The 72089-nt window shown below is 34.0% G+C and overlaps 4 protein-coding genes across 6 annotated transcripts; 2 read left to right on the forward strand and 2 right to left on the reverse strand.

The window, feature by feature from the left end:
- Positions 1-2944: 2944 nt before the first annotated feature.
- On the forward strand, positions 2945-14086 carry LOC129901613 (sister chromatid cohesion protein PDS5 homolog C-like). Of its 2 annotated transcripts, none has more exons than XM_055976858.1 (16): positions 2945-3294; positions 5525-5728; positions 5802-5983; positions 7304-7430; positions 7536-7733; positions 8613-8663; positions 8757-8804; positions 9342-10169; positions 10301-10414; positions 10593-10724; positions 11441-11514; positions 11819-11870; positions 11957-12043; positions 12116-12150; positions 13007-13075; positions 13167-14086. In XM_055976858.1, the coding sequence occupies exons 1-16, from the start codon at positions 3193-3195 to the stop codon at positions 13663-13665; spliced, it is 2802 nt and encodes a 933-aa protein (XP_055832833.1). In that variant the 5' UTR covers positions 2945-3192; the 3' UTR covers positions 13666-14086. The 2 variants fall into 2 exon arrangements, with proteins under 2 accessions (XP_055832833.1, XP_055832835.1); XM_055976860.1 differs by having other exon boundaries at positions 8628-8663.
- A 2472-nt stretch (positions 14087-16558) lies between these two features.
- Positions 16559-39372, reverse strand: LOC129901458 (transcription initiation factor TFIID subunit 5). 2 transcript variants are annotated; one of them, XM_055976643.1, is made up of 19 exons: positions 39055-39372; positions 36034-36115; positions 34273-34351; positions 34098-34195; positions 33955-34011; positions 33155-33242; positions 30928-31034; positions 28905-29012; positions 28562-28710; positions 27528-27638; positions 27366-27435; positions 27228-27267; positions 20460-20624; positions 20250-20326; positions 19616-19732; positions 17578-17843; positions 17372-17467; positions 17202-17277; positions 16559-17121 (listed from the first exon to the last, which is right to left on the reverse strand). In XM_055976643.1, the coding sequence occupies exons 1-19, from the start codon at positions 39231-39233 to the stop codon at positions 17068-17070; spliced, it is 2019 nt and encodes a 672-aa protein (XP_055832618.1). In that variant the 5' UTR covers positions 39234-39372; the 3' UTR covers positions 16559-17067. The 2 variants fall into 2 exon arrangements, with proteins under 2 accessions (XP_055832618.1, XP_055832617.1); XM_055976642.1 differs by having other exon boundaries at positions 28562-28713; positions 39055-39371.
- A 12990-nt stretch (positions 39373-52362) lies between these two features.
- Positions 52363-56942, forward strand: LOC129899180 (serine/threonine protein phosphatase 2A 57 kDa regulatory subunit B' kappa isoform). Its single transcript, XM_055974028.1, has 2 exons — positions 52363-54460; positions 56259-56942. Exons 1-2 carry the CDS (start codon positions 53324-53326, stop codon positions 56616-56618), a joined length of 1497 nt encoding a protein of 498 aa, XP_055830003.1. The 5' UTR covers positions 52363-53323; the 3' UTR covers positions 56619-56942.
- A 3671-nt stretch (positions 56943-60613) lies between these two features.
- LOC129899446 (cyclin-A2-2-like) lies at positions 60614-69045 on the reverse strand. Its single transcript, XM_055974418.1, has 13 exons — positions 68905-69045; positions 67587-67667; positions 65725-66077; positions 65261-65537; positions 64004-64137; positions 63638-63730; positions 62647-62780; positions 62248-62323; positions 61728-61804; positions 61606-61639; positions 61374-61523; positions 61155-61289; positions 60614-61052 (listed from the first exon to the last, which is right to left on the reverse strand). The coding sequence occupies exons 3-13, from the start codon at positions 66037-66039 to the stop codon at positions 60999-61001; spliced, it is 1479 nt and encodes a 492-aa protein (XP_055830393.1). The 5' UTR covers positions 66040-66077; positions 67587-67667; positions 68905-69045; the 3' UTR covers positions 60614-60998.
- Between the last annotated feature and the right edge of the window lie 3044 nt (positions 69046-72089).

Consider the following 72089-nt stretch of genomic DNA (forward strand, 5'->3'; position numbering starts at 1 on the left):
GTTGAGATGGATGTGTGGGCATGCCAGGAGCGACAAGATTAGAAATAAGGCTATTCGGGACAAGGTAGGAGTGACCTCAGTGGAAGACAAGATACGGGAAATGCGACTTAGGTGGTTTGGGCATGTGAAGAGGAGAGACACAGATGCCCCAGTGAAGAGGTGTGAGAGGTTGACCATGGATGATTTCAGAAGAGGTAGGGGTAGTCCGAAAAAATATTGGGGAGAAGTGATTAGACAAGACATGGCGCAGTTACAGCTTACCGAGGACATGACCTTAGATAGGAGTGTGTGGAGGACCTGCATTCGGGTAGAAGGCTAGTACATTGTCACGTTATCCTACCCTATTAGTAGGCACATTAGTGCACTATAATTTTCTTTGTGGAGGACTCAGATTAGGACAAAAGGCTAGGTGATTCATCCCTTGCACCATAGTAGTTGTAGTTCTGCTCATTGTTTATTGCCTTTTGATTTCTGCATTGTGTTCTTGTTTATAGTTGTGGCGCTGTTGTACTTTGACTGTCTTATCTATCTTATCTTATCTTATTTATTTATTATAGTTAATGCCTCTTTCTTCCCGCACCACTCTACCACGATTTTCCCTTTTGCTATTCCTGTTTTCATCTTGTTTTCTATATGATTTCCCCTATCTGACCTTTTATCTTGTCCTCTCTTAAAGCCGAGGGTCTTTCGGAAATAGTCGCCCTACCTTTCAAGGTGGAGGTTAGGTCTGCGTACACTCTACTCTCCCCAGACCCCACATTATGGGATTATACTGGTTTTGTTGTTGTTGTTGTTGTAATTTATAATGTCAATCAGAGGTTACTTGAAATGAATATTGTCTTGATTTTCAAATGATGGTTCATTTGAATTATTATATTGAGTCTCAAATGATGATTTAAATGCATACGGTTACTCACTACTCTACTTATGCATGTCTTAATGTATCTTTCACCGAGTCCCGGGCCGGATATGTATTCGTGCACAGTTTCACTACATAATTCACTGAGTCCCTCAATAAAGGGCCGGGTACGGTATATATGTATATGATGATATGACATGATGACATGATGATGGTGCCGAGCCCATGATGGGCTGAATATGATATGTATGTATACGACAGATTCACCGAGTCCCTAAATATGATATATGATATAAGCATGCATGACTTTATTTCATAAGGTACAGGTACAGTGACTTCTTGAGTATCATACTTGTCTCATGCAACCTCTACTTTAGCTATGATTTTTCTTACGGTATTTTATGCTTATATACTCAGTACATGTGTCGTACTGACCCCCTTTCTTTGGGGGGCTGCGCTTTATGCCCGCAGGTACAGATACTCATTTTGGAGAGCCGCCAGCTTAGGATTCTACTCAACGGGTTTGAAGTGCTCCATTGTCTCGGAGCCTGAACTTTTGGTACTAATCCTTATAATGTATATATTTGTGTATTTAGGGGTACGACGGGGCCCTGTCCCGTCATATGCTATTGTTAATCCTCTTAGAGGTCTGTAGACACATGAGTGAGTTGTATATAGATGTTGTCCGGTGTACTAGTATGACTTATGTTTTTGGACGTTTACATTCGGAGTGGAAGCCTTGTCGGCTTACGTATTATGTTATCGTATTTTTGACAATTAAGACTCCCCACGAGATAGGTGATTTTGGTATATATATAAGTGACAATTTGAGACAATGTGCTGCCTGTATAAATTCTATATCATGTTTAATTGTCGATTGACTATAGATAATAGGTGTGTATACGAGTGTCCAATTCGGACACTAGTCACGGCCCACGGGGTTAGGTCGTGACAGATAACTACATCACAATGTAATATAATAATGTGAAAAATGTTCTCTATATTCACTTGAATGAAAATATTTATCTGATTATGATAATGATTGTAATCTTATTCATTTTCAAAAATAGCTTATGACAAACTACAAATAAGTTTTAAAAAAAGTCGTTTTCCTTATGTAGATAGATCAATCATTTTTTTTGTATACTGAGGATAAATTAATAAATGACTGCTTAAGCACAAAGACTTTCACTGAAAGTCTTACCTCTATTTCAAGCTCCGCCACGAAAAATGTCCTCACCTAATGTGATCGACGTTGCATCTCAACATATTTATTTTTACAAAGCGATTGTCAATAGTCCGATAAAAATATACAACAAACAAAGAGATATTCAGTAAAATTTCACAAGTAAAATTTGAAGATGTTAGAATGTATATAAATTATAAGTTTACTTTGTGGAGGTAAAAAAAATTATTTTCGAAGGACCCTCAACCTGAGTACAACATATCAAAGTAAGTATGAAAAGGGAAAGCAACATAGAGAAAAACAAAATAACTAATAAAGAGATGATAACAACCACAAAATAATGCGATAACCTGAATACAATAAACAACAAGTAATAGTGATATCAAAAGCAATACACTATATGAATAAGACACAACACTTCAAAAATCAAGACAACACTTCATACTTAGGCAACCTCCATACTCCGTCATCTAAGATTATGTCTTCGATAATCTTAAGACGCTCCATATTTTATCTAATCACCTCTTTCTAATGCTTTTTCTACCTACTTCTACTTTTACCTCTCTTCATACGCATTATATAAAGTAAATGAATTGGAATTTATTAAAACTTGTAAAAGTTTATTAACTACTACTACTAACAATAACAATTAGAGTTTATTTTTTTTCCAAAAAAAACATAACATTAAGACGGTATTGGGGCATTTCACAAATGGAGAAAATGCCACGTTCCTCAAATTCTAATTGGCGGACTTGAAATTCAAAATTAAACTCAAATTCAATGACTCCACATAATTCCGACCATTAGCGGGATTCTCATTACTTTTTATTTTCCAACAACAAAAGCTCTCCATAAATTCAACCCTTTAAATTTACACCATTTATTATCTTTCCGAAAAAGAACAGAAATTAAAAATATAAAAAGCGAAAAAAAGCCCATCTGTATATTTCTACCACTCAAAAAAAAAAAAAAGGTCACTCGTTCTTCTAGGGTTTCACAAGATCCCTTTTGCCTCTGCTAAACGCGAACGAATTGCTCTTTCTAGGTTTTCGATTTGTGTTTTCTCGGGTGTTTGATGGTGTGAGGAGTGTTTTTAGGTTATAAATCTTGGATTTTGTTAGAAGATTTTGAACAGAGAACGGAAGCGATGGCGCCTTTGAATAAAGAGCTTGAAGAGCAGATTTCGGATGCTGGGAAGAAGCTGATTGAGCCTCCTTCTTCACTTGATGAACTCCTCCGTTTGCTTGACGTAAGCCCTTGTTTATTTTTTGGTATTTTTCTTGTGAATTTATTTTCTATATATTCTTTTTTGTTGTGTGCCTGTTTTGGTATATATTGATATGCTGTGATTAATGGGATTTTATTTTGATTTTTCTATTTAGGCTTTTTTAGGTATCTTATTTAGATGTTTCTATTTAGGCTTTTTTTGGTTACTTCGAATTGTCTAAGATGTTTCTCTTAAGTAATTTTCGGGCAGAGTTTCTAATTTTTTTGTGTGTGATATTTGCTTTACTTGAGAGCTAATTAGGCATAGATTTAAAGAAAAAACTGGAAGGCTATAAAATAATAAAACTATGTGTGGACTCAGGGAATCAAACCTGAGCATTCCGCGTCAGGGAGCTCTGTGCACACCATTGACCGCTGAGCTACTGCTCTCGGTTGTGTCAAAGGGTGTTCAAAATTCTAAATATATGAATATAAGCTAATATTTAAGGCTAAGGGTGTTCTGCTGATTACCCTAGCACCACCGTAGCTATGCCCCTGTTGAGCACTGCTATGAATTTCAACTTTTAGTTATTCAAAATATGATTTAAAGCCTTTCTTTATTGGTAACAGCCTTACCAACACCTTCCCACGTTAGTAGCGAGTCTACATACACATATACCCCCCCCCCACACCACTTGTGGGATTACATTGTTTATGTTGCTGTGTTGTAGCTTCTCTTTCTTGTGATGTAGAAGATGTCAGTTCCTACGACAATATTCTAATTCTTACTATATATAGAGCACTTGAACACTGTTATCAACTTTTAATTTATTTTGATAATGAATTAACATTAACAACTTTTAATTATTCAAAATATGATTAAATACCTTTTCTTTATTCATTATCCTCCACTCTGTGTGCTTGCCATACTTTCTAGTCTACACTTGATAAACTCTTCCTTTCCATTTGTTTGATGTAAGTCCTTTACTTTTCTTCACATTAAATTCTTGATGTTTCAATTTGCCATTTAGTTGAACTATCCTGCTTATTGAAACTACTGCTTTTAAAATTTCCTCCCTTTCCTGGTGTTTCTTGTAAATTTATTTTGATATTTGTTATCTGTGCCTATTTGGAGATATTTTTGCATATCTTTTGGTAAGGAGTTTCTCTTCATATGCTGCCTGCTGGTAGTTTTTCATCTTTTCCTATTAAGTGGCCGACTCTTTTTAATGAGTCTGGTTTAAACTATCTAGAAGCATTATGGTTTATTGATTTAACCCCCCCTCCTCCTCCTCCTAATTGAGAAGCCACAATGAAATAAGCTACCTTTTGGTGGGTGTCTTTCCCTAGTGAAAGTTTGTATGCATGGATTTGTGTTTAACAATCTCATAAGTCAATTGTCATTTTTGTTTTAGAGGAAATCTGACAGTGCATCTTCATGTTCCTGGTTACAAAATGATAAATAGTAACAATTCCAAATTTTGGAACCATGAGTTTCCTGGAATATCCTTGATAACTTGCAGTTGCAGATCACATATTCTGGTTATGCAAATGAGAGATTTTATGAATCTGCCAAATTATGTCCTTTAGATTATTGTTTAGAAGATTTGGCTTGTGTGATTTTATGCTGTCATAATTCTCCTAGGAAAATACAAAAACCTTTAGCCTGTGCAGATACAATTGGTGCCAGCTAATTGTCACCACTTCATCAACGTGTGAGACTCTATGAGGTACCCTAACATGATCTTTAGTAAAGAGGATCAAGTTGGCCCTTGTTTTTTCCCCTTTTCTTTAAGTGGGTCATTGACTCCTAGTTTGAGATTTTTTTTTCTAAAACTTGTTTGGAATTTTATCCCTGCAGTAGTATGGTTGGTTACAGGAGAAAAAGAAATGATAAGTTTTTTGAACTTAAAAAAGGAAATGTAGTTAATCATGAGTTCAAGTGTATATTCTTGCTTAGTTTTTGGTGTACCATAACCACAGCAAATGTTTTGGAGCTGGAAACTTTTATTGACTTTACAGGTCCTTTACATTTGCTGACTTTTTTTTTGAATTTACTCTTAACTATCATTAAGGATATTTCTTACATTGCTCATCTATCAATGGATACTTTTGGTAAAAACAAAACAGAAGTTAATTACGACTGTTAGTTTATGCAGATTTTTTGTTTTACAGTTAATTTTGCAAATAGCATACAATTTCATTCGCTGAAACTCATGCACCGTCTTCTGCTTGCCTAATCTTAATATACTTTTGGTTTCCTGTGCTTTAAGCAAGTAGAGTCTTCCCTGTCAAAAGTGGAGCAATCACCGGCGAAATCAATGCATGATGCACTTTCTCCCTTGATGAAGTCGCTGGTTGCAAATGATCTCTTGATGCATTCTGATGTTGATGTGAAGGTCGCAGTTGCTTCTTGTATTAGCGAGATAACTAGAATTACTGCACCTGACGCTCCATATGATGATGACAAAATGAAGGTATGAGATGTTTGATTTCTCATTGTTCTTCCTTATGTCAGCCCTTCAATAACATTCCATTTGTTTGATACAGGATGTCTTTCAATTAATTGTATCGTCCTTCGAGAATTTGAATGACCAGTCCAGCAGATCGTATAATAAGAGGGTGATGATCCTTGAGACAGTGGCCAAGGTCAGGTCATGTGTTGTCATGCTGGATCTAGAATGTGATAGACTCATTACTGAGATGTTTCAGCACTTCCTTAAAACTATAAGGTATTATTGATATATCTTAGTTCAACAGTAATTTTGTTTCTATAATGTTTGGTTACAGATTTCTTCATAAAAAATGTTTGGTTAAAGATTTCTGGTATGTTGTGTTTCTTCTTCTTTAGAAGATATCTTCAATCCGAACCTTGATTTTATTTTTTTGATAAAGCTCAACTTGGAGTGTTCTCTTACATTCCATCAAAATGTGATTTAGATTTATGAGATTGTGAGCTTCTCATGTTTGGTTATATTTTTAAGTGAAGCTTCTAGTTAAGAAGTCTTCTTTCCAAGCAACGCCGAGCATAATTTACAAGATAGAGGCTGTACTTGCAAGTTATTGAATTTGCATGGATTTGAGATTATATCTGAAATTATGATTTGAAACTTTACTAGACTTTCTAGAATCCTTGTAAGATGAAAAGGGCTTTGCAATTTTTTTGAACTGTAAATATGGCTGAATATACTGATATCATTCTCGAAACAAAAATCTGAAATTTTTGCCGCTCGTATAGTGTTCTCTTAAATTTATATGCTTTTGGATTTCTTGCGGTGCTAATAGAATTCATCACTTGGGTGCCCCTGTACTGGGGTTTCAGTTTGATTAATGTGATTGTTGAGCAGACATGAGGAGATCTGTTGGTTACTTGTTTTTGTTATCTATATCCAATTTGATCAACTTTTAGGAGTTCATTGAAATGATTTACTCCTAGCTCTTAAAAGATATTTTTTACTGATAAGTGATATGCCAGAATTACAGAGTTGGAAGATACTTAACTGGTGATTCACCAGCGAAAAATTTTTGGGTTAAAAGTTGTCTCTGTGGGTACTTATCTAGTTTTCTTATTTAAATAAAATGAACTTCTGGAAACAACAAATCCGTTGAACATGTTTTTCTTTTCCTCCAGAAAATGTTTTAAAGCTTATCCAAAAGTTTGTTAAACACTCTCTTGGTAGCTATATATAAAACAGTAGCAAGTTGGTAGGTTTTGCATCTAAAAGATATTTGAAACCCGAATGCACGGTGTGATTTTTCTTTCAAAAGTGTACATATATGAAAAGTAACCCCTCTGCCAATACATTCATAACCATGCTTGCCCTAGTGCTTGCTTTTGGATTGATAGTGAACTTACTAATGAATTACTTGCTGCACTGGTTTAACTGGATGATGCTTGATTGAAATCTATGAAATAGTTGCAATGCTGTGGCCTATGTTCTCTTCCACATCTGAGGCTCTTGATCTTTCTTATTATTTTGTATGCTAATTCCTATTGAACATGTTAGCTTGTAATAATGAATCTCTTGTTCATTCGTTGATTTCACTTTCAGAGAGGATCACCCTGAGATTGTTTTTTCATCCATGGCAACAATCATGACTCTTGTGCTCGAAGAAAGTGAAGAAGTATCCTTGGAATTGCTTACCCCTCTATTGGCTAGTGTTAAAAAGGACAATGAGGTATATTGTGGTTGATGAGATGATGTTATTTTTTTTTTAATGTTTTATACCTCTTAGGTCTCTCTAGTCTCGTGATAGTGCTAGATATTAATAGTTTTGTTTCAGGAGGTCACACCAATTGCTAAAAGGTTGGGAGAGACAGTATTTGCAAACTGTGCAGCAAAGCTTAAGCCTTACTTGTCTCAAGCAGTAGAATCGTTGCAAATCTCTTTAAACGAGTACAATAAAATTGTTACTTCAGTGTTCGAAGGGACTCTTTCAGCTGTTGATGGTATTAATGACAGTGCTCCTAAGGACCAATTGGTTAGTGAACCTTCACTTCTATTTTGTTTCTGAACTTCTGCTACTGGACTACCATCTGTATAGATGGACATTAAGTCTAACGTCACATCTATATGTTCCTGCATAATCTAGGGAAACTAAGATAATAACCTTACTCATGTTTAAGTCGTGGGTTTAGCTAATATCTGCTGCCTTGATAGTGGTGATGACATGTTGATGTTCATCAAGTTAAAACGTCTCTTTCCTATCCCTGTCTAAACGTTATATGCATTTTCTTTGCTCCTCCTGTGTGTGTATAATTAAGGACCCTCATAGGTTTGTTAGTTTCTTTACAGACAGTACTTGTGCTTCTTCCCTTGTTTGCGCTCTGCTTCAATTTGTGCATGCGTGGAGACGGATTTGTTGGAAGAGTATATATCTTGATGTTTCTCCCCAAAACTGGCCTGACTACAATAAATTCTGTTGTTCTGTTGGAAGATATCTAGATATTTTGCATTCAGAAAGAGAATTAATAGCTTGCTAAGCATTGAGAAGGGATAGCTACTTATGCATGGCTCTTGGCGATAGACGGGCTGCAAAGCATGCCCAACTTTTTTCCTTTCCTCATATTGAATGTGGCCATTTCACTTGTTATAGTGATTGAACATTTGGTTACATCCATTTTAAATTTTATATGTTTGTCAGACGAAAAATCTACTTCGCTGTCTTTCCCATGTCAACCTGTCACACATCAGGAATTGATTCCATTTTTTTTTTGCGAATTTATTGGTTCTGACTTGATATTGTTGCAAATATTTTTGATCTAGAACGACTTGAAGGTCTGATGCTATTTATTACTGCTAACAATGTAAATTACCCTTATAACCCTCTCTAGAGATTTGATATTGATGTGTTTTCAAGGTCACTGAAACCAAGTTGGCTGAACTTCCAGAGGCTGCTCAGGCAACTCAGGTGTGAGGCTTTGGTTAACTTTCTTTAGTGATTTTCCCAGAACTTTTTACTTAACTTTGTCTTACATTGCCTCTGAATCCTTGTCCTATTTAGGATGGTGGGAGCAAAGTGGCTACCGCATCTTCAGTCGAAGCAGGCCAGGCATGTGGTTTGTATATTATCTAGTTGTTGTTGGACATATAAAACTTGCGAAATAATGAAATATTATTTGCAAGTCAATGTTTGTGTTACAATTTTTTTCACCATCTCAACTCCACCTAAAATAGAAATTTTGAACTTGAGTAACTTGTTTGAGTTGTGGGATTTTACTGGGTATGTTGTTGTTGTTGAGTAACTTGTTTTGAGTATTTGAAGTGAAATCATGGGTTCTCTTACAAAACTTCAATTTTCTCCGCAAGTGAAATTACAAAATTGCAACTTCATTATTGTGTTCAAATTCAACATCAGATACTCATATTTTCATCTTCAACCAAATAGTGTCTAAATGGGTCAGTTTCTTGTGTTGGTAAATCAATGAATAACACCCTTAGGAACGAGCAATGTCTTTGATATCTGTACTGGATAGTGTGGAGTTGAATTGAACATGTTAGCACCATAGTATGCTTATGGCGTGCAATCTCCCTTGGCTGGCTGAGTCAGTTAAAGGTATTTAGTTGGAAACTTTTCTTGTTTATTCAGGTGGCTGAGAGCGCAAGGGAGGAGGCATGTTCGGAAGATATTGATCCTGCTGTGAATGAATCTCCCAAATCGATCACAAGTAATGGTGTTAGTTTGGAGGATGTGGGATTGGCTGCTGAAACAGAATCCTTGATGAACGCTGGAGATCATGATGAGGTGGATCTCCATGATGCTTCAAAGATACCATCCAAATCTGAATCTGATGATTCAAGGGTTGAAAAGTCTACAAAGTCAGAGCCCAAGTCAGAACAACCCACTAAGAAAAGAGGAAAGAAGACAATCTCTTCAATAAACTCAGCAGAATCTTCTCACCAAGCTCCTGAAGAAAGTGAAAAAGAAGCTGAGAAGCTTCAAGATCATCAGAATGATCAAAACAAAGATGACCAAAGTTCAGCTGCTGAAGATCCAGCAGTTGAGCAGTCCAACTCGTTGGAGAAGGAACCAGAAACTAATCAACACTTTGCACCCAAAGAATCTGAGGAGGAAGTTGTGAATATTGCTCCTTTATCCCCAGGTCAGAGCCTTCCTGAAGAGAGTGCACCGAAGAAGGGTGGTCGGCCAAAGGAGGACAGCTTAAATCAAGAAGACAGTGTGTCTAAGAAGGAATTTGAAGCTGGAAGTGACTTGGAGGTTAAACAGGTGAGGCGCCCTTTGAAGAAAACTCCTTTAGAGCCTTGTCGTAAGGAGAAAGGTGGATCCACCAGTGATACGGAGGCTAAAAATCAGAAGTCGGGTAAGAAGGTTGATACCAAAAATAAGGGTCAGGTTGGTTCATCTGTGAGAAATAAGGAAGATGGCAAAAAGCGTGGACATGGAAAAGCTATTCTGGTAAAAACTTGCTAAATCTTTTAGTTAATATGATGTTCAATAATTTATCTCCTCTCAGTGTAACTTCATCTTCCTGTTGGACTATCTATATGTCCATGCACATCTTATTAGTAGTCAATTTCACTGTGCAGGAAAAGTTACCTTCACAAGAGTCTCCTGATCACTCTGTTAAACATGATGAAGATAATGAAGAGGAAATTCCAAGGACTACTGCAAAGAGAAAACGTTCTTCAAGCAAGGGCAGGGTAAGCATTTAACATTATTGGTTTCATGTATAATGCATATTTTATTCTAGATACTGTTGTGATATGCTATTTCCTGTTCGTGCAATTTTTACAATTGAGCTTTGTTCGGCTTCACTTCCGAGTTAGACTTACCAAGACCTTCCATGTCTGTCTCATCAGTTATTATTTCTTTGTGCAGGGGAGTAGGCAAGTTGTGCAGAAGAGAGTGCCTACGCCAGAGTCTCCTGATAACTCTACTAAACATGTAAGTGATGAAGATGAAACTCACACGACAAGTGCAAAGAAAAAGCCTTCTTCAGGCAAGGACAGGGTATGCATTTCAAATTACTGTCAAGTTTTACCCATTTTATCCTGCGTTTGCTTGGATACTAATGTTCTATTGTTCTGTGCTATACTGCTTCTATTTTGAAATTGAAAATTGTTTTTAGTTGATCAGTTCTTCCAATTGATTATTATTATAAAAGCCAATAGTGGTTATAGCAAGTTTGTATCAAATTACCCTATGTTGCAACATGTTCAGTGCTAGTATACATCTGTTATCGCATTTTTTTTAAAATGAAAACAGAACAACTAATTTGAAAAATTGAAAATAGATTTGTGTGTTTTTAACAGCTGCTTGTTCCATAAACTAACATTGATATTTGGAAACAACTAATGCCAAAAGCAAATGCCACCTTAATCTTGTTGACTGTGAATGCAAAAGCTTTCTACTCTTTTTCCCTCCTTCCTTTTGACAGGGCATTACTGCCTTATTTCCCATTCTGTCCTCTTCTGTGTTACTGACATTCTAAGCCATTTTTTTGATTGCTTGTCTACATTTAATGCGCTAAGAAAGCTATCTTGACGAAAGCAAATGCCATTCTGTCCTCTTTTTTTTTCCCCTCAAAGAAAGCTATCTTGACGAACTGTTTTATTTAGACTAAATGCTCTTAGCTTCTAGAGTAACTCCTGTGTGATTAATCAGGGGTTTGACTGGGAGAGAAATACCTAATCGCACAGTGCTGTTATACTGCTATTACTTGACAGGTAACAGAGACTCTGCTATGTGATAAGAACCTGGTTGGTAAAAAGATCAAAGTTTGGTGGCCATTAGATGAAAGGTAAGTGTTCATCTTACTTCTATTATGCTGCGGAACAATTTTTTTCCCTTCCTCATTCCTGACCTGATAGTTTGGAATTACTGTCATATTGAGTTCACTGTAACTGAGTAAGTTCTCCAGCTCTGTATTAGTTGGGACAATTTTTATCTGCATTAGTGTATGTTATATCCTAGGAATGATATTCCTATGTCTGCTTGAATATGCGTGGTAAGAATAGTTATACATCTTGGAAAATGAGAATGCAAGTTGAGGATACCTCAAGATATGAAGTAGAATTTTTTGCTAATACTGATGTGTGTCACAGATTTTATGAAGGGATGGCTAGCAATTATGATTCCAAGAAGAAGAAGTTCACAGTGAGTGCAGTTTGTTTCTGCTTCATGAAATGGATTTGTTCCCTTTGATGTAACACTCCTATGTTTGATATAAATTTTCTTATTAGGTTGACTATACTGATGGAGAGACAGAAAAACTAGATCTCTCGAAGGAAATCTGGGAACTTGTTGAAGATGATAATATGTCAGAAGAGGTTAGTTACTGACTATATTTGCATTTATTATGGTTGTGTTTCTTTGATACATTAGTCTGCATTTGTTGACAGGAGCAAGTAGCAAGTGCTGATGCAGCTTCTGAAAGGTAAGCATGGCCATTTATCACCATTTTCTTATTTGGTTTTGAAGCATTTATTTTCACCTGAAGATCTCCTTTTCTGAAACCCTTCTGCAGTTTTTCATCTAAGATTGTCCTTCGTGTGTATTTACCACTCTAGCCACTTACTAATATGTCAACTGAAGAAACACCTGGAGATTCTTATTGCTGTTTTGTTGTTCTATTTTTGTGTAGCTTTGATGTTATTAGGGTTTGATATATTTGTCCAGTCTATAGCTTCAATTTTTTTTTTGGTGATACATGCAGTGCTAAGCAAAAAAGTTCTTAGGGTCCATTGGGCCTTTAAGCACAAATAAAGTGTAATCTTTAATGGAAAAGGCACAAAAGGAGAAAAATACACACATACATATTTATATATATATATAGTATAATATATATGTGTGTGTGTGTGTGTGTTTAGTCCAAGTGCTTCTAGTAGTGAATTGTTTTATTTTGACTTTTGAGTATATATGGTTTGGTTTTGTTGGCCTGCGTTATGATAGCTATTTCTTGATTTCCTTGTTCTGTTTCCTAATATTCTGCTTGTTAGCAACAACTGTTGGAGAAGTGGCAAGTATGTTGGTATGAGTGGGTAGTGATTTCCTTTATTACACGTAATTCTTCTTTGATGAGCAAAGTGAGACCAATACTCAATTTGATGTTTGTATTCATTGTGTTATTATGTTTGGAATATAATATTTAACATTCATTCTATCCATTGTGTTTTATGTAAAGGACAGAAATCTTCTAAATGAAGTACTGAAATTCTACTGAAATTCCATTTCAAAGTATTCTAGCAGTACGACTATTCTTTGTGTAACTTTGACTGTCTTTTATATGTCAGTCATAAGAAGAAAAAACCTAGAATTGCCGAACCATCACCGAAGCACGAAATGGAGGCTTCAGCTAAAAGGTTGGTATAATCTCCTTAACCATGTGTTTGTGACGTATTAACATGACGTTTTGGAAGCTTAATGGTTTTAATGGTGGGGCTCCTTTTGCAGCAAGTCAAAAGATGCTACCGCAAAATCTGGACAGAAATCCAAGGGTAAACTCAACTTGAAAGATGGCACCTCAAAATCTGCCGGGAAAACTGATGACATAACCAGCAGCAAGTCTGGGGCCCAATCCAAAAAGACCACTGGCAAATCTGTTGATGCTGAAAAGCCATCTGCCAGGTCGAAAGATGTTAGTACACCCAAATCCAAGTCCAGGCAAGATACTCCATCAACGACTGCTGACAAGTCCAAGCAAGAAACCGTTAAAGCTGCCAGCAAGTCCAAAACTAAAACCCCCCAAAGTGGCGGCAAGTCCAGTGCCAATGGTATGGAGAAGCTAAAATCTAGTTCGTCAAAGGTTAAAGAGAGTGGGAACCAGAAGGAAAAAGCAACTAACTCAGCAAAAAACCCTGATAGCATCACCAAGGAGAAATTCTCTAGTGCATCGAAGGAACAACAAAATGAGCCAAAGAGCGGAAAGAAGCGTGCGAGGGGAAAAAACTGATTGATTGCTGCACATCTTGTAATAGTGGAGCTCTTCTTGTAGTGCCTACTTTCAATTTTGGACCCATTGTGGCTCATTGAAGAGGCTGTGGTGCCTACTATGCCCTTGTGTGCTATTTGCTGTTTGGCACAATCTAGAGGCGCAGCTTGCAGATGCCTGTCATAGCTTCTTGGTTATGGTGGTGCTAGATTTCTGGGTAGTTTTTTTTTTCTTTTTTTTTTTCAATTTAAAGTATATTGGTAGAGATGTAATTGGTTAGATTTATCATTTTGGTTGCTAGTTGTATTCACTTCTATTATTTTTAGCCCTTTAGCATAGGAAGGAGTTGCCCTGTTGATGAGGATTTTATGGATGTGAGCTGGATCATATATTACCACTTTTTCTCCCTGCAGCGGGTAATCCAAATCAGGCTTTACTTAAATGATTAAATGTTGATACATATCTTGTCTGATGGTACAAAGTTTGCTTCCTGAATTATGGAGGTGGCTATGTTATTATTTAAATTAGCCTTCAATCTACTCATATCTGCACCTATCCCCGTTTATGTGACGTTTGATTGAATATAGATTTGAGGGTAATGAGGTGTTAAATCTTGTGGGTTAAAACAAGTTTCAAATATTTATGCGGCAATAAATTATCTACATGGGAAAGATATGTGAATTTTAATGCTAAATTGTTTCAAAAATATATAAAGGTGCTAACAAAATTTTAGGGGTTTGATAGAAAAGGTGTCAGCCACTTAAATTGGCGGAGGGAGTAATACACAAGTGACTTGCGCAGGAACAAGTGCGAGTCAACATAAATAAACCAACACATCTACTCTTTAGACCATCAATTTTCTCTGGGCATAGGACCTCACCTCAACATGATTGGCAAACTCTTTATAATAATATTATTTGTTGCAATATCTTTTGATTATAATAGCATTTAGGGAACATATAATATAATATAATATGAAAAATATTTGACTGTTATGGAGAGGTAAGCATTAACAAGTCAAATGTAAAACATAGATCAAACATGGACAGAAAATACAAGCATTTGTGCAAATTACACATTTGGCTGGTCAACCAAAAATAAATATATTTGCTATTAAAATGTATATAAAAATATACACTATTATATATAAAATGTACTTCTCCGTTAATTTAATTGTTTGTTTTTACTTGACAAAGAGTTTAAAAAAAGTAAAGAAACTTTTAAATCTTGTGGCCTTACACTAAAAGATAAGTAGAGTTTACTCAAATATCTTTTAATCTTGTGGTCTTAAATATGTCATGTGAAAAATAGAAATTAAAAAGTTGCTAAAAAGAAAAAAGACATTTTCTTTAAAACGACGGAAAAAGAAAATAGGATAAATAAATTAAAATAGAAAGAGTATGTTTTATATATACAGTAAAACCTCTATAAATGCATATGCTTGAACCAAAAAAAAATATTCATTTATTGAGATTATTAGTTTATCGATAAATGCATAAAATATTTATTTATCGATAAATAAATATTTATTATTTTAGAGAGTATTTTGCAGTATGTGGCATAAGAAAGAAAAAAAAAATTTGAATTAAGAATTTCAAAAGTTAAAATCTCGGAAATTAAAAAGTGTAATCTTTGCATATTTATTATTTAAATCTAGGAAAGCTAAACGAGTTTAGTGAAGTTTAATGTTTTTAATTGTATTCATGTATATAGAATATGAAGAGATTTTATATTAATTATAAAAAGAAAAAGCTAAATGTTTAAAAATCATAATCTAAGTATAATGTCTTCTCATCATTTGAAAGACGTACAAAAATCATCTTTAACCAATAAAATAAGAAACGCAATATGTGAGCATAAGAAAGAGAATCCAACTATTAGCCAAAAAAATTTGCAAGCATGGGTGAAACAAAAGTTTGATTTGACTATTAGTCAATCAACAATATCGCACTCTCTCAAAAGGTCGGCAAAGTATTTGTCAAATGAGATAAAAAATAACGATGTCAAGAGGTATAAACCGGCAAAATACCCTGATTTAGAGAAAGTTTTGTGTGAGTGATTTCTTCAAATGCAAGAGAAAGTGAACATGTCAGGGGAAATTATCCAAGGAAAAGCAAAAGATCTTTTCCTGAAAATGTATGGTGAAACTAATCCAGAATTCAGCTTCTCTTCTGGTTGGTTAGAACGTTTCAAGTCAAGATACGAAATCAAGTCTAAGAAACATTTTGGTGAAAATGGTTCAGTTATCATGGAGAACATTGAAAATGAATTGCCTAGCATACGGTCAAAACTAGATCAATTTGAATTGAAGGATATTTATAATATGGATGAAACTGGACTATTACCGATTGGAAGCTGATCATTCACTTGCTACCAAGCAGTTTGAAGGTCGCAAAAAGAAAAAGAGAATTACTCTTGCTCTCTGTTGCAATGGTGATGGATCTGACAAAGTACCATTGTGGATTATTGGTAAGAACATTAAAGATGATTTTCAACATGTGTTAGGAGCAATGAGGTCAAGGAGAGGGGGATGCTTTTTTGTTAATTGTTCAACTCGAAGCAAGAGAATAATATTTATGGCCTCCATAATGCATGATAGAGATTCCATGCATTAATTTTAAATACTTTGTCATGAAAATTTTATTTATATGTAATAGGCTAACGAACTATACACCTTAAAGCTCATTTATTAAAAAAAAAAATCATATATCAAAGAAACAACTATGAGATTTACATATATATATTTCTTATCAACTTTATTCACTTGATTAAAGCTTATAACTAGTACTACTATTTTTCAAAATAAATTCATTAATCCTTGACCCAATTAGAAAGTAATATGATTAAATGAAAAACAGATAAAAGTCTCTGAAGCAACTAGTAAAGTTGATTAAACCCCCCTGGAAACAGATGATTTCGAACTTTAATGCTTGCTAGTCACTTTCTAGTGCAGCTAAAATTCATATATAATCCACAAAGTAGAAACAGAGAAAGGGTCTGTAAACAACCATGGTGGACATACACAAGACCACAAATGCTTGAGACATTCTACTTCCAAAAAATAGCTTTAGAAATGGGTAACTATGATCACTGATAATTGCACGGCCGTTCTTCCCAGGTTTCCAAGAAACCTCTGGGATAAGCAATGATACAAGGGGTACAGGACCATTAGCATTTTAAGGACATACAAAATAAGCAATTTACATATCCGAAGTTCATCCACCATAGAAAATAGAAGACCCCCACATTCCGAATTACACCATGTGATGCAAAATTGTATGTGAGATGCAGGTATCACCAGCATGAGTTGCTCCTCTAACAAAACCAAGGTCTGAGAAGGAAAACTTGCCATTGATGATTGTACCAAATTTTGCAAGGGAACTATGATGTAATCTCACGTCAAGAGACTTTAAAGAAAGGGATTCATGCACTTTTCGAGAAAGCTCCAGCGGCAAATAGAAGATTTCTTCGTGAAAACTGCTCACAAAGTATAACATGCGACTTTTAGAGGATCAAATAATAAAACCACAGAAAGAAGCAAGGATAACAATACTTACACGCAAAGCATAGACGGGAGTAGCTTTGGTAGGCAGGGTCTTCAATGACCGGAGTCTGTTGTTACTTCCAGATTTGCTGTTCCATAGAGAGAGAGAGAGAGAAAGAGAGATGGTATTAGCAATCTAAGAGAAAATAAATGCCACAGTATGTCTGCTTCAGTAATACTTACTTTTCTTCTTTTAGTGGCGCTTTGGTGCTTGTGGTTACATCCCATAATTTTACAGTGCAATCAGCAGAGCCAGATGCAAGAAGTGAACCTTCACCACTGAAATAATACAAATAAGCTTGAAATATAATCTATCTTCAATGAACTTCATACTTAAGTGCATCTCTGAGCATACACAAACTAAAGGTCAAGTTCATTTCTTTCCCTACCTAAAAGCAAGTGACCACACACAGGAGGAATGACTGACCAAAGGAGTAATACAACGTCCACTTGAGAGATCCCACATCATGACTGTTCCATCTTCATCACCAGATGCCATATATCGACCATCAGGAGACATTGCCAATGATAGGATCATACTCCTATGACCAATGAAAATTCTGACACAGTCGCCGCTCCGGACGTCCCACAAGCGTACAGTTTTGTCACTTGATCCAGTAGCAATGTAATTGCAATTTGCATGCCATTGCACACACTACACGAGGAATTTAACATGCTCCAAAATTTATGTCAATTGAAAGGAAATTAGAAGAAATCTAAGCAAGTAATTGAAAATGCTTCCATGCCAACATTGCAGAGCAACTGAACAGTTCTATAACTATTTATTATACTTGGATCATTTTAATGATTGCTTGTGAAATTCATTATGCTAGAAACTTTGAATGTTATCATTCAACTAACTGTATTTTTAAATCCAAATTCAAAAAATACCCTGATATGGTTATGGTAAGTGCATTTTATTAGTGCCCATCTGTCCAGATAAAATATTCAACTATCAATCTTTTTTCTAGTATAACAATGGCGGCGGCCACCAAGGGAGAAGTGGAAAAGAGCAGGAGCGGACCCAGCATGTATCCAGGGGGTTCATCCGAACCCCCTTCGGCGAAAAATTATACTATTTATACATGGTTAAAATGTTTTTTTATGTATAAATAGTAAATGTCGAACCCCCTTCGACTAGTTCGTGTGTCTACTTTTTTAGATTTTGAACCCCCATATTAAAAATCCTGGTTCCGCCACTGGAAAAGAGTTTCAGAGTGATTTAGTAAAGCATGATGACTTGTTTGGAATTAATTAAATACATTAAATATTAGAAATTAATGTGGGATTACATTGGGTATGTTGTTGTTGTATTAGTAATTTATTTAAAAATCAAAATTAAAATATTACTAATGTCTATTGTCTATGCACCTCTGATGATACCGTATAGAACTCAACTTTTCTTGCCAAAATTAGTCGCCACAAAATAAGTTTCCCTTCACATACATGGGACATGGGTACAAACTGACCTTCCCCAATTGATCCAAGTTAAAAAAAAGAGATACACTTCCCTATGTGCTCAGACTCTCCAAAAATGTGGCCGCAATCGTGTTGGATCCTCCAAAAATTTACTACTTTGAGAGGATCCGACACACAACCATCGGTATTTTTGAAGAGTCCAAGCAACATAGCTGTTCGCTGATTTATAAATAATCATAATTATCAAGCTACTCCATGTTCATGGTAACAGTTAACTATTCCATTCCATTTTAACTGATTCAAATTAGTGCAGAGATTTTAGAAATAGAGATTGGATGGATTATCATATTGGAGTTAGAGACGCACTAAATTAACAATTCACATGAAGTGTGGATTGTTGGTGAAAAGATATTAAATTAAAGCCAAAAGAAATAGTTACATTCAAAATAACAGTTGATGAAGTGTGGATTGTTGTTGAGAAGATACAAATCAAAGCTAAATGAAACATTTTACTCCATCTGTCTCGTTTTATATGACGTGTTTGACCGGAATGGTCTTTAAGATGTTATTTTAACTTATCAAATGTATTAGCAGTAGTTTAAGAAAAGAACTAAATTGATAGTCGAAAGGTTAGTGTACACCTGAAAACATCACAAAAAGTTCAAAAATTAGAATACTTAAATGAACTTGAATTCTGTAATTTGTTAAAGTATCGGTGGTGGCTAACATTTTGGGGCATCACAAAATGGCAAGGATGTCATATAAATTGCTATGGGAGGGAGTATTAGTCTGGATATTTGAGCACATGGAAGACTTTGCCATTTTATTTTTTTGAACATGGGGAAAAATGTCACTTTATAACAGTAGCCAAGTGATTATAGAGGACAAAAATGAAAAGTGGGTCAAGTAACTAAGATTGACTATACCAACCACAGATTGATAAAGATGCCTACATAGATCAGATCAAATAAATAGTTCCCGTGGCGTAGGGCAAAAATAGATACTCACATCTACATCTGATAAGTGTCCGGCCATTATTCTCAGAGGCTGTATCCTGTCCACAGACCAGATCCTTGCAGTGCGGTCATGTGAAGAACTGGCAAAATAATGTCCAGCTGGACTAAACTGCACTCAAGATGTGAAGTGAAAACCAAACATATATTTTCCCATTGTGACAACTCTTATCTACAGTTTACCATGAGCAAGCACCAAATTTATCTTCAATGACGAACTAATAACTTGCCATGCCAGTTAGTAGTTCTCATAAGCCCCACGATATAAAAAGGACAAGTTAGTTCTGACATATGAAGTAAGACAAATATGTAAATTTGTTTCCTCCTCCGTTTTTTTTTTTTGTGTGTGTGTGTGGTGGGGGGGGGGGGGGTTGATTCCCAGTTAGCAGTCACCAAGTAAAAACAATATTAAGTATCCATTTGGCAAACATGGTATAAAGAGTGGCACATAACATCTAAGAACCCTACCATGATACATAAACAATGCACAAAAAATCCATTAACTTGGGCAGTTTTCCATTTGACAACCAATTAGGTGAGTTACTTAAAAGAGATTGCAAATATATTAACCACATTTACATCCAAAACAGGAATCATTAAACAAAATAAATGACAAACTAGCAACTTACCTGAACATCCCATACTGGGTAATTGTGGCCTTTGTAGCAAACAAGATTAGCATTTAACCTTGTGCTCCATAAGCGAACTGCAATAGAAATAATTAGCCAAAAAGGTCACATGGTTAGTGAGTGAGCATATAGAACTGCAGCAATTATCATAATCCAAATGATAAGAACTAATGTAAAGCTAATAGCAATCAAAGTCATATGATATCATACTTGTTGAATCTGATGATGAAGACAGAAGAAAATCCCCATATGGACTAAAGGATGCAGAATAAACAGGCCCTGAATGGCCCTGAAGTAATGTATAACATCTTCTTCCACCACTTGAGCCAAGCACATGCTCACGTGAAGGTGAATCGGTTCCCCCCTGCAAAAAAGCTGGTTCTAGCACTGTTCATCAACCATTCTTTTTTCTCTTCCGCGCGTTTTTTTTTGTGTGAGAGAGAGAGGGGGACACACATTAACAATGACATGCTTCGCAAGATGTTGATTGTTTACAGCAATACTCTAAGACATCAGACTGTCTATGCCTACCCTGGCCTGAAATTAGTAGCCTTCTTTTGCTTCTAGCGAGTCAAACAAACTGATCCCTGGTTAAGACTTTTCACATATTTTTATAGATATGAATGAAAAACGGAGAAATTTGTAACTTCCCTAAAGTTTCTATAACAAGAACAACAACTACACCCTCGAAGCAATAACCTTTCATTTAGTTTCAAAATATGTAGATATTATTTTTGAAGGAAAAATTATTCAAAATTAGTTGCTTCAATAATTGCTCAAATTCATCCTCAATAAGCAATTAGTATGGAGATGGTAGCTTTTTTAAAAAAGAATTGATAACCAAGAAATCACCGAGGGCTAGCCTATGCACAGTCCGAAACTCGGTGGATATTGGAATCGCCCCTCACATTTTTTTTTGGAAACTGGTAACCTTAGTCTATATATCCACAAGTGTACTACAACAGAAGTGTAGTTCCCCTTCAAAAGTGTTACAACTTACAAAGAAATACAGCATTAATCTAAACTACTGCCTATAAACAATCTAGCACATCAAAGATGTCTTCTGTCCTAGTTAATATATCTTGTTTACACCAAAAATAAAAAAGAGCTAAGCAATTCATTTTGATCTTCTGTAAGCTGGTTCTGCACATTCTCAAAACTCCTTCTGTTTTCTCTTTCCAAATTGTCCACCTTTCACATTCTCTACTTAAAAACCATGTTTTTTGAAGTGGTTGGGTTCAAACTCATGACGTGCCTCTAACTTGAACATTACATGATGTGCTCTTACCAATAGACCCAATCCCTGGGGCTGGAAGATAATAGTTTCTTATTTTAGTGGAGATCATTTTAAGAATCAATCTTGACCGCTGATATGTCTTAGAGAATAACATATCAGCTGACTCCAAAGGCGTGTGTAGGGAACTATGAGATATTTGTCTTATTTCCTTTCTGCAAGGTAGAATATGACCTATCAAATCCAGCATCTCAAGACTCAAGAGTAGTTTGCTTTAAACATAATTGTTATGCTACAATGGTGAAAGATAAAATTTCACATGAAAAATAAAGGACATTAATCTTGGATTTTGAAACAAAATATGCCGGGTTTACTATATTACTAGATTTTACCGAAGGATTGTAGTGAGAGATCACAAAAAAAAAATACAGCTTTGCATTTAGGACAAGAAAAAGGTGGAATCAAATTCTTATAGCAAAACTATCCTCGACCTAATATATCACATGCAACATTATGAATGTTATTGACAATGCAAGAGAATAAACAGCTTAGCACAAGTTCAACTATATAAAAGGCTATAATAAGAAGTCAAAAATTAATAAGAAATAAAAAATAATCAATAAAGAACACAAAATATAGCACCATATGGAAATTTTTCCAAGTCACATGCACATCTTGTATCTTATTCGACAGAATTATCACATAATAGAGGATTATGATCGGCCCTGAGCCACAGTGGATATGCAGGCCTTTTTAGAAAACTCTAAGTGTTGTAGCCTCATGTTACATTTGAATTCAAAACCTTTGCCTTTTCCCTAGGAGTATCTTAGCCCTAGCATACACGATGAGCCTCATAACAAGATATGTAACACAATTCTCAATTATTGATCACTTCAACATTATAGGAGGGGTTCAAAACTTATCAAGAGATAGAAAACGAGTATGTAGACTTAGGGAATAGCTTTTCATGCCTTGATTCTTTTTGGTGAACTTGTGAAGTTCTTATAGGCCTGTCTAACTCGAGAAAATTTTAAGAAGAGAGAATTCCAGTTGAGCACCAGATGTTACTTATGCTGTGCAGAGTCAGAGTCAAACAGCCACTTGTTCTTACATTGTGGTGTAACTGCTCAATTGTAGCAACTCTTCCCAAGTATAGTTGGACTGGAATGGACAACGCCAAGAACTACAGCTGATTTACTAAGATGCTGGCACAATCAGGGAGATAACGTCAGGCAAAAGAAGTAGTGGAATCTCATTCCAGCTTGTAATTGGTGGACAGCTTGGAAGGAAAGGAATGCTAGATGTTTTGGAGGCAGCAATAGCCCCGTTCAAATGATAGAGATGAACTGTTTTGTGTTGTTTATGTTTTTGGTGCAAAGAGAATTATGTAAATGATGTAGAATCCGATATCAGACATGATAGATTCCTTGTGATAAGTGAAAGGATTTCCAATTTTGGAAGCTGCACATGGTTACCAGCACAACCTTTGTACCAAGTTTTTCTAATACAAATGTTACTTTCTCAAAAAAAAAAAGAACGATAGGATAATGTTTGTTAGAATCATATTCTGATATAGATTATTTTTGGTATACTGCTTGTATACAGGAGATTTTTTGATTAAAATTATTTACCTTATTGAAAAATGGAAGGAGTTCAAGAAAGACTTCTGTTAGAATAGGAATAAGTGTACACAATCCTATTTAGAATAGGAATAGAAATAGGAATAGTTTATAGTGTCCTACACTCCTACTTGGAAAAGGATTGTTTTATAGTGTCTATAAATAGGGTTTTTGTGTAATATTGTTCTTACACAATTCAATAATATTTTTCTCCTATATTTCTCACATGGTATCAGAGCATTGGTGAGAAACTTACAAGAAAGAAAACCCCGTCAGTTTCCGACGCGTGTGGCAGTTTCCGACGACATTTTTGGTTTTTTTTCAGTGAGGTCGTCTCTGCATCCCGAGGATGACCATATATTTATATTTTGATTCCGACCAGATTCCAGATTCCTATATATTTTCCAAATTCTAAATTTCTATATATTTTCTTTTTGTTTTCATAATGTCTTTCGGGAACAATTTTTAGCTCCAAAAATATAGGAAGTTCAAGCCCTATGATTACTCCGGAACCATTAATGGAAAGCTCAAACTATTTAGCTTGGGCTTCCTCGGTTGAGCTATGGTGTAAGGGTCAAGGTGTCCAAGATGACTTAACCAATAATGTTTATGTGGTAGATGAAAAGACAAAGGCTAGTGAGGAAGATGCAAAAGCCAAAGCACAATGGGTGAAGGTTGATGCTCAACTATGTAGTCTCTCATGATGATCTATTGATTCCAAGTTGATGCCCTTGTTTCGCCCATCCTAGACATGTTATTCAGTTTGGGGAAAGGCTCGTGCTTTATACACTAATGACATATCTCGATTTTATGATGTGACATCTCGAATGACCAACTTAAAAGAAACAAAATTCCAATATGTCTACTTACTTGGGATAGGTACAAGCAGTCATGGCGGAATTTGAAACGTTGATGTCAGTTACTACAAATGTGGAAAACCAACAAGAGCACAGGTAGACGTTGTTTCTAGCTCTTACACTTGTTGGTCTTCCTACTGACCATGATTCAATGCATGATCAGATTTTAGCTAGTCCTGTAGTTCCTATAATTGATGAATTATTCTCTTGTCTACTTCGTCTTGCCACGCCTCCCAGTCACAAAGTAACCTTATTACCCACCATTGACTCCTCTGTTCTTGCATCTCAAACCATAGAAAAACGAATATATCAATCTATGGAGAATCGACGAGAAAGAGGGCATTTTGGAAAACCTCGATCCAAGTGTAGTCATTGTCATAAACTTGGGCACACTCATGACATCTGTTATATTTTGCATGGTCCACCACCCAGTTATGATCCTATTGCTCTAAAGGAATATAATGAGTTCCTTCGAAATCGTACAAGTTAGCAGAATCTCCACAAGTAGTATCGGTGGCTCAGCCTAATCACTCATCCAATAATGCTCATATTGCTCATACAAAATATAATGAGTTCCTCCGGTATCGAGCAAGTAAGCAAACGTCACCACAAGTAGCTTCGGTTGCACAACCTAATGTTTCCGTTGAGGGTAATCTTTTGCTTGTGTTTCACAATCTGGTACTCTTAGATATGGGTCATGGACGCAGGCACTTTTGATCATATCTCTGGAAATAAATCACTTTTGTCTGATACTGTTTATTCACAATCTCTTCCAGCTATTACTTTAGCTAATGGGATCCAAACAAAACCAAAAGGGGTTGGCAAAGCCAAACGCTTATCTTCTGTCACTCTAGACTCTGTTCTTTATGTCCCTGACTTTCCTTTTAATCGTTAGTCATTTGACGCGTGCCTTACATTGTGGCATATTCTTTTTTGATGATTTTTTTCTCATGCGGGACAGACGATTGGCACAGGACATGAATCACAAGGCCTTTACAATCTTGCCTCTTCAAATTCCTTCACAACATGCTCCGTTACAGATCCTCCAGACCTAATTCACAAACATTTGGGACATCTGAGTCTATCCATCCAAACTGCTGAAATTCCTGTGCTGAACTTTTCAAACCAGGCTCGAGGAGACTGTTTCAGACCATAGAGTGACCTACGCAATCGACATACAAGGGTACTAGACTCCCCTGAGCAACAAAACCAGGTGGTTGTTCCATATAGACTTTCTCCTCAATATCACCATGCAAAAAAGCATTCTTAATGTCCAACTGATGAAGAGGCCAATGACGGACGACAACCATAGATAGAAAAAGACGGACATATGTTATTTTAGCATCAGAAGAGAAAGTGTCAATATAATCTAGCCCAAATATCTGAATATACCCTTTGAAAACAAGGCGAGCCTTCAGTCAATCTACCTAACCGTCTTGACCAATTTTGACCGCATAAACCCAACAACAACCAACAGTTAATTTACCTACAGGAAGGGAAATAAGCTCCCAAGTACCATTCGTATGTAAAACAGACATCTCATCAATCATAGCCTACCTCTATCCAAAATGCGATAGTGCTTCACTTGTAGTCTTAGGAATGGAAATAGAGGACAAAAATGATACAAAGGCATAATGTGGTGAGGATAGACGATGATAACTCAAGAAAGTATAATATGGGTTGGCATTTTGGCATTTTGAGTGGATCGTATACCTTTTTGAAGTGCAATCGATTGGCCAGGAGAAGGCAAGTCTGCATTAGGAGCAGGGTTCGGCACATTACTCGTAGATTGGCATGACTCGTTGGGGAGATGATCACTTTGTCTTTTATCGACATTCTGAACCAAATCTGTGTATTTATTTAGTTGTTTACATAGATAATATCGTTATCACCGGTAATGATCAAGATGGTATCACTAATTTGAAACAACATTTTTTTAGCATTTCCAGACTAAAGACCTCGGCAGATTGAAGTATTTTCTAGGTATTGAGGTTGCTCAGTCTAGATCAGGTATTGTTATTTCTCAACGCAAGGATGCCTTAGACATTCTTTAGGAGACAGGAATGACCGGATGTAGACCTATTGACACTCCTATGGATCCGAATGTTAAACTCTTTCCAGGACAGGGGGAGCCACTCAGTAATCCTGGAAGGTATAGACGGCTGGTTGGAAAGTTGAATTATCTCACAATGACTAGACCTGACATCTCTTTTTCTGTGAGTGTTGTAAGTCAGTTTATGACTTCTCCTTGTGATAGTTATTGGGATGCAGTTATTCGTATTTTGCAATATATAAAGTCAGCTCCCAATAAAGGACTACTCTTCGAGGATCACGACCATGAGCATATCACCGGATATAAAAATGCTGATTGGGCAGGATCACCCTCTGATAGACGTTCTACATCCGGATATTGTGTTTTAGTAGAGGTAATTTGGTGTCATGGAAAAGTAAGAAACAGAGTGTGGTTGCTCGATCTAGTGTGGAGTAGAATATCGAGCAATGGTTGTAGCAACTTGTGAGCTAGTTTGGATCAAACAGTTGTTGAGAGAACTAAAATTTGGAGAAACCGGTCATATGCAACTTGTGTGTGATGATCAAGCGGCCCCTCATATCACATTAAATCCAGTATTACATGAGAGGACTAAGCACATTGAGATTGATTGTCACTTTGTCAGAGAAAAGATACTCTCAGGAGATATTGTTACAAAGTTTGTGAAGTCAAGTGATCAACTTGCAGATATCTTCACTAAGTCCCTCACCGGTCCTCGTATTAATTATATTTGTAACAAGCTAGGTAGATATGATTTGTATGCACCAGCTTGAGGGGGAGTGTTAGAATAGGAATAGGTGTACACAATCCTAATTAGAATAGGAATAGAAATAGGAATGGTTTTTGTGTAATATTGTTTTTACACAATTGAATAATATTTCTCCTATATTTCTCACAACTTCCATCAGAAATGTAAAGCTGCATCTATATGTTCAGTCAAGAAACCTTCATACCTACTCATGTTTCTGCTATGCAAATCTCTGATGTAACTAACTTCACAACCCTAGTGCAGTCTCTCAGTGAAATATAATTTTATCTACTTATCAATGAAATAAAAGCAGCAAAAAAAAAACTTTCTGCTGTCTGTTTGGCGAGATAAACAGTAACTAGCAGTAGTATAACTAGGGACCTGTTCAACCTCTATCAACTAATATACATCTTGAAACATGAAATAGCAATACATTGAAAAGGAATTGAGGACCATCATATTGGACTTACATGGACCAGTTTCTTGCCCAAGCTTTGCCATGTCCCAGACCTGTAAAATGGGGACTTAGATAAGAAGATGATCAAGGATCAACAGATACTTTAATTTGTGACAACAAAATTTCAACGTTATTCAGAAGCTACAAACACCTTCAGAGATGAGTCTGAGAATCCACCAGCCACTAGTGATCCATCATGTGATATTGATGCACAGTTTAGTCTATAGACATTTACAGATGAACTCACTAAGATTAGGACATATTCCTGGAAACAAATTCTACACTTACAAGATTCAAGATCATGAAAACTTACCCATTATGTGTATTAACAAATGTATAGAAGCTGACAGAGGGCAATGATGCATTACTCAACTGTACACGGTTCCTCAAATCTTCCAGAATTGAAAGTTCTACCTCTGCAGGTCTGTGACAAATATTTTCTTTCAGTTAAGATGATCCACGATCCAAGAAATATGAAAGAGCATATGTCTAAGATCAATACCATCACAAATTTACCAACTTCAAATCAAGGACAAGTCTAAGTGAAAGCTTTAATCAGAGTAGGATTTTTGGAAGGAAAAAAAAAGGAGGAACCAAGAGCAAAAGATCTTGTAATATATATTTCATTTCATGAAACATGCTCCCCCCACAAACACACACACAGAGATATGAAAAATAATGTAGTTGGTACAATTGTACAAGAAAACATCTACTTATCTGCCCCCTGGCATCCATGTTTTTCATGTTATATGAAGAGTATATGAATGCATATAAGGAAATATACTATGAGTATGACTTGATTAAAGATATTTTAATTATCAAAACAAATATACTCCCCCCGTTTCAACTTGAGTGACCTGTTTTGACTTGGCACGGAGTTTAAGAAAGTAAAGAAGATTTTTAAATCTTCTTGTGGTCTAAAATCAAAGATCTGTCTAATGAACCAAAATGCCCTTCATTCTTGTGGTCTTAAACATGCCACGTGGAAAGTTGAAATTTAAAAGTTGCTAAAAAAGGAAAGGTTCATTCTTTTTTAAGCGGACTAAATAGGAAAGTAGGTCAAACAAATTGAAACGGGAAGGAGTACTATGACACACCACAGAAAGGATTGCAGCTCAATCATATTTTCCTCATCCTTCATAATATTCCTTTTTGATTCAACTCCTTAGTATAGCAGTTTCACTTAATGTTTCCTAATGGATCATGATGACCGTATTTCAAATAAAATTATGATCTCCAACAAGAGTATATTTTCCAAGTATGGAAAGGGATGTGATAGGAGAGAAAAAACACAATAGGGCTCTCTCTTTTTCTTTTGGTAAGTAAGATAATAGGATTGAGGAATACATAGCAGGTAAAGCAAGTTCTGGTTTGACACGTGGTGCAGTTGTCACCGTGCTGCTCTCTGTACGAGAAGATTTCCCTGTTGCAACCCCAACTTTGTCCTTCTTTACTTTTTTAAGAGGTGCACCTTGTTTACCACCTTCAACTGATTTCTTCTGGGGAAAAAAGGTAAAATAAAAACAATAAATGTGGAAGGATGTCACTTTTTCAACAAAAGTAAATGTGGAAGGATGTACACCAAATAAAATTTACACCACTAGTGAAATAGAAAGATAAGATAATAATTTAAGTGGGAAATACTTATGAATATGATCAAGTGGGAAATGAACTGAAAGAAATTCAACACCTTGTTTTCTTCCACTTCTCCTTCCTTAAGATCTCCGTCAAACTTTTCCGAGTCTGGAACCGAACCTCCTGTCTTCTCTAACCGTTCTTCTAAAGAATCTTCAAGCATCTGCAAATTAAATACTTAACACATCTCCTGCGAATAAAATTTTAAACACAGAGGACCTACATTACACAGACTTTTCTAAAAATCGGGGAATATGATGTGTCGGGGGTGTCAGACTCGTTAAATTCTGTCTAGGATATGTGGATACAAATAGAATATCAAACAAAGGTAAAGGGGATTCTTAATATAAATGTAAGTAATCATTTCACCTCAGTTTTTTATTCATTAATATGCTTTGTTATTTGTATTGGTCCACTACATACACACACAAATAGAATGTAAAATTGGCCTGTTCCACCACGAAAGGTAGGTCATATTACAACTATGATCTCATTAGGTTTGCTACAATATTTTTGTAGTATTAAATATTCAGCCCATTTAATATTTGAACTAAATGTTATGCGAAAAATACCCATCTTATAGGAAGCAAAAGCTACTCTGCTCTCTCCCACTCTCTAAAGTGAAGAGGAAAATAATGAACGAAAGAGTTTTGGAAAACCCACGCATTACTCTCTCCCCCACTCTCAGTAACAAAACAAAAAGAAGGAAAGAGGATGAAGACTAAGGAGAAAGAAGGGGCAAATCCATCACGACTTTCTTTATCTTTTGGCTCTCATCTCTCTGACCTTTTCATTCGCCATGTGAAAGTCAAATAATCCATCTTTTTTTAACTTGAAAATGGTAGTGTTTCGGCCAACTTGTGTGCACCTTGAATATTCCATTAGGTACTTGCTCTCTCCCACCAACATAGGTACTGGATAAATCTCGTACCAAGCTTGGACAGATGGGAAGAAATCACCTAGTATTTTTTCTCGTCTCCAAGGTTTGCACCCACTTAATTACCCATCTTATTTGACCAGATCCAACATGAACTCCACCCACATTGAGGAAATGTGATGTCGACATAGCCATTTGGCCAAAATGCTTAGTCCAAGTAACATAGCAGACATGCTAACACATTTAAGCTAACCCTTTTCAAGAGCATAACCCAAGCAATCCTTAAAATTTATAAAACATGAACCTAGAATGGCTAAAACTAGTTGATAGTGATATACTCTCCTTAGATAATATTAATTATACGCGAAGGAGTAAGCTTATCACTTGTCTATAACTTGCAGCTCCACATTCTTCATTTTCTTCTTTTTTTTTTCCTTTTAATATGGGTTGTTCATTCAACGAGCGTGAATCTGTATCTACTACCTTCCACCAGCATATACACAGTAAGCCTGCCGACCAAGACTTAGGTAGACGAGAAAAAAACACCTAGCGTCTTTGTTTCTACAGGAACTTGAACCCTGATCTCCCCCATAACTTTTACCCACTTCATTGTACGCTTCACCATACCCATAGCTATAAAACATAGAACAAGAGAGTGTTTTATAATAGTGGTGAACTAGACCCAGACCCAATACAAATGATCTCTAATTATTTTTATCAATTTCTTGGCCCTTCTCCTTTCTTTTTTTTTTAAAACTGGTAATGTTGTATAGGGCCTTTTTCTTTTTCCTAAAACACATCTTAATAGAAGAATTTTAGATCATTAACACATGTGATCTTATCCTCAATACTTTGAAAAACATAGTTCAAAGGTTTTGCGATCCAAAGCATTTTGTTACTCTACCACTCATTACCCCTCTTTCTCAACAACTCAATGCACCCAACCTCCACTACGTTCTGGTAAAGGAATCAGCTATATTGTTTCTTGTTTTTTTTTTGGGTATTCGTTCTTCCATACATTAGCATGGGAAGACTTCCAGCTTGCCAATTTAATTGTTTCATGGTCGGTTAGCCAACAAACAAGAATATTCATCAAATAGCTTAAAGTATTGACAGGTAAATAGTCAAAAGCTGATATTTACAACACAATCCAATCCAAAAACATAAAGATTAAAATTATTGGTAATGACTGTTTGCGTACCCCCCAATGAACTTCTCTCTGATTTATGAGACTAGCATCATGGCCACTTGCAACAAGAGTTACAACTTCCGCATCATCAGATATAGAGCCAGGCTGCCCAGGAGAAACTGTCATTTGATACAAATTAGCTTCATATTGTACTTAATTTAATAAATACATAACTCTAAAATTACACCATATGGTTATATAATGATTAAGGGGCAAGGCACAGGGGGATCATGGGCCACTTAACTATTCATAGGGTTGCATTTAGGACAATTTTTAACTGAACATTGCCAGACTACCTGGAAAAGAGCGTGTCTTTGGTCCTTGCACCAAACATACCACTAAGTTAATTGAGTATATCATCCGCATCTTGTGACTATGGCATTGCTTGGCACAAGCAAAAATGGAGTCCAAATGCAAGAGATAAAGAGGAAAAGAACTCGAGGCTTATAAATAAAATCTAGAATACCCTCTGCATCTACTCACTCTAATTACTGTTCTTCATTCCAATAAATCTTTGACCTTAATTTTAGCAACCTCCCTTTGTCAGAACCCAATAGAGGCACATAGTCACTACAGCTAGTTAAACCACCACTTGTTGCACCTCCTATGTGACCATGTTCTCCCGCAACATCATGACAATTCAGCAACAAAAACAGCCACATTTGCAATACCTTATCAAAGACTTCTATTCTCATTTCTTTTTCTCCCTGTAACTTGACAAATTCTAGCTACTAAGGAAAAAGTATTGGAATTTCTTCGAGTTAGTAACAAGCCTTGAACCAAGAAACAAAAGCTAGAGGCAAATCATGGGAAAAAAGAGTAAGATGAGCACATATGGAAGAATCAAGAGGAAGTAATCATGGTAAAATTCACCACTATTTGTAATAAACATGACAGTTTCCCTCTTGTCAAGTGTTGTGGCTCTAGAGGGTAAAGATGGTTAATAATCATGAAGGGACAAAACAAACAATGATCTGACAGAAAGAAGTTGATTTTTTTTTTGATGACCAGACAGAAAGAAGTTGATTTTGAATTGGTATGCTTTCCCTTTTCCAGTCTTTCTTCAGTGGATGCAATGATGGGCATCTGTTCTATCAGGAGAACAGTCAAGGAAAAGACATGTCAAATGTGGAAGCCTTCAGCTTCTCTCACAATTTTAATCTCTTATTCCTTCTCAAATGGTTTGGTTATCATAACAACATATATTTTTGGCATAAAACATAAATATGACCCTTAACTTAGCTTCAGCTGGCAACTATGACCTCTAAGTTTACTAGTGCACAAGTAGGCACTTTAACTATCCAAAACTTGAACAAATAGACACATTCGTCCTACATGGCAATTTTGTGTCCTACGTGGAGTCCTACGTGTATTGTGTCACGTAGGAAATGTGTGTCTACTTGTTCAATTTTATACAAGCTTAAGTGTCTACTTGTGCACACCCAAAGTTGGAGGGCATAAATGTGAAATGAGGCCAAGTTAAAGGGCATATTTATGTATTATGTCTATATTTTTTGATAAAGCTATCATAACAATATATATGGAAAGATGTTACTGCTCCTTCCTAAACACCTCATGGAGGAATAAATATTTATGCTATTCCTAGGATACCAAAGAAGGGGTGCTTCTTCACTTCGTTAGCTTCTAGAGGGGTGATTTTGACAGCAGAGAATCTTAGTAAACGGAAAGTTGTCTGTATTAGTTGGTGTTTCCTTTGTAAGGAGGCAGGTGAGGACGTGGATCATATTATGCTACATTGCAATCTAGCAACGAGGTTATGGTGGGATATCTTTAGATGGTTCGGTGTTTCATGGGTGATGCCAAGATCCATGAAGGAGTTGATGTTTAGTTGGAAGATTGGTGCCAGGAGAAGAAGGCAAAAGGCTTGGAATGTTACTCCTCTTGCTTTAATGTGGTCATTTGGAGAGAGAAATAGGGGGCCTTTTGAAGCACCAGACATGAGCCTTGCTCAACTGAGTAGTAGTCTCCGCTCCCTATTTTCTGTAGGTGCACCCATGTAGTTCCTATTTGTATAGAGGATTGGGTGTCTTTTGGAGTGAACCATACTTTGTAGGTTTCTCCTTTTTGGGTATATCTATTGTATACAGCCATCTCGGCCTTGTTATTATTAATGAAATACTTTACTTGATCACAAAAGGTTTACGCTAAATGATAATGGTCAATTTAACATAGTTAAAAATCGAAAGGCTGAACGCAACTGCAAAAATGGGAACTGCACCTTGAAAATTAATGCGCTCATTGATGATCCCAAGCATTGTAATAGATTCTGTCTTGTGCAAGTATTGCAACAAAAGGTCATAGGAGTACTGTTTCAGAGTAAAAAAGCAAATCAAAAGGCTAATCCAGTTAAGCTCTAAAGGTGTGCATGGTAAAAAGTAATCAAATGCTGCCAGACATGTCTATTGCCCAAAAAAAAGTTATCAAACTGCACGTAAATCCACCAAACTAGACAAACCATAAGACTAATGATTGTTCCTATAATGTGCATGGTGATAAGATACATGCTCATGAGAATAACAGACAAAATATTGTAGTTAATTTCAACAAACCTACATGACGAACTAGCCACTCCCCCCCCCCTCCCTCTTATTTCTCAGTATGTCAAACCAGTAGTTTTTGCTATGTTATCAACTTAATTAATAGGAGTTCTGTTTCAAAATTAAAGGAGAACGACAAGATAGCAAATGTTACTAATTCCATGATCTCTTTTTAAAACCAAGCTGTACCAATTTCACGCTTTACCATCTCAAAAGAAAAGATTTGCAAAGAGGTGGATTTTTTTGTCAAACAGTTGAAGTTCCACAGAAAATTAAAAGTGGTCAAGAGCAGGAAATGAAAGATAATGCACTCTAAAATGAAATATCACATTAGTTTCTTTTCCTCCTCTGTAACTCGATATGCATTTGTCACCAATTGCTAACAACCCCAGACACACTTGGCTTTCACAGCTGAGACATTAGTGTATGCTATATTAGCAGAAAAATTCAACCAGAAGAAGCAAAAGGATCAAGAGAATACCTGACACATCTTAATGTTCACTTTGCTCAGCCGTATAGAATGAGCAAATTCCATTTCCTGCATTTTACAATATGCTTAGTGAGCATATGACACACTTAAACATGGAAAAGGGCATCCATACAGGTTCTAGGATAGTGATGTACCTCAAGATGGGATGGTGAGAGAACGCCTTCTAACTTCTGAAGATCACGCAAATGTGTCATCTCATGGTCTTCGCGGTAACTACTGAAAAAGGCTCGTGCTGGCAATAAAAGAACTGTGTTAAAAATTATCTCACAAAGATCAAAATACAACCAAAACATAACGGATAAAGTATACCTTCTTGAATATGACCTCTAGCGACAAGTTCCATGAAACAATGAATAAATACAGGATACAAAACACGAAGCAACTCGTGCTGCAAGATTGAAATATATATATGTTCAGATGAATCAATAATAGCAATGCTCTCATTTAACAAATGAAAGAGGATAACAATTATTAACATAATATAAGATGATTTCAAATGAGCCATACATATACTAAAAGAAAAAGACTTAACAATCCCAATATATACAATGGCCAACCTGTTGGAAACAACAAAGTTTGAATATCATTTCTGCGAATCGAAAGGTATTCTAAGCAGTAACAACACTGCAGGAAGAGAAAAGACCAAAAGAAAACAGAACACTCGGCATTTAACATTGTTTCATGTTATCTCCAATAGCTCCTACGTTTCTTTAGAGACGATACAACTGCACTCTCTAGGATATGAAATAGCTTACATGTACATGAAAGGATTTTAAGGAGAGAGATGGCTAAATAACAGAAGGAGATGATACTAAATATGCTGACTGAGTCGGAAACAAGGGGCGGATCTTTAAGGGCGAGGTGAATCCCAATTCCCAACCCCATCCGTCAGCTAGCTTAACTTCCCTCTTTTCAATCTATATCAGATTATGTTGGAATTGGAGCAAATCTAGATGGACATCCATCAATTCCAATAGAAAGAGAGAGAGGCAAGCCGGGAGTGTACTGAGACAAGGTAAACAGAAATAGACAAAAATAAATAGAAGGTAGCTTCAGCTATTACAGGAAACCACAAAATATTGAAGACTAAAGAGATTAAGTCAAAAGGAAGTGTCTAACTTGGAGAGAGAGAAAAAATAGTCCCTTATGTTTGAGTGTAGGTTCAAATGGTCCCTTCAACATACTCCTGAACAATTTGTCTTCTAAGTTTGCCAAAAGTGAGCACTTAGTCTCTCACAAATATTTAACAAACTCGGGTGGTTAGACTTTATCGGAATAATAAAAATAATGATCCAACCAAAAACACCAGAGAGTCCTGTCAAATCCTGAAAACCGCAACACCAAAAATTGCACCATATACCAAAAAATAGATTAAAAAAGATGGCAGAAATTGCACCTCAAAAGCTGCACCATCCTCCAAAAATAAACCAAAATTAGCAAAAATGGCAAAAATTGTAACTCTAAATGTGAATTCATGTTAAATCCTTTTTTATTCACAGTTCCTGTTAAGTTTACCAACAAAGTTAAATATTTGACGGAACCAAAAGTATTTGCTTTTGGTGAACTTAAAGGACTAAAATTGTTCAAGAGTATATTTAAGGGAACATTTTGAACCTACCAAACATACAGAACCATTTTTGTCACTTTTTCATCTGACTTGTATAATCACACAACCTAACTTGTATGAAGACAGCACACTTGTCATGATTATGTTTAGGCTAAACTTAAATTGACTCACTGCTACATTTATAGCATAAGTCAATAAACTAGAGTTGAGAATCACAAAAACGCGAACTCAATTTCAAAGACCTCGTCACTGCCAGAAAGACAGCAGCCGAAGTATTAACAAGTCAAGATGCTCACTTGATCACCCTAATACATTATGTTAAGGATTAGAAAGGGCTAAAAAACAGAGAAAAAGAAAGCCTCTCCTTTCCATTTGTGTTTGTTGCCTATGGTATGACTGGTGGCAGGCCTTTTACTAGTGCATTACATGTCATGAGAGATATCCATCATTATACTACATAAAATACCTCTCATGTTACTATTAGCACAAATCAAGGGACCAACCTTATACAAATCCAGTGAACTATAAGCCCATGACCGAAGCTTGCTATATTCTTCTTGGTATCGTTGGGGACCGGTTTCAAATCTGAAAAGCATGAAAATTTAGATTCAGAATGATATCAAAGATGCATGCTAAGAAAATAACCAGAAAGCATGCATTATCACAGCTGTCAAGACTTCCAAATAGTGTCAGACGGTGTGAAAACGGAAATCTTGCCATAAAAGCTATCTATATATCTATATCTGTAATATTTTAAAAGTAGGAAACTCCAAAGTGTAAAGTTAAATTACCAAATACCCATAAAGGTCAACTGATGTTTAACCCTTCAAACCTACAATATTCTTTTTACTATTATCATACAAAAATGTTCGGAAACAACCTCTCTATCTTCACAAGGTAGGGATAAGACTACGTACACACCACCCTCCCCAAACCCCACTTATGGGACTACAATGGGTATGTTGTTGTTGTTGCATACAAAAGTGTAGATGTATATTGCAAGTTTTATGGTGGATTCATATTGAATTGTAAGCTATCTATTAACAAGAATCTAAAAGTTAAAAGAATCTAAAAGTTAAATCTGTCAACTGTAAATTTTAGATCCGCCTTTTCATTCTAGTGCAGTGTTTCGGAAGGCGTAAGGCGACAAGGGTCTATCTCACTGAGGCAAGGCGCTCGCCTTTTTGAAGTGAGGCGCCAATTAATATCAAAAAATTAAAATATTAATTACATATATAAATAACCAAAAATTTAATAGCAATAACTTATTGCTGTTTATAGGCAAAAAATTTAATGAGTATACAACTAAATTCAATTGGGCAGAAAATAAAAATAAATAGACTAGAACATGAAAAAAAAAACTGGACAAATTAGCCAGAGCCAAGTCACCAAAAAGAGCTAGAATCAAAGAAGAAGAAGAAGAAGAAGAAGAAGCAACACGCAATCAACTGAAAAGAGCTAAGTAGAAAAAAACCTAAAATTACATTTTAAGTTCAAAAGCTGCATCTTTTTCTTCTTTTTTTAAATAAAAAAAAGCTGATGCCTTTATTCTTGCTTTGCCTTATCGCCTTTTTCGTAGCTCTTGCCTCGCAAGAGAAAGGCGACACAGCCTCGCCTCGCCTCTCGTCTAAGGCACTAAGGCGAGAGCCTTTGATAACACTGCTATAATGCACCCACCCTTTTGAAATCCTGGATCAGTTGAAAAGTCATAAGTTGAAGACTTGGAATTTCCCAACTTATGACTTTTGGCTTATTTGGGCTTAAAAGATTTTTTGGTGTCCACCAAAATAAAAAGTGCTTAAAAGATGGTTTAGCTAGATTTTAAGCTTTCCCAAATACCCTTTAAGCGTTGTTCATAAACAACTCAAGGTAAGCTACATGAGTCCTCTACATCCATTCACTCTACTAAGGTCCATTTCGCTCCAATACTAAATAATTTGCTCAAAAAAAGTCAGGGTTCCAAAACAAGTAAAGCATGTGCTTTCTAGAGCTTAACCCTCTAGCAAAAAAGTCAGTGTTACATAAACAATACGAAAAGAAGTCGCTTACTTAAAGAAAAGAGGATTTCTTCCTTAATGTAAGGGTCAATCGGGTAATTTGCAGAATTATCCTTGGAGATTGAAGAAGAAATGTTTCTACACATTGGATGTGTTTGGTATGAAGGAAAATATTTTCTTGGAAAACAAGTGGGTTTCTTACTTTTTTTCTAGTGTTCGGTAAGTAAGTAAAAAAATATAATCTCAAAAGCATTAATATGTGATCTAGCAAGACACTTTTTGTGGGATGGGGGTGAGACAGTCGAGGGTTGGGGGGTGGGGCCTTTGGATGGAAAGGAGACAATGAACTTGGAATGTCACTTATATCACTTAAAGAACTTGTTTTCCTTACTTTCATTAGGAAAGTCATTTTCCTTATTTTAAGGAACTTGTTTTCCTAAAGAAAATATTTTCCAAAACATTTGACCATTCAAACATGAAAAAATCGGAAAACATTTCCCCCTATCAACCACACCACCGTTGTTGCTGCCCTTCTTGAAACAACTAACTAAGCCTCAATCCTAAACAGTTCGAGCAAGCACATAAATCCTCCTCTACATCCCCTCTATTTATTTATTTTGAAATAGGCAACTTGTATTCACACAAAAGAACTCATCAGAAAACTGATGAGGAGGGATTTACAAACCCCCAGGGGGTGCCATCATACTCAAAATCCAAAAACAAACTTTCAAAAACTTACAGTCGGCCTATAAACTCCACCAAGCTATCTACTTTCCCCACTAAATCTTCCTAACACCAAAAATATAAAAGGCTAAGACATCTCATCTTGATATTCTGTGTTCTGCTACCCTTCCCTTCAAAACATATCTCATTCCTTCCTTTCCATAATGTCCACCAGATGCAAACAGGGATATTCTTCCACCAATTCTCCTTTGATCCTCTCTTTCCAATTTCTTGCCAGCGTGTTAGTACCTCAAAAGTGGTTCTGGGCATTGTCCAATTTACCCGAGTATACAAAAGAACATGTTCCACAGATCTATAGCTGCCTTGCAATGCAGAATTAGGCATTTCAGAAGAGGAACGGATATGGTATTTAGAACCTAAACACTCAGTATTTACAGAAAATACAGGAGAAGAAGACAATTGATTCTAAAAGAACCTAATTCACCAAGTAATGCTAATTTCTCCCTTTTTAGAATGGCTCCGGTGGCTACATTTCCTACTCAGAGAACAGATTTTAAATTTTTTTTGGGCAGTTCAGGGTCAATTTGGGCATTTGCAGAAATGCTATCGGAGAGTGAAGACGAGCTGCTTCTGTTATGTTGCTGCTGCTCTTCTTCCAACAACCAAGTTACCTCTCAATCCTAAACTAGTTCAGTTCTATGAATCTTCTATATTAAATTCTTCTCTACTTGAACGCGTTTCATTGGAATTCATTTATCTTATAAGGTAAATTGATTTGAGAACTCAATCCTCGTAGCCAAACAGTAACTATTACATAAAATTGAGGAGAAAAAAGAAACTTACTCAGAGAAAGAAATGATTTTTTTAGTGATGTCAGGGTCAATCTGAGAATTTGCTGAGTTGCTGTTGTGGATTGAAGATTTATTCTGTTGCTGTTCTTCTTGAAAAGCAATCTCCGTTTGCTTGAAACCCTTCTTCTTCAAATACGCTACGACTGCTTTCTCAATCTCTTCTTCATCCATGGCGAAAAGTGTAAAATTTGAGACTTGCGAAGAAGAAACACGTAGGGGTTTTATAGGACCGACAAGTTTGATTTGGGGTTTCTGGAGGGATTTTTGTTTAGGGAAGGTTTTTTTCTTAGGCTATAATTTTCTCCATTAATGCAAGATTTGCCCTTTAAATTGGTTGATTTTTAAAAATTTATCCTTTAAATATAGGTTGGTCTCTAATTTTTGTTTTTTAAAAAATAAAACTTATGCTTAGCAAATTATAAGGTTTTTTTAAGGGCATGAAAAATAATTTGTGAAATATTATAATGTAAAATAATAACTTATGCTTTACAAAAAATAATTATTTATCTTAAAGAGGCAAAAATTAGAGATCAATAAAAAATAGAGGCAAAGATGCAATTTTTTTTGTGCTAATATGAATCGGTGGGACAATAACAGATAACTATGTAATATTTAAAAATACCTTTACCAGGAAATAATCTTTTAAAGAATGTATTACTCAAGGTGAAGTGGTATATTGCATGTTATTTATGGATGATATAATTTTGAGTTTCAAGATTTGTGATAGAGTTAATGTTGAGGTGAAGGTTTGGAGATGGACACTAGAGTCTAAAGGGTCCACATGAATGCAAGATCATGACACAAGTTCAATAATGTGACGCATGATGCTAAAGTGGAAGTGAGACTTGATAAACAGGTTATTCAAAAGAAAGGTAGTTTCAAGTATCCTGAATCTATTGTCCAGGAAAATATAGAGGTTAACAAAGATATCACCCACCGTATTGGCGTAGGGTGGAGGAAGCGGAGGATCGCTTTCGAAATCTTGTGTGATAAGAAAGTGCCACATGAACTTAAAGGTAAGTTCAATTGAGTGGTGGTTAGACGAACTACGTTTTATGGGGTGGATTGTTGATCAGTCAAGAGCTCTACATTCAAAGAATAAAAGTGATAGAAATAAAGATGTTGTAATGGATGACTGGGTATACTAGGAGAGATAGAATTAAAATGAGGATATGAGACAAGGTAAGAGTGACTTCGATAGAAGACAAGATATGAAAAGTGAGGTTGAAATGCTTCAGACATGTGATGAGGAGATCCGTGGATGCCCCAATGAGGAAGTGTAAGAACTTGGCTATAGATGAGTGCATGAGAGGTAGAGGTACACCAAAGAAGTATTATATTAGAGAGAGGTGATTAGACAAGACAAAGGTTTGGATGACACGAACTAGGGTAAAAATTAGTAGATAGGAGTGTGTTATCTTGTTGCCCTTACTAGTAGTCATAATACTATGCTTGTAGTTTCTTGTTCTTCGATTTTTGTTAATAAATGTTGTTTCATGTAGTTCGATCATAGTATTGTTCTGCAACTATCTATTATCTCTTGTATTTTCATTACGTCTTTTTCTAGACTATTTTTATCTCGAGTCGAGGATCTATTGAAAACAGCCTCTTACCTCACATTTGAGATAGAGATAAAATCTTTGTACACTCTACTCTCCTTAGATCTCACTTTTTGGGACTACACTAGATATTGTTCCTTTAATCTTTTAAAAAACTAATTTGATGTATGTGTTTTGCACATCATGAATAGACTAATATATTTTTATAAATAATTATCTTTTAAATGTATTAACAAAAGAATACAATTTATTGGTTTGTTCTCTTTCTTTCACATTTGCATTCAATGCCACCTTGTATAAAATTCATCTACTTATATGATCTTTCTACCGAATATAACTACAATCAAATATAATAAAAATATCTATTAATAATAGTTGTAGTCTAAAAAAAAACCCAGAGAAAAATAGCAATAAACGAATTAACGGAAATCACTATAATAATAGTGTTATATAGTGTTGCATTAAAATTTGCATAAAAACTATTGAATGCCTTTGAAAGGAGAAAAACTTGTGATAACCAAAAGGAGAACCACCATCCCCGTAAAAAAAATAGTTGAAAAAAGAAAGAAATATACCTTTGATTTTTCAGGCGAGATAAACTTTTGATTTTTTCAGCTACTTCATTCAGTGGTAACATACTTGTTTCGTTCAACTTCTCCATCATAAATTTTAAACTGAAATAGAAACACGAGAAATTAATAAAAAGAGAAAATTCATTGTCAATTGTTGATTATGTATTATTCATATATAAGTTTAAATTTATTAACCGAAAGAAATAAAGAAAGGTAGGAAGGATGATGATAATGAAGACAAGAAGCCGACTTGGATCAAAACCTAATTAAGAAGAAAAGTAGAAGAAGCGGGCGTATTTTTGTGGTTAAGTTTGATAAATATTACTCCCTTTGTCCCAATTTATATGATTCACTTTCTTTTTTAGTCAATCTCAAAAAAATGACATATTTCTATATTTAGTAAAAAAAATAATTTTAAAATGTTCATTTTATCATAAGTGGAATGATATATAGTCATACAAATGTCTATGATTTATTTTAAACCACAAGTTTCAAAAGTCTTTCTTTCTCAAATTTCATGTCAAGTCAAACTAACTCACATAAATTGAGACGAAGCTCAAAGGGAGTAATTAAATAGAATTGTAGAAATTCTTTTTTATATATATGGTAAAATTTAAATTGATTTAGAAGTTTAATTATTATGTTTTCTTACCTAGATCAAATAAGGACTTTAATTGATTTCAAACTCTTAAATATTATGATAATAATTAAATGATAATATTTTGAGAAAATAAGAAAAATGGTATATTTTTATTGTAGAGTCTTTTAATAAATGACAAAAAGTTCAATCAACATTTTACATGCGTGAATCGCATTAATTAATTAATAATATATATAAATTATTTTGTGTATGATATATTATTAAGTACAAAATTTTAAACGTAAAAAAATTTAAGATAAAAAATGTACTTAAAGATATGTTTCTCTTTAAGATAAAAAGTTTTGTGTATCGCTACGAGGAACATAAAAATATACTTTTGAAAATATTTTAATTCTATTGATAATATTGACAATAAGCAATTAATTAAACTACATACTTTAAAAGATATATAAGAGAATTACACAATAACCAATGTATAATTGTAAATAATATTAATCTATAAAATTACACACTCAATAACCAAAAAAAAAGAAAGAGAGAGGAGCATACTATACATGAGAAGAGATTTTTTTTCCCCACCATATTGCATAACCAACCTCTACAGATTTGGAAATAAATTATGTTTAGTGAATTTGGTTAGAGCTATACTACAGTCTCTTGTTCACCTCCTCTTCTTTTTAGTAGACTCTTATTCATCTCTTTTGAATCTCAAAAAGAAACATAACGATATTTAAGCAAACTTCTCCATCCAATGAGTTCAAGATCTTGATATCCATTTAGAATACCATTGAACTTAAATTATGAATATGTTGTTGGGTTGAAACAACGGAGTGTTGTGCATAAGCTAATAAAGAAATTTTGTATGGCGATAATAATGAGAAATTATAAGAAGACTCATAACATTGTAACACCATGAATATTCTAAGCTATAATTCAAACCATTTTTCGTATGAAATTAGACTCGAATCCTATGAATTTGATCGTGCCTAGGTATAAAGGTTCAACCTTAAGTATGGGGCAATGGCGAAATCAAAATTTTCATTGAGGGGTATCAAAATTAGACAAATTATAAGTTGTCTAAAAAAAAATTTAAAAATAGTAAAAACTTGAGCTAGGAATGAACACCAAACCATTGAGAGGTTTTGCAATCTCTCAACCACTGCGCTAACTCTTTACCTTGTGTTAAGAGGTGTGCGTGTATATATATATGTATATATGTATAAAATTAAAATTTGACCTATCTATATAAAGTAATTTTTTGACAAATGAGTTTCACCCCCTCAGGCAAGGGTAGCTCCGCTCCTGGTATGAGGAGTGTATTGGATGTGAATTAAGGTTATGAGCACAAAGTTGAGTTGAAAGTTTCTTTTCGATTAAGTTTTCATATAAGATCGTATAGAGGTCTTCAATAGATCGTATCTCCAAGAATATGAAGGGTTACGTGGTCCAGAAGCTATCAAATTAAAGATCTTTGAGTCCATTTATCAACATCCTTTTATTCTTCATTTTCTTCTTTTATAGGCTAATTTAATTTGTTCTTCATTTTCATTTTTACTTTTTGCCACGGGGAATTGTTTTTCATGTGGTAATTCATGTGTTTCTCAAACTTATGAGTGATAGTTTAGGTGTGTTTCTCACACTCCCAACAGTTCAGGTGTGAAACTAAAAAAATTGGGATGATTTAGGTGTGTTTTGTTAATTCACTATAAAATATATCTAGTTACATATTTAAAAGTTTGTAATAACATGTAGTCACCAAACGATAATTATGCTAAAAAAGGACAGCCCGGTGCACTAAAGCTCCCGCTATGCACAGGGTCCGGAGAAGGGCCCGACCACAAGGGTCTACTATTGTACGCAGCCTTACCTTGCATTTTTGCCAGAGGCTGTTTTCAAGACTTGAACCCGTGACCTCCTGGTCAAATAACAGCAACTTTACCAGTTACTCCAAACGATAATTATGCTAATTTGGTAAAATTATATAAGAGATGGGGAAGTTTTGATAGTTTTTGCAAATTTTGGGGCTTTTATATTTATGAGAAAATAAAATTTAAGAAATCCAACTTACATGTCCAAATAAAATTTTAATTTCAATTCAATATAATTTGAAATCATAATTTGAAATCATTTACAAATGGAAATAGCAACATACAGAATGAAAAAGATGGTGCTTTAATGTCGAATTTGTAAAGTGTGCAAGTTAGAGAATAATTGTAAATTTATTTTTTGGTTTCCCATCTTATGTCCACTATCCGTATTGGAGTCGACTATTTTGAATTCGCGCCATGTAGGGCCCCATTCGGAGGGGAGTGCTTTCTACCAAAAAAAATAATTCATATTTGGGCTCAAACTCGATCTAGTTAAGGAAGGAGCAACCTCATTCACTTCACCACATGGTGAGATAATTGTAATTGTTTTTATTCTCCTTGACATAATTATTCAACCACTTTACAGTAAGAAAAATAAAAAAATATATATCACACTATTTTTTTTTGTGGTAAATAGATATACCAAATTATTAAACATGCATATTTCTTCTTTAAGTCGATAAATAAAATGTTAAAAAAATTAAATCAATTCGGAAAAAAAAAAAGTAAACAGTAAATATTATGTTTGAACTAGTAGCATATAAATTGAAAAGTGGTATTGTAATTTGAAACTATATTAAAAGGTAGATTGCTTGTATCTTCTGTAAAGTGCATGTGTGCAACAAGAGGGAGAATTATTATTATGCTAAAATATCATAATTATTTGTACGTCTTGTAGTTATTTGTGTCAAATTGTACTACATTTTAAGAGCAATTATTGTTGTCACTAGTAATTAAATTTCATCATACAAAAAATGTATAGGATAGCTAGTTTACAATCAATACATCACGTACTTGTTGGTGTTACTTTATCATTATTTGGACCCCATTTGGCCATAAAAAATATTCAATTTTTTTTAGAATAACTTTTTATTTAATTTGAAAATTAGTGACCATGGAAATTTCTCAAAATTCAATTGGAGTTATATTTCAAATTTTGAAAATAACTTGTAATTTGTTTTTCAATTTACTTTTCATTATTGAAGTATAATTAAGCATGAATATTATTATAAATATTTCTTGCAAAAACTATAACTTGGCACAAATTCATATTTGAAAGCTATAGCCAAACACTCTACTTATTTTTTTCGGGTGAATAATGTTTTCTCATATAAATTAAAAGACTTTTTGTAAAAAAAAATGATAAATATTACTAGAAAGAGAATAAATGAATTGAATTTGGAGAGCATTAACTAACAAAGCTTATAGTCTAATGATACATGTGATATCCTCCCGTTTTTAATATGTGTGAGTTGTTAGAAATTAATGAATGTCATTTTCTTTCTTGCCTCCTTTTTCTTTTGTCAATTGTGGCAATTAACCTTTGCCTATAAATTATCAGATTTGACAATGAAAATATACACAATTCTCTCCGCTTTGTTTTTTTCTTTAGTCTTTTGTTTACTTTTCTTATAATTTTATTATTTTATAATACGTTATTACGTTATCGGCACGAAGCTCTAATTTTCTTCAGACAAATTAACTTCTATATCAGGTATATCTATTGAAGAAATTTTATTTTAGTTGTCTTTGTTATTTCTAAATTAATTTCTATATCAGTTGTCATCATGTCAAATTTGTCAAAAGTTGAGTTTGTGGCACTTGACATTTTCAGAAAAAATTATTTATCATGGATCATTGATGCTGAAATTCACCTTGACGCTAAAGGTCTTGGTGATACTATTAAACAAGAAAATAAAGCATCAAGCCAAAATGAAGCAAAGGTCATGATTTTTCTCCATCATCATATTTATGAAGGATTAAAAACTGAATATTTAACTGTGAAAGACCCCCTTGAATTATGGACTAATTTGAAGGATCGATATCACCACCTAAAACTTACGATGTTACAAAAAGTCCGATATGACTGGATACACCTTCGATTTCAAAATTTTAAAACTGTGACAGAGTACGCCAATCATTTTGTAAAACTTTATCAAGCCTCTCTCAAAAGGAGAGATAATAATGTAGAGGCACACTTGAATTTTTGAAATGATGATAATGAAGCAACTCCCTCAAATAAATATGAAGATATTGAGGCGAATCTTATTTATAAAGATAGTGCTTTCGAAGATCTACCAAATGTTACTCATTTGGAAGCTGAAGATTTTATGAATGTTGACTGAAGAATTGATCATCTAACTAGGGATAAAAATAGTTATTATTTTTTTTAATATGTTTGATATTATGTTGTCCTTAGTAAAATATTTCTTAAGGCAGTAAAATTTCTTATGTTATTAGTTTTTCACGTTCTTATAATACATCTTTTGTTTATGAAGAATATGGAAATTCCCCAGTCATCAGTTGGATCCAAAAATAATTATGATGATATATATATTATTGATAGTGACACAAGATACACTATCTAAGAGATAAAAAATATTTCTCTTATTTGATTATGAAAGAATCTAATGTTAATACAATATCTGATAGTACGAGATTAATTAAAGGATACGGAAAAATTAAAGTTGTACTTGTCGGAGGAACAAATTTAACAATTAATGAAACATTTTATTGTAGTAAGTCTCAAAGAAACTTATTAAGTTTCAAAGACATTTGTCAAAATGGTTATCATATTGAGACTACAAATGATGAAAATAATGAATATTTTTATATTACTACAATGATGTCGGGCAAAAAGTTTATACTTAAAAAGTCACTCACTCTTTCATCCGGCTTATACTTCACAAATATTAACATTATTGAAACACATGCCAATGATTTTATTACTTGGCATGACCAGTTGAGCCATCCCGATTCTAATATGATGCGCAAAATAATTGAGAGTTCACATGGACACTCTTTGAAGAACCAAAAGATTCTTCAATTTAAAGAATTCTCTTGTGCTGCATGTTCTCAAGACAAATTGATTACTAGACCATCAGTAATCAAAGTGGGAAATGAATCTCTACTATTTCTGGAACGTATATAGGGTGATATATGTGGCCCCATTCACCCATCACGTGGACCACTTAAATATTATATGGTTTTAATTGATGCATCTACAAAATGGTCACATGTGTGCTTCTTGTCAACTCGTAATACGATATTTACGAGATTACTTGCTCAAATAATCACGTTAAGAGCACAATTTCCAGATTATGCAATAAAGATAATTTGTCTTGATAATGCTGGCGAGTTCACATCTCAAGCATTTAATGATTATTGTTTATCCACTGGGATAACAGTTGAGCATCTGATTGCTCATGTTCATACTCAAAATGGTCTAGCGGAATCATTGATTAAACGTCTCCAATTAATTGCTAGACCAATGCTTATGAGAACAAAACTTCCTATTTTATTATGGGGTCATGCTATTTTACATGCACCAAGTCTATTGCAGATCAGACCCACAAGTTATCATAAAGTCTTTCCATTACAATTGACTTTTGGTCAAGAGCCGAACATTTTCCATCTTAGAATATTTGAATATGCAGTATATGTTCCAAGTGCTCCACCACAACGCACAAAAATGGGATCCCAAAAAAGATTGGGGATATATATTGGGTATGAATCTTCTTCTATCATAAAATATTTGAAATCTATGACTAGAGATTTATTTACCGTAAGATTTATTGATTGTCATTTTAATGAATCAACATACCCAGTATTAGGGGGAGAAAATAAGCAGCTGAAAAAAGAAATAGATTGAAATGCATTATCACTGTCTCGTTTAGATCCTCGTACAAATAAATGTGAGCTGGAAGTTCAAAAGATAATTCATTTACAAAATATTGCAAATCAACTGCCAGATGCATTCACTGACCTATCAAGAGTTACTAAATTTCATATTCTAGTTGTTAATGCTCCAATTCGAGTTGATGTCCCAATAGGATAATTAATTAATGCAAATGAGTCTAAACCACATTTAAAATATGGTAGACCGATCGATTCCAAAGATAAAATCCTTGAAAAAGAGCAAACAATCAAGATGGTCATGATATGAATGAACCTACTCAAAAAGAGCGAGGAGACATAACAATTAATAAGACCTTGGAAGAGGTTAAGGAGACTGAAAATGATAAAAAAATTTCAATAAATTATGTCTCATCAGGAAAAATATGAAATCAAAATAATATAAACGTCGACAATAATTTTGCTTATAATGTTGCTATTGAAATAATGCAACAAAATGGAGATCTTGAACCAAAATCCATCGATAAATGTAGACAGAGGAATGATTGGCCAAAATGGAAAGATTCAATTCAAGTTGAATTAGCTTTGCTTGAAAAACGTGAAATTTTAGGATCGATAGTCTGAACACCTGAAGGTATAATACCAGTGGGGTAAAATGGGTCTTTGTGCAAAAAAAAATGATAAAAATGAAGTCACAAGATATAAAGCACGACTTGTGGCACAAGAATTTTCGCATAGACCCGACATTGATTATATGAAAACATATTCTTCTGTGGTGGATGCAATTACTTTTAGATATTTTATAAATCTGGCAGTTCATGAAAAACTCGGCATGCATTTGATGAATGTCGTTACAGCCTATTTATATAGTTCTCTGGATAACGATATTTTTATGAAAATTTCTGAAGGATTTAAAATGTATGAAATATATAAAAATTTATGGGAAACTTGTTCAATAAAATTTCAAAAATCTTTATACGGGCTAAAACAATCAGGGCGAATGTGGTACAATCATCTTAGCGAATATTTGCTAAAATAAGGATATAAAAATGATCCAATTAGCCATTGTGTCTTTATGAAAAGTTCTGAATCTGAATTTGTCATAATAGCCGTATATATTGATGATTTAAATATCATCGGAACTTCTGAAGAACTTTCAAAGGCAGAAAAATGTCTAAAAAAAATCGAAATGAAAGACCTCAAAAAGACAAAATTTTGTCTTGGTCTACAAATTGAACATTTTGCAAATGGGATATTTGTCCATCAATCAACATATACAGAAAATATTTTAAGGAGATTTTACATGAATAAAGCACACCCACTGAGTACCCCAATGATTGTGAGATCTCTTGATATTAATAAAGATCAATTTCGACCTCATGAAAATGATGAAGAACTTGTTGGTGCTGAAATACCATACCTTAGTGCAATTGGTGCATTAATGTATCTTGCCAACAATTCTAGACCGGATATAACTTTCTCAGTAAACTTGTTAGCAAGATTTAGTTCTTCTCCGACACGCAGACACTAGAATGGAATTAAGCATATTTTCAGATACCTCCGAGGGACCATTGATATGAGATTGTTTTATTCAAATGAATCCACGTCACAATTGATTGGTTATGCAGATGCGGGATATTTGTCTGATCCCCATAAAGGTCGATCTCAGACAGGCTATTTATTTACGTATGGTGGTACAGCTATATCATGGCGTTCAACAAAGCAAACTATGATTGCCACTTCTTCAAATCATGGAGAGATAATAGTCATTCATGAAGCAAGCCGAGAATATGTTTGGTTAAGATCTATAACCCAACACATTCAAGAAACATGAGGTCTTTCTTTGAAAAGAGAAGTTCCAACAATATTGTATGAAGATAATGCTGTATGTATAGCTCAACTGAAGGGAGGATACATCAAAGGAGACAGAACAAAATATATTTCACCAAAATACTTTTTCACTTATGATCTTCAAAAGAATGATGAAATAGATGTTCAACAAGTTCGTTCAAGTGATAATTTAGCAGATATGTTCACCAAGGCATTGCCAACTTCAACCTTTGAGAAATTGAGATACAAAATTGGAATGCGGCGTCTTCGAGATATTAAGTGATGTTTTTATCAGGGGGAGTATAATACGCGCTGTACTCTTTTTTCCATAGGTATAGGTTTTTTCGCACTAGTTTTTTCTAACAAGATTTTTAATGAGACAACACTCAAGACGTATTATCAGATGTGTGTACTCTTGTTCCTTCGTTATGCTTTTTACCACTAGTATTTTTTTTAGTAAAGTTTTATCGAGGCACAACATATATGGGCGTTCAGGATGACTATATATATTTATTCTTTCACTAGATTTTTTTTATGGACATATAAGGGGGAGTGTTAGGATTTAATGGATGTCATTTTCTCCCCTTTACTTTTCCCTTGCCCCCTTTGTCTTTTGTCAATTGTGACAACTAATCTTTGCCTATAAATTGTCAGATTTGACAATGAAAATATGCACAATTCTCTCAAACTCTCTCCACTTTGTTTTTCCCTTTAGTCTTTTGATTATTTTTCTTATAATTTTATTATTTTTATAACATGAGTTTAATTTTCATTATTTTCATCTTTATTCTTAACCCCTCATACTGCTTATAAAAATACTAGTAATGTTTTGATAATTACAGTGGTAAAATCAATTTCTGTACACCTCAATTAATTTAATGGATATATGCTACCTCCCTTCAAACATGTATCAGATAATTTTTCTTAAAAAACATTTTTTAAAAGAGTTTTTTAAAATAACTTTTAAAAAAAAAAATAGAGAATGGTCAAAAATGTCGTTGAACTATGTGAAATGAATGAAAATATCTTTCATTTATAGTTTGGTTCAAAAATGTTCTCGCCTTTAATATTTTTGTCTAAAAATGCCCTTATTGTTACTTGATGGTTCAAAAATACATTTTTTTTCAAATAAATACATTATTTATTTATTTATTTATTTATTGAACATATTCTTTTGCTAATAATATTTTTTTATTAGCAAATGTTTATCCTACTTCAATTCGATAAAAAATATATAAAAAATATTTCTTGTTTTATCATAATTTTTTTTATTATCTAAATAAAAATTAATGATGGATTTACTGTGATCTTATAAATATGACCTATTGTAGATAATAATTCGAGTCGGGAAAATAATAATCAAGATTGGAATGTATCGCAATAATCGTATTTATTTGATTTCAAATTATGAGCTGTACAATCCCTATGAATCCTCTGATTCGTCTTTTCAAATATAAATTCAAGCCCCCCCGGCTTGATCTTGAATATTGTTGAACTTGATGGATTTGATCTTTACTTGTACTTGAATCTTGTGGTCTTGATCTTGATTTGTGGATTTGATGAACTTGATATGGACTTGAATTTGATGTACTTGATCTTAGACTTGTACTTGAATTCAAGGGATTTTGAGGGTTTCTTTTTAGAATTTTGGTGTTATTTATGAATTATGAGAATCCATATTTATAGTCGTAGAATGGAGGAGTTATGATGAGAACAAACTTCTCTTCGATCAATCAGATTTAAGTGACATGGCGGAGAAGTAGTGATAAGAATAAATTTTCTTCCGCCAATCAGATTTAAGTAGCATGACATGATCCTATTGAATTCTTTGTTTGACTTGGCATGCCACATCATTCAATACGTGGCACCAAGTTGGGCCTTATGAGATGACATTGAGCCTAACAAAGTGTGCTCATCTATTGTAGTCCAAATAAAAAAATTTGAATTTTAATTAAATTCATATTTATTGAATTTAAACAATTAACCCAATTATATTAATACATAATATTTATTTGGACTCGTATGAGCCCGTTTGGATGGGCTTTAAGTTGGTCAAAACTAACTTAAAGCCCCTTTTTAGCTTTTGGACGTGTTTGCCTAATGCTAATTTTAAGCCATAAAGTTCTTAAAGTCAGTCAAAAATGAAAAGTTAGGATTTCTAACTTTTTTTTTCTAAGTGCTTAAAGCCATTTTGTTTGACAATGGAAATTACTTTTATATCCCTTATATTTTAACTAAATTCTCAAACTACCCTTTTTATTCTTTTAACCCTAAAATTCAATAACTTATTTTCAACATAAGCACTTTTATCCAAACACTCAACTGCTTATTTATAAAAATAACTTTCAGCACTTTGAAATTCTAAAAGCACTTCATACATAAAAAATATTTTTTTTAAGTCCATCCAAACGGTCTCTATATCTTGAACTTAATATAATTCGAATCATTTTATGAATTTATATCCAATAAAATTTAAATGATTACACCTATATTATTTGTTAAGAGGGTACATAAAGTTATTCTATTTTAATTGATAAAATAATCTTTTTCTACATTTTTATTAGTTAAAAAAATTATTTTAAAAGAAAGAAAACAAAAATATGATTCTTCAAAAGTAATATTTTTGTTAGAAACAAGATTAGTTTTAAAAGAAAAGAAACAATAATATATTTATTTGAAAAATGACATTTTTGATCCATTTAATAGGGACATTTCTGGACCAAATCATCAATGACACAAATATTTTTGAATCAAAATATTGATGGCAAGAATATTTTAATATTTTTGGACTAAACTACAAATAAATATCATTTTTATTTATTTCACATAGTTTAAAAGTGTTTTTTTTACCCTTTTCCGTTTTAAAAAAGTTAAAACAAACATTTTTTGTGATTTTCTTAAATTATAAATAAATGCCAAGATTGAGGAAAAAATAAAGTTAAAACACCAATAACCCTAAGGAAAAGAGGATCTCTACTACTCTTTTCATTTTTTTCCTTCCACAAGGCCAAAGGTGAGAGGCTGAGAGACCCACCTGTATTCTCTCAGAAAATAAGGAAGCAATAATAAAACCATCTCACAAATCGAGAAAAAAGCAGAACATTATTGTGAAAGAAATAAAAAGTAAGCCAGTCATTCAAATTTACTGCCCTTTTTATTTTGTCTACTTTTATAATTACAATAAATTATTGTCAAAAAGATGCAAACAAACAATGATGGACTTTCACCATTTCCCCCTCTGCACCATGCATCCATGCCAAGGTTCATAATTAAGCTCTGAAACCCACTTACCATACCTTGTTACCCCACCCCCACCCCCTCAAACCCAAAATTTCCTAATGAAGAAGAAAACCTTTTTCACTTCTTGTTTTTATGTTTATATATAAAGGTACATAGTACTAGTGCATGAAGAAATTGAATGATGAATGACATTTTTGTTTTCTTTAGCCTTGTTATCAGCATCTGAATCTCCTTCCTTCCCCTTCAACCCACCACCCACCCAACATACCCACAATTCTGACAACCCCACCCCTTCTCTGCAATATATCTGAATTTTTTTCATATTATGTATATATAAATAGTTCTAATGAATGTGTATGAGATCTAGGCTCTCTCTCTCTCTATTTAAAGAATCCAAGGTTGTTAAATTGAGCAAAAAGGCTTCAGCTTTACACGATTCTTGCATTTTTCTCAATATTTTCCCTCTTTGTAAATCAAGATCTGAACACCCTTTTAGTCATTTTGAGGAAAGATTTCATTTTTCTTTCTTCTTGCTGAAGATTAAGGCAACCCCATTTCGTGGTATAGCTCAAAGTTTGAAGATTTTTGTACCAATGGAGTTTTGGCTTAGATCTTGGTTCTGTACTACAACTCTAGGGTTGTTGCCCTTTACCAGTAATACATTGATTTGAGTGTTATTTTACCTTGTGTATCTGTTTTGAGTGTGTTGTTGTGTTAAAAGATTGTGAAAATCACCATGTGGAAGCATTTTCTGAGTAGGCTTCCTAAGAAATCACTGAAATCTGAGTCAGTAGACTCAGGAAGAGGTAATTCGGGCTCACACAGCCCGAATGCAAGCTCAAATTTAGGTCCTGGAAGGCCTAATAGTGTTCCAAGGAGGACTTCCTCAGTTGTGTTCCCAGCAAGTGTGATTGCAGGGATTGAGCCTCTGATTTCCTTCAAGGATGTTCCCAGCTCCGAGAAGATGAATCTTTTTATCAGTAAGTTAAGTCTCTGCTGTGTAGACTTTGATTTCAGGGACCCAACTAAGAATGTAGCAGAAAAGGAACTAAAAAGGGCCACATTGTTTGAGCTTTTGGATTTTGTATCTGCTAATCCACCTAAATTTTCAGAACCTGCAATTCTTGCATTATGTAAAACATGTGCTGTTAATTTGTTTCGGGTTTTCCCTCCTAATTATCGGTCTAATAATAGCCACGCCAGTGAAAATGATGATGATGAGCCTACTTTTGACCCTGCGTGGCCTCACTTGCAAATTGTGTATGATCTGTTGCTTAAGTTTGTAACATCTTCTTCTCTAGAAGCTAAGGTTGCAAAGAAGTATATAAACCATCAGTTCATCTTGAAATTACTTGACTTGTTTGATTCTGAAGATCCAAGGGAAAGAGATTGTTTGAAAGCTATTTTGCATAGGATTTATGGCAAGTTCATGGTCCACAGGCCTTATATAAGGAAGAGTATAAGCAATGTGTTTTACCGCGTTGTGTTCGAGTCTGAGAAACATAATGGGATTGCTGAACTTTTGGAGATTTTCGGAAGTGTGGTTACAGGGTTTGCTCTGCCATTGAAAGAGGAGCATAAGATCTTTTTGTCAAGGACCTTGATTCCATTGCACAAGCCAAAGTCCTTGGGGATTTACTTTCAACAGTTATCATATTGTATTAACCAGTTCATAGAGAAAGATCCCAAATTGGCTAGCACTGTGATAAGGGGCTTGTTGAAGTACTGGCCTGTAACTAGTACCCAAAAGGAGGTGATGTTTTTGAGTGAGCTGGAAGAAATTTTGGAAGTTATTAACATGGCTGAGTTCCAAAAAGTGATGGTTCCCTTGTTCTGGCGGATCGGTTGCTGCATCAATAGTTACCATTTTCAGGTACTAATAATTATGTCTCTCGACATGTATATATGTGTGTGCATGTGTACTTTACTTTTGTTTGTTGCGTAGTTTCTGAGTTGTTGGTTAGATATAGTTTGTTCAAGGATCTATGAACAAATATTGTGATAAAATTTCTCCTTCTAATTGATACAGAGGATTCAGGCTAATGTGGGATGGAATTGCAATTGATTGAATGATATATTCTTCATCCAGTTGTTTGACTTGTAAAGAATCAGGATCCTTCCAGATTTACATGCATTTTTAGCTGTGAGGAAATTTTACATGAAAAGCTTCAAAATTTACTACTAGCTCAGTTGCCTAGAATCAGATTTCTAGATTGCTGACAGGATTTTTTCATTTAATTTGAAATGGTTTCAGCAATGAGTCGAGAACTTAAGATAACGGAGCCAGAAAGACTGTGGCCCAATAAAATGTTCATGATTTTTTTGGTCGATATAAAACAACATCCTTGTTAATGAACTGGGTAAACAATTGGTTTCAAGGGATGACAATAGATAGAAGAGCGCTGTAGAAGAAGCTTTATTACTGTTTCTGAGGGCATTTCTGGGATCAAGTTGATAAGTTTCATCAGGAAACCTGTCAATAAGAAGAATGAAATATACTGCTTAATCTGCATTATTCAGTCATTGATTTAAGTATCTTTGTTCATTCTTAGACTTGAAAAAATTGGAGCTCCAGAGACTGAGAGAAATTGAGGAAGTAATTGGATCTTTGACAGATTTAACTTGAATAAAACCAAGCATCCTGGGCCTGTTCGTCCAAATCTTCTGACATTGATCAGTCATTGCACTTCAATGAATGCCACCGCCATATTCTGAAGAGGTGGTGGTGGTTATAATATGATATCTTTAAACTTGCAAGTGCTCAACACATCTAAACAGGTGTAAAATTTCTACTTGTTATAAACTAAGTTTTTCCAGTGGATATCTTGGATAATAATCATTATATGGTGCCACATGGGTTTAATTCGCGGTCATGCCATATGTTATGGTGTATATTAAAAGTAGTATCCAACCTTTTGTTATGGTGTAATAATCTTGACTTGCTCCTTATTGTTCTGTGGATTTCTCCTCTCCATGTAATTTCTAATAATCCCTCCTGCATGAACCCAAAGGAGGTTTGTCTTTCGCTTATACTCAGCTCTTACATTCTACTTTTCCTCTTTATGGTTCTTCTCCATTTTTTCTTGTTGTTGGGATAAGGAGCACAATTTGCCAATAACTATGCATCTCACTTCTAAGGCATATATTATGTTTTTGTGACTAATTATGATCTTCTAACCCAGAGTGAGCACTATGTTTATGAATTGTGTATCCAAGCTTCTACTTGACATAACGGTTTGGGTGGATGGGTAAGAGAGAGAGATAGAGAAGAATGATTATGACTAAGTGATCGAAAAACCAATCTAGTCCATTGTTGGTTAGCTTCTGAAACCCCTCTCCTGTTTTTTCCATTCTCTCTTCACTCTTGAGTTTCTCTTAAAACCCCACTTTTTCCTAGTGGAGAGTGATAGATATGAACTTCAGGCCTTTTCTGTTAGAAAGGTTGCCATACGTGATGATCTCTTTGATGCTGCATTACCGCTGTTTATCTGTTACTCCGTGTTGTGATGCTTAGCAGCCATGATGTTAATTTGTTCCAATTTCCTCCGCTGTCCCACCTCCCTCCTCTCCATCTCTAAAAATTGCGTTTGCTAAAATGTTTCTACTGTACCACTTTTGGAACTTCAAAGTCACTTATTTGTCATCCTAATAAGCAAACTTTTATCGTTCAGGTAGCTGAAAGGGCTTTGTTCCTTTGGAATAATGACCAAATTGTCAATTTGATTGCACATAACCGGCATGTGATTCTCCCGATTATATTCCCAGCTGTGGAAAGCAATGCTCAGAACCACTGGAACCATGCTGTGCAGAACTTGAGTCTAAACGTAAGAAGGATGTTCTCCGAAATGGATGATGTGCTTTTCCTGGCTTGCCATTCCCATTACAAGGAAGAACAGGAGAAAATAATCTTGGAAGCTGAAAAACGGAAGGAAGCATGGGAACAGCTGGAGACCGCAGCAAGTCTACGTCCACCTGTAGCTGGAAATATTGCTGTCCTGGTAATGCCTTTAGCAAATTCAATCACTTGCTAAGAGGTGATGACTCCACTCTATCCTTGTCCCCGTGTTTTGCTGTGTATGTTCCATGCATTTAGGAGTTATGGAGAAAAATCCAGAATGGTGTCATAGGATGGACAATGGCTGTTGTCTGGTGCAGAAGGTTTTTGAAGATCAACCTGATAACAGCCTTAACTCTGTTTTAATTTAGTGCTACAACTATGTTGTTTCATCAAATTTCTTCCCCGGAAGAGCGCGGGAAAATGGGCTAAACTAACATTTGTTTCTTTTATTTTACTTTGTGAACATTTTGTCATGGTCTATATGTTGTCTAAAATGGCTGATATTTTCATCACCTTATTGCCTGGCTTCTTCAGTGTTCATCTTTGCTAGTAGGATGAGTGTGGCAAAGAAAGAAAAGGAAAATAGAGAGGTTTCACACAATTTGCTTGACACCATTTCTTGTTTTTGTTATTACCAAAAATATTGACTAATTTGTACTATATTTAGAAGCTTCTAATTATTACCTTTTCATTTTGCCCCTAACCAGATATTTTTACTAAGTTTCTTAAGTTCCCATCTATTAAAAATGGTTTATTATATTGATATTTCTGCACTCACTACTTAAAGTTATGAATGTGTCGATTTCCCTACCAAATTTTCGGAGAGAAGTGTTTCAGTTGTTGCAGAAATTGAATGTATTTTTTGCCCCTGTTTGTACTATTATTAATTACATGTGCTGTAAAGGGAGTACTTTACAGCGAAACATTTGAACTTTTAACAATACCATAGAAGAGTACAACCACGTTCAACAACTACGATAAACAGAAAAAGTAGTACTATTTCTCCACTATAAACAGCAAAATTGTATTTCCCCCCCACATCCTATTTATGTGAGCACAATATATTACACTAGTATAATTGAATTGTTAAGGAGAGAGGTAGTAATAGTTTGGAGAACAATGTAGTGTGCAATTCGAATTTAGTCGGGCTACACAGATTCCGAACATTGGACAGAAAATAAAAAAAAATAACAATCTGGAGGACCATGTGAAATTATCAATGTTAGTAACTTACTATAGGAGAACCTCTCTAAATTGATACTCAGTAATTAATAAATTCTCTAAGATAATATTTTTATTCAGTCTCGATTTGGATTAGTGGAATGATAAGATAATATATCTATATAAATATATGGTCCCATTAATAATATTAATTTTTTAAAATTATAAAAATATTCAGGACAATTTAGTGAAATATTATTCTAGTGTTTTTTATTTTTTGTAAAAATTTATATCTAGTTGCAGCTCATCTCTAACTTTTCTTATTGCATCCAAAAGTTCTGGTTACTGTCTTCTCGAACTGCACCAAAAAATTATGAAAAATTCCTGACACGATAACTGGTCTTCAACTTCATCATCAACATTGTTTTCTCCGATAGTATATACAATTTCTTCTAAGCTACGGGGTAATCTAACATGCTATTGAAATCCATTTTATTGCGGTAACCGAGATTATTAATCATGACCTCAAATTCATGAATGTCGTTTTCACAAGAAGGTTCATTTAAATTGCTTGAGACTTCATCCTCCGAACGATGTAATCAAAATTAATCTTTATTGAATCTCAAAAATACTCTTTAAATTAAGAAATATTAATTTATCGATTAAATAATACCTCTACAAAATAATAATATTTCATGGTCTCGACAATATTAATTTAGAGATGTTCTACTGTACTCGGACCTTTACAAAACAAGTGTCACTTTAGCAAAATATTATCTCAAAATAAGTGTCACCTTTGCATAGGAGTAGGGTTTTACCCTGTGCGCACCCAAAGGATAGTGATTGTGGATTTCCCTTATCATAAAAAAAAAGTGTCACCTTAAAAATTCAAGACAAAAATAAGTATGTTTTTTCAACTATACCCTTATACTCCATTTAGTTAATTGTGTTCAATTTTTAAGAAACATTTATTAAATAAGGGTACTTTAGAAAATTCCACATTATATTAATTGATTTTGTAATGCACGTGATTTTTTTCAAGGCAACACATTGACACTTATTTTGAAACAGAAGGAGTAACATATATTATTGAGATTTGAGCCTTTAATTCGGAGATAAAATGCCACTTCTCATTTATGCTAGGAAAAATAAGCACTTATACCCCAAAAGGCGAAAGTATTTATCCTTAAATGCCTCATTATGTTCATAACATTTTTTTATTTTAAAATGACAAAAAATTATTTTGAAATATTCACCCTACAAGATACAGATAGGGTATCAATATACCGACGGAATATCACAGAGGATTAAGCTCTGTCCTACATGAAACCGATATTGTATCAATATACCGACGAAATATCACAAAAAATATATTTACTAATTTAGAGTTTAATAAATAATATTGTAATTTTAATAATTTTCTCTTAGTTGTTTTATTTTTATTTCTTAAAAAAAGAGCTCAATCTTGTATGATACCGATAGAATATCAATATATCAATGGAGTATCACAAAGAATATATTTAATTACTAATTTATAGTTTAATACATAGGATTGTGATTTTAATAATTCTCTTAATTGTTTTATTTTTATTTCTTAAAAAAAGAGCTCAATCCTATATGAGACCAATAGGGTATCAATATATCGACGGAGTATCATAGAGAATTAAGCTCAATCCTATATGATATCGGTATGTTATCAATATATCGATAGAGTATTACACATGATTATTTCATAGCAATAATGCTGACATCATGTGCGAAATTAAAAGAGAGAAAGTGGGGTAAGAGGGTAAATAGTTTGGGCCATGAGTCTATTAAGGGTAAATAGTTTAGGTTGGGTCCAATTTAGGTAAATAATTTTTACCATTGAGTCTATTTTGTATAATTTTCCCTTTTATTTTGTATAATTTGCCCTTTATGCTTCTCAACATGCGCTTCGATACCCTGGTAAGTTGATAATGAATCTTATATATTGCCATTTTTCATTTTTATCGTATTGTTTATGTCTTATCATAATACAAGTGCTATTCCATGATATATTTTAGGATGCAGGTTCAGGTGTTTAAAAGAACATGCTTCCTTGATAGGCATTCAACTAGAGTTGGTGAGCCTCACCTCTTATTTGAGGTCAATTTATGTCTTTGTTGTATTAGATCTTTGGAGCCTTGTTCTGACATTTCTATTATAACATCGTCATGTATGTATTAGGGACTTCATACATTAAAGTATTTAAGTCATGCGTATGTTTTGAAATCAACTCATGTTGTCTTTAATATGGATTTATATATGGTTAAATGATTTTCTTATGTTAATTTAAGAAAAGAAGGCTTGGAAATTATCCTTACTTCTATGTTCTCACTTCATGATTGAGAGTTGCTCTTATGTCACTCATGTCTAGTATTCTACTTTTAAATGTGATGCCATAAAAATGTTGTATCTTCGTGTTCATATAGAAGGGTTCGCTCGATTAGGTTAAGGCCAATCCGCTTAGGCATAAGTACAGAAGATTTGCTATTCAAGGAAATTTCCACTCCTATTGATTCAATATTATGTTATACTGCATTTGATTTTCAATCATGGTATAAATAAATAATACCAATATAACTTCATATTAAGATTCTGTATATTGTATATTTGATCCAATATGAGATAACTTGTACACGAATTAGCTTTATAGGAATAAAACACCTAAAGGCCCAAAATAACCTTGATTGTGCACTAAATAATCCAATGATTGTTCGTCCTAGTATTCTAATCCCAACATGGTGATGTTTGCATAACTTTGTCTGCAGAGCAAACATCCCCTCAGGATTCACATACACACTAACCACTAAAATATACAGTTAATTAATATAAGTTTTCACCTTAGTTTATGACTTAACCATAGTAAGTATGATTTGGTGTAAACACCGGGTGCATGTAAAGTTTTCACACCCGTTAAGAACCTAAAGGCCACCTTAACAAATATAGAACGTAAATGAGAAAGCATGGAACCAAAGTAATGTAAGATTGGTAGACTTCAACAACTTGTATCTAGTCCAGTATGGAAAAGGATTTATTAAGCTTAATGAATAGAAATGTCAAAGTTGGAACCATTTAACAACAGGAGCTTTATAGCAAGTAGCTAACCAGGTGCTGTGAAGTTACTTACATATTGCCATTTCTTTTAACTTAGTGCATCCGCTTAATCGAAATCTCCATGTTTCTGTATCACCTGCTGGTCTGCTAGTGACGGAACATGATAGGGCGATACATAGTAGTTAAAATTTGAAAGAGGGTTGAACGAAAGAATGAGTCCCTTTCCAGGAAGGATAGATTATTGTATGTTAAAGATTAATGTTCCTTCGCTTGAAAAAGTGACAATGTATTTGCCAAACATGAGTTGGCCAACCAGACTTAAAATCAGTATTTCCTAGAACAGCGATTGGACTGGCTTTGGAGACGATAAAGTTGCCACGGACTTGAACTGTCAATGCAAATGAAAGCTTCATTATACTGAGTAGAATGATAAACGGTTGATATGTGTGAATGCACACAAAAGAGAATGGTTTGTGATACAGTTTCTTACCTTTGGTTGTTTATATTTTTCACGGATGGCATTCAGAGTGCTTCCACTGGTGTTCATCTGTAAATCTTGCAGCAAAAGAACTGTAGTTTTCAGATCTAACGCCTTATATCTAGTGTAGTGCTCCAAAGTTGGATTCTGCAAGACATTTCCAGAGTCATTTCATGGTTGCATTCAATTGTGAAAAAGATGACAGGATCAAGGAGCAAAAAAGTTGCATACCCATGGGTGGTTAGATTGATCAAGTGTCCATCTGGCTAGAAATACAGCTGATGCAGCAGTAACAGATGGAAGAAACTTAAGAAAACTATATTCAGCTAGTGTTAACTCTGCTAAATAGTTTGCCATGAATTCCAGTTCAACAGAGGGAACCTGCAGGTTGGAGCAATTTACTTTGTCAAATAGGCTTTATTTTCCAGGACTCAAACCAAAAGAAGAATGACATCTCATCTACCTCATAAGAAGCTTGTGCTGCTTGAACGAATCTCCTAAAAACAAACGGCAATGCCACAAATAAGGAGCCTAATCTCACAAATAACATGATTAAAATTTGCATATATTGCTAATTACAGGTACCTCAGGAACTTTTTGGTTGTCGGAGCAGCAAGTTGAAAGCCCAAAAAATTCAGAACTAGACTTTCCATTTTTACTACCTGACAATTGACATGCAATTATTAATTAGCCTTTTCAAAAAAAAATAATTAGCCTTTTCACATCCACAGGGAACTTTAAGTTGTATTATAGAAGACATAGGAAAACATTTGGGAAGTGTTCAGATCATTACTCAAGTAGGAACAAAGTATGCATCCAAGATGTCGTAAAATAGAAAGAAAGCTCAGAGCTAGATGAGGCAATCTAGATCTTCGCCTCGCAGAAGATAAACTCAAGGGGGTAAAGCAAACATCAATGATGGGTACCAATGACAAATACAACCAGGAAAAATGAACTTAAAGAAGCAAAAGCAACTCATACATGCTTCTTACACTAATTGAAACTAAAGTTATTTAACTGCTCTTTATTACATAGCATATCTTCAAGTACCTCATTCTCCACATAAATGAAATCTACGACTAGATCAGTATTGGAATGAGCATACCTCTTCTTTCGCATAAGTGTTGTCTGTAATAAAGCAAAATTCTTCCACACGAGGTGCACAAATTTCTTCATATTTGCTGCAAGCACAAAAGTTAATATAAGATCATATGCTGCAGAAATAAACAATGAAAAGATGCAGATGAAAGTACAAACAGTTTCTCTTTACTGAAGATACAAATAATTCTAAAAATTGGGCAAAGTTTATTACCATGTTGAAAAGCACATGCACATACAAGTATCAAAAAAGGGGAACGTAAGTTATATGGCTCATTTCCCACAAGCTCCCATGGTAAAAAAGGGATATCTTTGTGATCTACAAGTTTATAAATGTAAAAACTGTTTAGTCTACCCTATAACCGATCATCCTTGAGTATGAATATCCGAAAAAGGAACTACTTACGAAGCAATTAGCATGCAGGTAACTCCAAGCAGCTGCAGTTTTTGTTTTTCAATGTAATGCTCAGAGAGGAACCTATCAATAAGATGTACAGTCAGGTAGAGAGTGTCTGGAACCAGCCTATATTCTTCAGAAACCTGCAAGAGAGTGAACAAAATGATGATCAATGGATACAATTTTCACTGTCATGCAAGAAAAGCATATCCAACACTTGACAAGCAGGAAAAGAGCTCATCAAAAGTAAGTCCAGATTCCATAAGCCAGTGCTATTATCAATATGCATAATCAACAGCGGAAATGTGAAGGCTCTCTTGATTTCCAGTAAACAAAAATAATTCAAGCAATAAATTCCCGACTACTAATACAATGTTTTGTTACCATTTTCATCTCTTGCATAAATAATACATGCATAACTTATGGGAGAACTTAAGAATTATTTTGCCCAGGATAAAATACTGAATAATCTAGCTAAGAGCACTTAAAAAGAGAAAAACACCATTAAAGTATTGCACCTTACATCATAGTAAACAGACTTATTTTCTTAATAGAGAAATATAAATCATGAATGTATCATATAGTAAGAATATCTGCTTATGATATTCCAAAATGACAAAGGAGAGATGTATAGGCTAAAGGGTCATTTGGTCATTTAGACGGATAGACTAAATATGAAAATTCCCATCAGAACCAACATTCGATGAAATGCTTTAAGGGAAAAAAAACATATGTCATCTCCCAGGAAGGGTAACCATAAAAATTAAACAAGCCAATAATGCTTGAATATCAAGCAAAAATTTCAGTTGATGATGCCTTCAGAAAAAGGAACCATTCATCCAAAGATCAAAGCAAAAGTAATCAACAAAAAGGTTTTCTACTATCACAACTTAGGTCTATATGTGAAAAGATTTTGTTTATGAAGAACGACACATACTTTCTAAGATACTATCTCACATATTATTAAGCATTGTTAAAACATTCAAGTAAGATAACTGACCTCCACAAGCCAATCAATAAGAATACTTCGCATACCCTTGTTAACGTCCCGCTGAAGCTTTTCCATATAATTAAAGGAAGGCCGCCGGTCAAGCTGTTTGTGAGAAGAATTAGTCATTTAGTAATTGAGAAACATAAAGTCTTAGGTTAACAAAGAAAGGGGAAGGGTACTCTTAAACTTGTTCAGAAATATTTAAACTATTTCGTTGCAATTATCCATGATAATATTTGTTCATTTAATAACTAAAGGCAACATTAAGCTTGATATTGTTTAGATGATTACAGATGCCTAGTGCTATCACTAGACTTATCAACAGTGCATCAGTAATTTTCAAAGTAGTAACAGGAATGCACAGGCCATACTAACCTCCATGGCATGCAAATTGCTATATATATCAGGAGCATACAAACTACACATTAGTGGATCCTTGTGTTTTAAATCTATATCTGCAATACCAAGAGAACTGGACCCTTCTTGTTTCAAGCAAACCTTGTTTTCATCTGCATGATGGAACAGAAACAAATAAGCTCCTACTAGAAAAGAACATATCAATAGAAAAGATTTCCTTTCAAGGCTAGTAATGCTTTCATGCAATGATTAGATGATTAAATTTTGCAAGCAATACCAGAAGATCAAACAGATTAATAAGTTTTCCTACCAACAGTTTTGGCTTTTTACCTTTTTGGGAAAAGGTTTTGGGAAAAGGTTTTGCAGTCCATCCATTTGCAAAATGACACAGAACGCCTTTTATATGGGAGACGTAAAATAACTACTCCACAGAACCAAAAGACATGTAACCCATGAGGAACTACGCACTCAATTGTTTTTTTAGCTCTTTCGGTTGCATGTATTACATTGCCTCTTACTTCCAGTTATTCCGGGGTTACCATTTCTTCTGATGGTGCAACAAGACAGATACTTCACATTCAAGCGAGTAAGAGCTCTCTTTTGAGGTTTTATGAAAAATAGAAATTTTACACTGCTTTTCTTCAAACAGATTACTGAATTAAGATTTAAGATAATGCAAAAGCAAAAATAAACAAAATGCAGTGAATGAAGTCTTTATAAACTTTTTTCTTGCTGCATATACAGTAGAGAACTTTAATAACCGCTAGGAAATTAGAAATTGCTATTCTAGAGATTGTGTTCGGAATTATAACATTGAATTCAAATGGATGCCTGCTGTAATGATGATATATCTGAGTTAGACAAGAGGCATAAGCAGCTATGCACTTGTAAGTTTTAACTGAAACCATATACCAGTAAAGGACACGCATGCTTCTCGCGCACTCAGAGAATTACATGTGGTTCCAACAGAGCATTTCATATAAGGATCAAATTCAAAGGCGTTGAATATAAATACAAACTAGTTGACAGTTTCATTGTGAACAGCACTTTTAAGAAACATAAAGTTTTCAGAAAAGTTACACTTATCAAGTATCTTAGTTGATGGTCCCTCCCTCCCGATGAGCAGGCAGCAATTATCACAGGTTTTTTGAAACTTAAAGGAGCATACATAGCTCAGTCATGGTAGTTGCACTTCAAACTATGTTTAAAGAGAGGGAATGAAATCAACAAGTTACAAGGCTTTCAAATCTTGCATGATAGCACACAATATCATACCTTTTGGTGTTGTATTCAGGAGGGTAATGCCATTACATGAACTCCTATTCACATGCATAAGATCAGCTAAACTACTCTGAGCAGCGGTGATATATTCGCTTAGCTGAGTTAATGGATGGTCCTTGAAGTGTGCTTGTGAACAGTGTTCTTGTGATTCCTCGACCTTTACTTTTTTTGCTTCTTCAATCAAACTCTCTTTTCTGTCTTCAAGCTCTGGTCTTTTCACTAAAATAGCAGGTGTCACCTTCGAATTCCTCTTATCAGAGAATTTCTTAACCTATCACCATAAGACGAGTTGACATCATCGGCCACAGGTTGATAAGTTTTTGAAACAAAGAAAAGATTCAGCATTGAATCTCCATCTTTTGAAACAAAGACACTAGTTCAACAACCAATAATTATGTTCTGCACAATGATTTCATTTCCAAGAGCAAATATGATATAACACATCTACTAAAACTCACCTGAAATTTGCTTCCATTGATGCAATTCATGTATGGATTTTCACAAAGCACATTAGTGACATCCCTGAGAACAGCCCTTCGCTTAGGCTGTTGAGAAGCAGTACTAGAAGAATTAACTGGTTTATTCTCATCCGGGGCTGGTCTTTTGGACTTTGTTCCTTGTGTTACAAGTCCCTGTTTCTTATCCTGTCGGACAGATGGATGTAGAGGTGGTAATCCTCCTGATGAACCCAAGGTTTTTGCCCGTGCTCTTGTGATTCGCATAGTAGGCACTTTAAGATTAGAAGATCCAGTTGTCATAGTTGCATTCCTCATTGATCCAGGTGGTGATATGCCAATTGTCAGAGCTACAACTGCAGAGACAACATTACATCATCATAAACTTTTCATAGTCAAAGATAAGAATCCCCCCCCCCCAAAAAAAAAAATAACAAGTAAAAATAAAAAGACTCTGGAGAAACAGATGCTTAACATGGACCTAAAAGCGAGGGAACTTTAAAATAAGTCTCAATATGCAGGATCAGAGAACTTGATGAAACAGCACAAACATCATTCTTCAGCAGTCTTGTCAAAGCCAAAGAAAGATTCAAAGCTCTTAGGCTTTAAAGCACAACATATATCCATAAAATGAACTTATAGTGAAGGACCTGATGACGAAAAAAATAAAGGATATATATGCAATACAAGAAAACAAAACTATTTTAAAAAAAAGGATTCCAGGGACAAAGCTTTGGGGCCTTAATGACATCATTCCCCAGAAAGCTCAGAACATTAAAGTTTTGACAAATAAATGTGTCCAGGTACCAGGGTAAGAATATAACTGGTGCCTGATCAGTCTTTGACATGCCATCATGCAATCTAATGAGATTTGAGAAGATTTTTGTCAAAAATCAAGCAACTATTATCAACTGGTATAGAAACTTGAACTTTGAGCCCTCTTAGTCAGTTATATATATGAAAGTAATGCCAGATTGAGCTATTAATATCTAAGCAGCAAGTATCTTCTACAAACACAAAGTTAGCATAACCAACACTACTGATGCAACCTTTAAGTCATAATATTTTTATATAGTATTATTTCAATTATAACATTCACTTATGAATAAACTGAATTAGCAAAGAGAAGAAGTAAAGAACAAGTTGGAAGTTTAGGAGTTTATGTTGACTTATATTATGAAAGTCAATCATACCAAAGAACAAAATAATGTAATAAACTACAATTGAAAAAGTTGGTCACAGTTAGTTTTCTTCTTTTCCTCAGTTGTGGTCATCATATTTTCTCACTGTGCTATCTTTGTTAATTTTTTTTGTAGATTTTCCCATGACTACCTAGCAGACAAGGACCCATTTTTTTCATAGAGAATATCTTTATCCGTTTCAAACTCTTCCATGAAGAGGGTCTTAAATATCAGAGAACCACCAGCATCCACTAGCAATCTACTGAAGTACACTAAAACTAAAGAGTTCCAAGTCTGTGAATGAGCTGAAACATAAATCTGTATGTTCAAATGCAGCAGGCACAAGAGGCTATGTTTTGTCTCATTTGATCAACCAAGGGTCAATAAACAAACATAGATAAAATCATACATTCTAATTCAAAGCAGAAAGAAATTGTGTGGAGAGAAGCAGTGACACAAAAAGTGTAACAAACTTGATCACAAAAATAGCTTTATGTTCACATCTAATATTTGATGAGATCTTATCTAAGGCTCTATTACACAACAAACTGCCAAGACCATATGATTTTTGTGTTCCCATCTTGTGGTGTGAGTTTGTAGTGTGTTCTTAACTGGCTTGTAATATCCCAAAAAAATGACATCATATGTAGGACATATGTCTATATTTTAAAGAGTGATATTCACCTGCATTGTGTTCCACCACAATTCTAGAGCTTTATATAAATAAGGAGCAACTGTCACTGTACTCTTGAATCAGGGACAAGCCTGCATTCAAACATTCATTGAGTTTACTTATTACTTAAGCATTAAGGTGTAAAAGGGAAGGATATCACATACCATTTGCATGGAGAGTTCTACAAAGGCAAAAAAGAAATCACTTACTCATACATTGTTGCTGGAAATTAAGTCATATATACAATTCCATTTCAAAATTTAGCACCACTCCATTCAAAGGTAGATACAGTATATAAGCAATTGGTGCACGCTAGACTCGGACTATATTATGTATATAGAAGATTTAATGAAATTTAATCAATGAATAAATAAATCAAAAGATATCATTCATCTCAGTCAATGTTTATGCAACTTCATTACATTTTGAATGCAACTGAAAATTGTAGTAATTCTTAAAAATCTCTCTGTTTGATCTAGCTGAAGATCTTCTACAAATCCACAAAAAAAACTTGAAAATAAAAAACTAGCCTAAAATTTCTGAGAATAGCACGATAGATCCGTTAATGTTCTTCAATTGGAAATTCAAGTCCATTGTAAAAATCTATTGCCTCCTATCTTTTAATTCCACAAGCAAAGCAACAGTATTAATTCAAAACCTTTTTTCAAAACCAACCTAAAAAATAAATAAATTTAAGTAGCTTTAAGACTCAAAGAATCAACCAAAACACATTAAAATTTAATTTGTTTAATGACAACTAAGTGTAAGAAATAGGAAATGACAATTGACAAATCCAAATAATTTCTTTTTTCAAAAGAAACTAGAAAAAAAAAGAAAAAAAATAGCTTTCAGACCTCAAAATTCAACCAAAATGCACTATAAAATTTTAAAAAGTAAAGACTGCAACTAAGAACAAAAATAGAAATTGAAAATAAATAATCCAAATCATCTTATCATAAGTAACCAGGAAATGAAAATCAAATACCTGAAAATCCAACAACAATGAACCGTATAAAAAAATTCAAAAATAAAATAAAATAACAACAAAAAAATCAAACAAAGAAAAATAAATAAATAAATCAGGACTCCAGAAATTAAGGAAAAAATGGAAGAAAAACTCTAAGCTCACAGATCCATAAGCAAATCCTCAAGGATTTCTCAAAATAGAGCTAAAATTTTTCAAAATTTCAAAATAAAATCCATTATTCATCTAGAAAAACTACAAGGCTATGGTACATTGCAGCTAATCTACTAATTCAATATACATATCGATATGTACACATATAGGTACATATCAAACATGTATGTATAGGTCTGAGCTGAGCTTACTATGCATTATAACAGCTCATGAGCTGCCTGCGACACGGTTGAACGGAAGTGCCTCGATTGCAGAGCTAGGGTTTCTACCTTTTCCGATCGGTCATACAATCAATGTAGCTCGTCTGTGTGGTTCCAAAGGGGTGGGTGGGGGTGAGAGAGTGAAGAGCGTAGAGTGGTGATACATATATAACACTGTAGATGTGTAAAGGGGGTAGGGTGGGTGCGTGGGGGTGGGTGGGGAGTGAGAGCGGGATGGTCCATAGTTCAAACTTCTGATTCTGCAAGCTCCAAAAAGAAAAAGGGAAAAGAAAAAGAAAAGAGTTTTTTTTCTTCAAATTTACACTCTTTTTTCTACTTCATTTTATCAGGGCATTTAATTGTTTCGTCCTCCTTTCTACATCATGGGTCCATTTTTTCATTATTAAATTATTATAATTAATAATAATAATAGTAATATCTATTTGCCAAAGAATTTTAAGAAATAATGTCACGAAATTCTCGCTCTTCGAGTACCGTTAATGTCAAAGAATATGTATTACATTATAGTTGATTTGAATAGATCCTGAGCTGGCACAAAAAAAGAAAGAAAATTGAAGTGTTTGCACAAAAAAAAGAAAATTGAAGTGTTTACTTTTAAAAAAAAATTAAAGCTTATCTGAGAATAAAAGAGTTAAATAAAATATTATTATTATTATTATTACCACAACATATTTGGCAAAGAATTTAAGAAATAATGTCACGTAATTCACGCTCCTGAGTACTGTTAACATCGAGGAATATGTATTACGGTGTGCGTGATTTGAATAAATCCTAAGCTGACATAAAAAAGAGGAAACTGAAGTGTTTACTTTACTCTCTTTTTTAAAAAAAAATTATAACTTATTCCGAGAGTAAAAGAGTTTATTATTATTATTATTATTATTATTATTATTATTATTATTATTATTATTATTATTATTATTATTATATTTGGCAAAAAAAATAAGAAATAATGTCACAAAATTCAAGCTCTTCGAGTGTCGTAGATGGCGAGGAATATGTATTACCGTATGCATAACCAGTATAGATTCTGAGTTGGCCAAGAAAAAAAGAAATGAAAGTGTTTACTTTACAAAAAAATAAAAATTAAAACTTATTCTGAGAGTAAAAGAGTTTGATCAATAATCTAGAAAAATAAGTGATTTAAAGCGATAATAAATCATAACTACAACAAAAGAAGTAGAAATTTGAAATTTATTCTTAAAAGCAGAGGAAAACAAATAATTAATTATTTCATGATAAATATATTTTTATCATAAATTTTTATTCACCAAAATTATTCCTCTTCAATTTAAGTGTTTGTCTGTCATGCTGTCCTTTTTTTAACGGGAATACATAATTAAAGTATCATAATGAAAATATTTGAATAATAGTTTATCATTATATATTTTATTATAATTTGATATTCAAAAAATCTTATTAAAAGAGTTGAACAAACACATTATAGAGGAAAATAGAAATTTATTCAAAATAAGTAGATTTTAGAAATTCTCCCAAAAAGAGTGGTATGATTTTATTTTATTTTCCATTTTGTGACTTTCTACAGTTTTGAAATTTATTCTACATTTTCATAACTTTTAAGATTTCACACTATTTAACTTGTTTACAATTCAAAATTTGAAATGATATTCTCTCTAATTCACTCACTTTTAATTATTTTGATTCTTTTCTACTCCCACTAGTATAGTTGAAGTAATATAACAAATAAGTCAAACATGGGTAAATAAGGAAATGAATTGAGAGTGATCATTTTTCATCACTTTGTAATATTGAACTTTTTTGCTATGTTTTACATGAACAAAATGTATTCTTAACATTTATAATCTCAAATGACTTATTCCCATCTAATAATTAGATCAATTCAAACGTGTTTATAATCAAATCTAAATTCAAATGGAATAGTAAAACCAAGAAGAATATGATTTTATTTTATTTTTAAAGGTCAAAGGTTCTATATATGAGTATTTAGTAGCTAAGAAAATAATTGTCTCAGCATCATACACAATTTTCCTTTTTAATCTCAATTTATATATTTATTTATTTATTTGGGGATTAAGGTTCTTTGAATGGGGTCGGTGATTTGTAAAGACTGAAAATTGGATCCTACTAATTTGGCAGATTGGAAAATATATGACAATCAAGAAAATAGTCCTAACATGAGCAAGTTTTCACATTTGTATTGACAAGAAATTAGATTCAAAATTAATCAGAGTTCACGTGTTTGATATTTGAAAATAAAAAATATTATGTTCGAACTTTACTTCAGAAATAGATTTATAATGCGTGAATCTACATTAGTCAAGTTTCAATATAGGTATCATAATACATATAAAACAAGAAGAAGGAGATTCTAAATTATCTATTGTAATTATTAAGTATTCGAGTTATAAGTTTATATGTAACTATTATAATTTAGTCGACTGTGACATGCCACCTATCTTTGTTTAGATTATCACTTGTGATTGATTCTTAGTATATGATATTATATAATAAATTTTTAAATTGTTAGTAGATATTTAAACTCAATTTTTATTGTAATATACAAAATTCTACTAGTTGGTAATTGATTACTTGTAATGTAATTTAAATTGTATCAAATTATTTGTTATTTTAAGAAATTAAGATAACATTTATTATTATTTTTCTATTTTACCTTTAATAGTAATTGTTCTTAAAGACTATAGACACCTCAATTATGAGAAAAATGATAAATAAATAGAGTAGATGTTCAATGGAAAAAGATTATAACTTAAGATACAAACAAAGGCAAAATAGTCAATAATTCCTTATAACTAATGTTTTTATAAGGAATGCATAAAAGAAATATTCAATAGAGAATAGCTAACATCCATCTAAAAAAATGGCCTCTTTTGAGTAAGCTTGACAAAGTCAATTCCATATCATCAATGTTTAGTTCAAAATTTAAAGGTTTAAAAAAAGTGAACAAAAGATTAAAAGCTTGAATTTCTCCTAGTATGTTACAAATCACAAGTGTTTTCTGAATCTCCATTCTCAACAAAAATATTAATTTGTTACGTGATTATCGAAATTGATAATCAGCACACAATTATCCAAATACAGGGATAAAAATCATCTTCCCTAAATGTGTGTCAATGTATAATTATAAATTCTCTAAACAATTAACTTTTAAATGT

This window comes from Solanum dulcamara, chromosome 8, assembly GCF_947179165.1.
Source record: "Solanum dulcamara chromosome 8, daSolDulc1.2, whole genome shotgun sequence".
NCBI classification, from domain to species: Eukaryota; Viridiplantae; Streptophyta; class Magnoliopsida; order Solanales; family Solanaceae; genus Solanum; species Solanum dulcamara.

What these genes read in the sequence shown, in the direction of transcription:
- LOC129901613 (XM_055976858.1), top strand. Translation starts at nt 3,193, where the DNA reads ATGGCGCCTTTGAATAAAGAGCTTGAAGAGCAGATTTCGGATGCTGGG. An exon ending in AGGCTGCTCAGGCAACTCAG is followed by an intron (nt 8,664 to 8,756) that starts GTGTGAGGCTTT and finishes TGTCCTATTTAG; the next exon opens with GATGGTGGGAGCAAAGTGGC. An exon ending in TGGTGGCCATTAGATGAAAG is followed by an intron (nt 11,515 to 11,818) that starts GTAAGTGTTCAT and finishes TGTGTGTCACAG; the next exon opens with ATTTTATGAAGGGATGGCTA.
- LOC129901458 (XM_055976642.1), bottom strand. Translation starts at nt 39,233, where the DNA reads ATGGATGAAGAAGAGATTGAGAAAGCAGTCGTAGCGTATTTGAAGAAG. An exon ending in GAGAAGTGGAAGAAAACAAG is followed by an intron (nt 28,714 to 28,904) that starts GTGTTGAATTTC and finishes TTTTTTCCCCAG; the next exon opens with AAGAAATCAGTTGAAGGTGG. An exon ending in GCGCCACTAAAAGAAGAAAA is followed by an intron (nt 17,278 to 17,371) that starts GTAAGTATTACT and finishes TCTATGGAACAG; the next exon opens with CAAATCTGGAAGTAACAACA.
- LOC129899180 (XM_055974028.1), top strand. Translation starts at nt 53,324, where the DNA reads ATGTGGAAGCATTTTCTGAGTAGGCTTCCTAAGAAATCACTGAAATCT. An exon ending in TCAATAGTTACCATTTTCAG is followed by an intron (nt 54,461 to 56,258) that starts GTACTAATAATT and finishes TTTATCGTTCAG; the next exon opens with GTAGCTGAAAGGGCTTTGTT.
- LOC129899446 (XM_055974418.1), bottom strand. Translation starts at nt 66,039, where the DNA reads ATGAGGAATGCAACTATGACAACTGGATCTTCTAATCTTAAAGTGCCT. An exon ending in CCTGAATACAACACCAAAAG is followed by an intron (nt 64,138 to 65,260) that starts GTATGATATTGT and finishes TCCATCATGCAG; the next exon opens with ATGAAAACAAGGTTTGCTTG. An exon ending in AAAAATATAAACAACCAAAG is followed by an intron (nt 61,053 to 61,154) that starts GTAAGAAACTGT and finishes TTGCATTGACAG; the next exon opens with TTCAAGTCCGTGGCAACTTT.